Source organism: Colius striatus, chromosome 4 (genome assembly GCF_028858725.1).
Source record: "Colius striatus isolate bColStr4 chromosome 4, bColStr4.1.hap1, whole genome shotgun sequence".
NCBI lineage: Eukaryota > Metazoa > Chordata > Aves > Coliiformes > Coliidae > Colius > Colius striatus.
Window position 1 is genome coordinate 46,230,038 of NC_084762.1, and position 50,706 is coordinate 46,280,743.

Consider the following 50,706-nt stretch of genomic DNA (forward strand, 5'->3'; position numbering starts at 1 on the left):
CTTTCCCACGTTTGCCTTTTTTAGCTAAGTATGGGTGATTTAGCTTTTTCTGACACGTTTCCTTCATTTCAAGCCCCCAGCTTTAACTGTGGGAGCACCACACTTAACTCATCACCTCTTGTTCTACCGTATCAACTGAAAATAGCAGTTCTAAATCACCTTCATCTCACGCTCCTGTCTGCCCAGTGGAAGGTGAGCCCAAGGAGTGTTCTCCCTGCGCAGCTGTTTCCATTTGGAATGAGTCACTTATCTCCTAGTGCTGTGTTTGGCCTTGAAGGGAAGAAAAGAAGAACTGATGCAGGTAAGCATCATTTTGTTTTGGACCCCCATGCTGAGCAGCTGCCTTGAGCAAATGGTTCATGTGAGCGCACTTCATCTGACATACTGTAACACAACGGCTAATGAATCATCGGCCGTGTCCAACACAACCTCACTTTCTTGCCCCTGCTTAAAGAAAACATGGAAATAGCTGACCACAACTGTAAACTTCAGCAAAGATGTAAACTTTGATACACTAGGGGCAATTTGATAAACTAGGGAGAAGACTGCAAAGGCAGTTTAATAGGTGGATAGCAAGAGCACGGGAAGAATTATCTTAAGAACGTATTTGTTGTTTTAACAGTTGATGTGCTTGTACAGGTAAACAAGAGCTTGGGAAGGAGTTCATTTAGCTACAGAAACATGGCTTTTGTAGCTACCTCTGGAAACAAGACAAGGAAAAGGTCTCAGTATAGACTATAAACCCATCACTGAAATCAAATATATAAACTGAATATATTAAAGCTTTGAATTTTATTACACTTAATGTCTTCTGAATATCTTACCCTTCTCTCCTGTTTAAGGTAAACCTAAACGTGAGAAATGGAAGGATAAAGGAGAACTCCACTAAACGTGGAGTACATTTCGTCAGAGTCTGTGTAGGCCAGTTTGCCTCCTGTTACGACGACATTGACTTCATCTCCTGCTTTGAGGTGAAGAACGAGGTGGAACGTCCCCGGACCACCACAGGTCTGTTTCCCCGAGTAGGGTTTGTGATACTCCAACAGTTCCCTTCTGTACCCAGCTGTGTGGAGCTGAGCCACGCTTGCATTGGAGACTGACAGCACTGCTTCCACATACTCATCCCTCTCTGGGGCCAGCACGGCTGTGATCAGGTAGCGCCCTTCATACGGTGATGTGAAAATGCCTGCAGAAGAGAGACAGACTGGGCTTTTCAGAGCTACTCAAAATGGAGAGACCTGATGGCTTTAAGTATAAGCACAAACATAAAGCAACACGGGTTACCCACTGCTATGTACAGGTCACTGTGACAAGGTCAGCCTGGGCAGCTGGCCCACTGACCACAGTCATGAAGGTAAAGGGCTGCCGCTTTTTGATAGCCCACCTGCCCTTCAGGACATAAGCAGGTCTTGTCCATATTCAGACACTTCCTGGCCTCAGCAGCTGCCATGAAGCAGAGCTGGGTGAAGAGGTGAGAGGCACTCACATGCTGGTTAAGTACCCAGTACGTTAAGACATGACTAACCCCCTCAAGGCAGCAGGAAGAAGCCTGTGGTTACAGCTATCGGGGAGGCAGCGTGTATCACCCCCTGCCTTCCTCTCCCCAGTCTGACCCAGCTGGCTGAGCTGCAGTGAAGGGGGTGTAGCAAGGTATGTCAGCTCTGCCAGCTGGGCTCAGCTGGCCTGAGGTGGGGTGAGGGACACAAGCAGTTGTGCTGGCAGAGCAGAGGTAGCGGTGAGTTAGGCCTCAGTATCACTGGGCAGTTGTGGAAAACCAGCAGTGGCAAAATGTGTGGTGGTTACATCCACAAGAAGCTTTTAGCCGAGTCTGTCTGGTTTAGATGGGCTTATTTAGTTGGCTCGATGCACAAGCAAGGCTGAAATAGCATCAAGCACCAGTAACCCATGCACCTGCCCATGTGGCATCTCTGGGGGTCCCTCCTCTGGCCCTTACCTGTATTGGGGTTGTAATAGTCCCCATCATTCACAAGCACTTTGTTAAAGTGAACCACACCGACATCACTGGAGAAAGGCTTCTGCGTGAGCCCGGCAGAAAACGACACCAGAGAGGCTGCTGCAGCAGCAGCAGGAGGTCCTAAAATAGGTAACATGAGTCACAATCACATCAGGATGACAACACGGCCTCTCCCTGTGGCCCTGTGGTTGTTTAGAACCCAATGTCTCTGCTCCTGCACAGAGGACTAACTCCATTACTTAGGCAATGCCAGAATTTGCAAAATACATATTGCTGGCCCAGGTCCAAGGTGTCTCACCATAGAACTGACTGAGCACCATCACACATTCCCCTTGGCCACAGCCTCTTCCCCCCCACATAAGAAGGTATGTGGCTTGGAAATGCTAGTAGGGGACGGACATCCTACCACCTCTCAATTCAACAACACTCTGCCACAGACCTCCTTCAGGATTGGGGCTGCCCTTGGACATTTCCAGTCTCTGCCAATGGCAACAGGTGTGTAGCTGTGCCAGCTTTATGAGTCACACTGAAGAGCTCCAGCACAGCTTGGATCTCTTACCTTCTCTGCCAAAAGGTAGTGAAAATAGCTGCGAGAAGTAATACTTTTGTATTAAAGCAAAGAGAATCATCAGTGAGGCCTTCCTTACTCTCCAGCACTTCTCTTTTGGGAGACTCCTCACTCTGCAATTTTTCCTTCTTTTCCCAGCTGATCAAACAGACCCTTAGGTTTTTTATAGTGACTGTCTCCTTAACTAGCTAAACACTGCTGTTAGATTGGTGTTGGATGAAATACAATTTGGACAATTAAGACAAATTTTTACTTTTAACAGGATGTCTCAATGGTAAGTGCTTAGTGATTGACCAGTAACTAGTCCCATTTTACTTCCCTTACTCTAAACATTTCCCCTAAGGCAAGACACACTGCTAGTAGTCTCAACCCTTGCTGTTTTGCTTGGCCAGTTAGGTAAATAAGAAATACACTTAAATTTGTCTCCAGCTGTTCCACCCTGTTAGGATCCGTGTCTTCTCCATGCTGTTTCACTTCTGCTTTTCCTTCTGCCTCCCTTAAATATTTTGTTTTCTCTTCCTTCCAAACTGAGATGCCCATCAGCAACCAATGTTCAATTCAGATTATATCCCTTCCATTTTTTAAAGTGACAACATTTCATCTAAAATGTGAGTACACAAATGTTCCACTATTCTTTTTATTTTTTCTGAATAATTTGGTGTGGGGGGTGGGAGGGGAAGACATGCCTGCAACTTCAGGAACACCTTGATTTCCCTCAGGGGCTAGTAACCAGCTGCCACATGTATTTTTGGAAATCTCCTTATTCAGTATTTTGTCTCATGCTCAGAAAACAGGCAGAAGCCCTTTTTATTGCTCCTACCTGCCAGCGCACCTGCAGGTGCTCCTGTAAGCTAAGGCGAGGTTATTTGAAAGGACCAAAATTAAGTGCAGGAAGTCTGCTTAAGCAGGTTATGTAAAGTTCCCCCACCTTACACCACGCTACTTACAGAAAGCATCACTTTGTATTCTCAGCTTACCCTGAGACTCAAATCAACTGAAAATGCACCTCAACTTCTTGTTGGCTCACTCAGAAAGGTTTCTCTCCCCTGCAGCTGTACTGCACAGATGGCACAAACTATTTGCTGCCTGCCCAGAAACACTGTCCTCTCCATTTGGAGGAGCTACAGTTCTGTTTGGGTCAGTGTCATTTGGGTAAGGGAGGGACTCCTGCCCTGCCTCACCACACTTCTTTCCAGCTTTCCCAGCAGTAAATGCTAGGATGGTTATTAGATTTTGCTGCTGAAATTGCTTCAGATCTGCAGCCTAGTTTAGCACACCATCTGTGTTTGCTCAAAGGAGAAGTCTTAAACCCCTCTAAGTATCTTGTAGATCAGTTTAGTGAGCAATATAAGAAAGCACAGGAAAGATGCAAAACTCTCACCCTCCTCCCTGCTTCCAACTGCCAGTTGGAACCTTTCACCAGTCCTACCAACAGCTCTCGGCAGTGCCTTTGCAGAACCTTAGACGGAGGTGAACCATCTTCTCTCACTTGTAAACATTTCTGTCCGTGCAAAGATCAAAGTTTTTGCCTAGCTTTTCTAGGCAAGCTCCAGACTTGGAAAATATTTTCACTTAAGCAGTTAGTGTTGTGGAATTATAAAAATGAGGAAGAAAAGTTTTAAAGGATTTAAAAGCTGAGAACCACACGATGAAGGAGCTGCTAGGCAGACAAAAAGTTTCACATAAGGTTCAACCAGTTTTATAGCTTCTAGGGGAGGAAAAAGTTCTTTGACTTTAGACTTATTCAAGAAGGTTTCTCTTATATCTACAAAAGCAGGCAGGAGGAGGTATGACATTTGTGACAATCTAAGCTAGTATAATGCATTCTGGGGAGTCAAAAGACCACAGAAGATACATGGGTGGCCTTTGTAAGGTTACATCTTCTTCTGCTCATCTGCTAGTTGTATTTCTGGTTCAACTGCAGTAGGGGGTTTGTCCTGGCCCTTGCTTACGGCTCCTTACACAAACGCCCATCTCCTGCTCCATCCTTCAGCGTACTCCTGCAAGTTGCACAAACAGCAGCAAAGGACAACCGCTGCTGCAGCTGCACGTGATGGCTTGTTCTTTCCCTCGGCATCAGCAAACACACTTTCCCCTGGGACAGACCACTGATGTGCACTAATAAGAATACTGCTCCTTGTACAACAGTTGAAAGAAGGAGTTCAACATGCAACAGAACCCACCCCAGGGTAATTCAGGGTAATTCATATTTTCAGTAAACTCCTTCAAATCAAGGACTACCTACAACACCACGTATCTTACATCACAATAACACCATGCATTTATGTTTGAAGCACAGGCTCACTGTCTGCAGTCACATGGAGAAAGTAAAGAAGGCTGAATATCAGACAAAAAAACACTAAAACACTCAAACCAAAAGCAGCCCTTATCTGCATGGATATATACAGCAGCGTTCCCACAGCAGTAGGGCTCACTAGCTCAGCTGTTTTCTTTATTATACTGTACAAGGAGTTTCTTTTACAGAGCATCCACCCTTCATTGAAGCTGCAGGATTAAATACACAAGCAACACTGCAGACTGCATGAAGGGGCAGGATAGAGAAGGCAATTTGTGCTTTCAGTGAATTTTTCTTACTATGACCCTCTCTATGCTGATCAGAACATCCAAATCCTCTTCTTGGCTCTGTCCTTGCTTTCCCAGTGTGACTTGGGATCTTACAAGCATTTTCTCATCACTTCCCAGACCAGTTCATCAGCCAACTCATTACTTCTGCCTCTACAATTTTCTTTGCTCCAGCAAACAAGAATTCTCATACTGTCAAATTGCCATGCTCCAATAACACTTACTGCTGATGTTTCTTTAAGTGAGAATTGGTTCATCTCTCTCTCTATTAGAGGGGATTAGGTGGATGCACTTGGGTCCTGACACTTAACTCACCTTTGTCATAAACTTCTTGCCTGTGAAAAGGGATCTAATATGTAATATTGTGCATTATGCTCTCTCATTAATACTTGGAATTCCTTGAAGATATTTGCCTACAATGTTATATAGTGAGATGGATACCACATGATACCTAATGACTTTAAAAAACTCAAGAAAGACTTTGGTATTGAATATTCAAGAAGAGTACTGAAGTGGGCTAGTTTAGTCTCAGAAGACAGAGTTGGAGCCCTCAACTTCTTCCTGAGCAGTGCTTTTATGTAACAGGAGCTATTCAGAAAGGGAGCACTTGGAAGGCAAATTTAATAGTACAAGTAGAATAATGTCTGATCTTCTTTCAAATTTGAATTTCAGTACCACAAAATGGACTGGGTGAAGACTGGCAAGGATATCATAAACTGTGGCCCTGCACAAATTAGGTATTAAGGATTCCTTGATGCCTTATTTAAGCATTAAGTTCCTCCTCAAGTAAAAAAAGCTTCCCTTCCACAGCTGTTAATTTCCACAACACTGTTAAGTGCTGAATTCTGGCCCGGCATACTCCCTTTATACACCAGGACTGATGATTGGGGCAGGGGATGTAAATGCTCATACTTCACAGAGGTCTAATAGCTGTTTGCACCATCTGTACCACTCTCTTTTCTACACCTGCACCTGCCACTGGGGTTTGCAAGGCATTTGGGGCAAGCTACGGGAGAGATCGGCAGGTGTATCTGATCTTTAGATAGGTCTTCGGGGGGGAAAAGAAATACGATCCTTCAGGGAAAGGATCTCCTTGGTCAAGCCCAAGCCCACCTGTCTCTGGATCCAGGGGGACTACAATCCTTGCAACATGTTCCCCCAAGGAGCAGAGAGGCGCACCGCCTGCCACATCCTGCCTTGGCAACTCAGAATTCCAACACCCACCTACCATTTCACACAGTTTTAGCATAAATGTATTAAATTATTGCTGTCTGTAAATGGCAAGAGATTGTACAAAGGAAGAAAACCCCCCCTCGCCCCCAAGGAAATCAATTTTATCACAGAAATCTAGAATATTTGCTTTGATGGTATCAAGGTAAACGAACATTTCTTCTAATCCTCTTCCAGAAGCCTCATCTATTGCTGCTTGTTCTTACCACCACAATGCTCAAATGCAAAAATATTGCTTTAAGGCTACAACAGATTTTTAATTAGAACGGATAAATACCAGAACTACAGTCTAATCTCTTTACAACTCTTTTTTTTGTCAGTCCCCAGTCTTCAGGACTTTGTTAGGGCCATCAAACTAAGTCCCAAGGGTAGGATTTGGGATCTCATAAAGCCCTAATGTTTTATTTTAATCTATTTCTCATATTTCCTCAAACAAATTTTGATGAAATCATTCTTTTTGAAGAGGGTGTGGGAATATTCATTTTGATCCAGGATGCTCAGGATCCCCAGGGTTTGATAATATCTTGAGTATGAGGTTGTAGAGCAGGCAGCACCCGATCAACATATTTATCAAGGCAAATTAGCATGACCTACACAAGTTTTATAATACCTATTTATCACGCAAATCTCATACAAATCCATAAATGAACTGTAATATTGACAATTATAACATTAAACTGCATTTTAAATTGTTTTAAGCTGTTGTCAGCGGCAGCACGCCTGTGTTCACTGGTTGGAAACACGAGCCCTCATGACTCTAACAAAGCCAGAAACTCTCCCACAAGGAGGACCAGCTCATGAACTCCAGATCTTTGTCACAGTCTTATTCATGTCTTGTTAAAGAAACACTAAAATCAGCAGGAAGAAATATGTGTTTTCTTACTCAAAAGGAAAATAAAAAGGCCAGTACTGACACTTGCTAGGAAATAGAAACCCTTTGTATTTAAACGAACCCCACTCAAGTAAATACCAATAACCTAAAATGAATTATTTTTTGAGACCTCAAAAACTCTTTATTTTCAAACAAAAGCAAATTATATTTTAATACTTAGCTATAGGAAAAAACTGTCAGGTTTTCCTTAATGCTAAATATTAAACATCAACACTTTGTTTTCTCAACCGTGTCTTTCCAGGGACAAACACTAAAGTACCTGTGTAAAGAATTTGTAGGAAACAACTGCCTTACCTTGGGAGTCTGTGGTAGGAGGAGACACTTTTGGATATCCTACAATGGAAAAATGTATGTGTGACACAGTACATAATGGAATACATTGTGACAAAATATCACTGCAGCCTTCTAAAAAGCATCCTTTGTGACCTACAAAGGATGAACAATAACCTACCAAAATAGCTACCAAACAGCATCTCCTATGAAATGCGCAATCATTGTTAAAACTGGGGTGGTCAGTCACAGCAAAGAAAAACCAAATACTACAAGGTACTAAATCCACTGCAAGCCCTATGGCAAGAAAAAAATAATTAGTTTCCCTCGTGGCAAAAGCTGCTGTAGTTACCAAGGGTTTTACACCAGCCCTCTTGACCTCGTGCTTTGTGCAGCCTTGGCAGAGGCAACAAAACTGGCACTGAATGTGCTTCTCTTACTTCTGTAGCCAGCTGAAGGCTGCAAAGGCCCGTTTATAAACCATCCATCTCTGCAGTGCGCCCATTCTCGGTGGCAACGATGGACCTCCATGAAAGGTTGGCAGAATGCGACAGACCTCTGTGGCACCTCTCTAGCAAGACTCGGTACGTTCATTGCACTTAGACACGAGTGATTCTCTAGTAGTTTGGTTCTCTCACCTGGTGCTCCAGCATAACCTTCAGCCATGGGCATGGTACTTTGGCCGGCCTGGCCATCCACACTTCTAAGCCGCCCTCTTCCTGACATGAGAACAGTGCCAGGAGGCCCTGCCTCACCAGTCTCCAAGATGATCCCGGTTGTTCCGGGCAGAAGCGGCACAACTGCTGACCCCGGCAGCGCTGGGCGCGGGGGGGGCCTTGGGTGAGAGGGCTGAAGGGGGGGCCTCTGCCGTGGGGGCTGGATCCTCGGCCTGGATGGCAGCAGGGATATGCCAGGCTGGGGCTGCAGCGGTGGTCTTGGTGGCAACGGCTGATGCGGTACTTCTGATCGCCCTTTGAAATGATGAAAGAAGAGGAAAGATACAGAATGACTCACTTAAAATTGTATATAGTATAAAACTGAATATTTTTTGTTAAATAAATACTTGAAAACAGGACTCAATTTGAAGCCACCTTTCACCTCAGACCTTAGACTGCACTGGCAAAGCTCTGTTCCACTCTTGCAGTACTACAGACTCCCCACTTTCCCAGTCTATGACACATGAAGACAGCCCAGAGACAGGGCAAGCAGCAGTCAAATAACTTCCTGCACCAAGCAGACTGTGTCACACCTATTCCCAGCAATGCCTTTATCTCCACTGCGTGTCCTCTCACTACCTTCACTTCAAGGTAGAAACTCTCCTCCGTACCACTCCTACTTTTGACTCTGTACTCACATCACTCATAGCACAAGGCTGGCCCTTTAGCACTGACACAAAGAAAAGGATCCACAGCAGAAAAAAAAAAAAGAGTAAATGAACAGTGACTTACAGATTTGCCATTTCCCTACTTTGAAAAGCAACAAACTTAAAATTCAAAATGACTCCTATTACTAATATTTTCTGATAATGAAGGCAGAACCCTAGGATATAATCTACCAGAAAAGCCTTTATTGTTTAAGGAGAAGAGATACCATTAAAAGACTTTTCCAGTAAGGCAGCCAACACATAAGACATCAGGGCTGAACAGTGCTGACATAGTTGTATTTGTGTGTTTGCTCCAATTCAAAGCCTTTTATAGGAATTACAGCTTATTTATAAAAAGGAAGTCCTAGATGATATTTAAGGATGCAATGCTGTCCCAAGAATGACAGTGAATTAAATCTGCATTAAGAACAGGAATTTACAGACCTGTAGATTTCAGCAGATGCAATGACTGCTTTTACACAGGATAATTAGGATTTCATACTAAATGAAACACTAGGCTGTTTTGGTTGCATGTTAAAACTGAAGTACAGCTTTAGGTGCAGGGATGCAAGTTAATTTTCTGGTCAAATGAACAAACACCCTCTTGCAAATTTATCCAATACAACTGATCACACCAGAGATGCTGCCACAGTCCCCAGTGGAGACCAATGCTCAGAGGTCTCATTGGTCAGAATGAAGCACTTAACCATGGTCCAAAACCAGCCTGGGTAAATTCATCGGTGACTAGGGCTAAACTGAATGGCTGTGCCTAGAAGCAGATGTGGTGTGAGGATTCCCCTGACTCTGCTTTGTGGCTGGGCATCCCCAAGACAGCCTTACACTGCACCTTTGGGTAAGAGCTTATAACCAAGTTGTGTGGGTATGACACATTGTCTGTGTCACATGGCAGGGGGCCAGGTGGTGTCACTGGCAACCCATATGCTATTTTGTGACTATTCCACACCTGCACTTTACCCTTGTGAGTCTCATTTCTTGGTTTCAGTCTCATAAAAAGTCCACATAAGCCTTCCAGAGTACTGAGGCACTGTCTGAAGTCATAGTCTCACACCACCTGCACTCATTTGCTAGATACGCCTGGTAGAAAAAAAACCCAGAATCTTCCTGAGCTTTGCTGGCTGCCTTCAGCTGTCATGAGAATTGAAGCTTACACAAGCAACGCACCACAAAGCTGGACTGAAGCTCACTCTGTAACTCTGTCCACACGGTCAAAGACTACGGAGTGAAATGTTCACTTTGCACAGACTCAAAACATCTTCATAAAAATCCCCGGTTCAAAAAATAAAGCATAAAAAAAAAAACAGAAAAGGCTTAAAATATCAAAGTGACTTGTTTAACAGAGTTGTTAACTTAGTGAAGCACCTCCTGTTGATAGCAGCACAGATTTAGACCTTCAGCTAAATAAGATCTTCAGATTAACCTCATCCAAAACACAATTTGAGAAAAATTTAACCTTGGGATGCATGTTCCTGTCATTTCTCTAGTCCATTAAGCTGAGCTTTAAGACACTGACTTGGGCTGACACAGGGAGAAACAAATACATTGCTTGCTTTTCTAAACTTTTAAATAACAATCAACAGCTCAACTCCTGTGACCTCTGCAAACTGCTTCCTTGCATGCAACACCAGCACTGCAGTTTTCTGAATTATCCAACTACATCTCCATAAAACCCCCCAAAATTGCCCACATAAAGCTCAACTTAAATTGACAGTAATCAGATACTGATTTGGCCTGTTGGACTGACTTGCATCATAGCAAGACAAAGTGCCAATAAATCACTAGATCGAATGATGACACTGGAGCCACCCTATCCTGACACTGAACTCTAGAACACGTGTTTTCAACTCACAAGGCAAGGAGAAAATTAAACCCTGACAAGGGCCAGGGTGAACCCAGCTGGACCTGCTTAAGCTCTGCTGAGCAGCAGATAAAACAGAAATCTTCCCCATCATCTTCCCATCTACGTGGAAAGGCAAAAAGCAGAGCTGAGATGATCACACAGCTGAGAGCAGTCATGCTGTCTTCAGCAGCAGTGGCATCCTTGCTGCTCCAGTTCTGCTGGGTGTGACAACTCGGTCACTATGTTACACAACAGCTTCTGCTTTCTGACGCCCATCTGCAGCTGAGACAGAAGGAAAGGCTTCTTTCCTTGGTGGAAAATAAGAATGCTTTCGCTCCCCTCCCCCTATTAATATTTTTGTTCACTTTCTTTGGCTTTAACCTGCAATTTTCTTCACTGAAGGAGAAATGATTTATTTGCTGAGAAGGAAGACAAGCAGTGACCTGGGTGCACGAGGCAGGGGGATCTTTGAAGTACATGTTTCCAGTATCGTGCCCAAATCATGCTCTCCTCGGCCCCCAAAACATGCAGAAATAAAGTGTGTAAAACAAACTAGAAAGTAAAGGAGTATGTGACTGCATTCACAAGAAGCCAAAAAGACCTGACTTGAATTTTCTTACAGATACTGGAAGGATTTGACAATTAATTTACAAAGCAACATTTTGCACAAGCTCACAGGGAGCCTAGAGGAATCAACTATATGACTATGCACACTACGACACTAAGATTCTGTATTGCCCTTTATTGATGCTGTAATGCAGAGCATACATTTGGTTTCTCAGACCGTAAGTTCAGCAGACAACATTTTGCTGTTGCTTTCAAAACCCTGCTACAGAGACCATTGTTGGAGGATTTGCAGTTCAGGTCCAATACCATAACCAAAGTAAACTGCACTCCCAGCATGGCATCTGGCTGCAAGACCACAGTTCTGATCCCTGGAAAACTTCTTGAATCTATATGAATAGGCAGTAAGTTAAAACCTTAGACCACTAACTTTAATATGGCTTTCAGTTTCATACCACTTGATGAGGAGATGTACCTACTAGGGGCAGTCCCCTCTTAATGTGGATGAAGAGCTGATGGATTGGTGAGCACATGGTGCATGGTCCCTTGCATGCTTAGAGCAGACCACCACCTGCCACCACCACCCCCTTGTGTACGGCAGGATGCTGAACTACCTTCACCAGAAATCCCAACAGATCAAATACATTTCTGCCCTCTGGGTCCATATCTGATGTACAAAACATTCACTAACCTGGCTAGTTAGTTTTGGACTGAGGCACTTGAAACCCCTGAATAAAATATCTGTAAGTAAACACAGTCATATTCCCAAGATCAGGGTCATTTGACTTTGCTCAGCTTTACAGTGCACTGGGCTTAGATTGCTCAGTAAGGCTTTGCACTGTATTTCTGGCAACGTATCCTTGCCTTGTCCTCAACGACTGGTCCTAATAACAACTTGTTTCTGCTTCGTCCCTTCCGAAGACAAATGACATAATCTGAATGCTACGTTACACTGGCAAATAGTGCGTAAGAAATTCTGCACTGACCTACAGCCAGGACCAACAGTCTTCCTTTCAAATAACACTGGTATCAGAGACGATGCTGAAGATCACAGAAGTATAAATATTTAAAGCCATACCTCAACTCATGTAACAGGGTTCCCAAACGACTTCTGAAAAAGGCTATTTTGCCAAAATCTTTCTGCAACTCCAGTCATCAAGACTTACTTGGACTGCTGTGCCAGACAGTGTTACAGTAATTGGAAACATTTGAGGACTGAGTATGTGCTTCATTCAGAGTCCAGAGGCACCCCACAGCAGCAAGGGATGCTGACAGTGCCTGCAACAGCAGCAGCAGTAGCCCTCCATAGGCTCTTAACACCCAATGTTGGATGGAGAACCCTTCCCTGAAACAGCATTATTTTATGGAAACTCGGGCATGAGGAGGCTTTTCAATACTTTACAGTATTGTAATTTGGGCTGACAAACACAACCTTTGAGGTGACTCAAACACCTGCGTTAAATAGCAGAAGAAAGATTACTGTCTATATCTTGGACCTTTCTCCAATGTTGGTCTCTAGTGCAAATTTATTTTGGGCAAGATGGATGAGAAATAGGTTGATATAGATACATCACATTGCATTTTAAAGGGGACCATCACCTATTTCTTCCAGATCTAAGGGTGAAGGTTCTAATCCTGTTGAATTTAAGTCAATTTTCACCAAAGGAATTAGCTGAGAATTACGGACTCCCTCCCTTCCCCTTCACTCCTTACTTTAAAGGAAGAGAAGTGTATTTTTTTTAATTTTACATGAGAGCTTCTCACCTCAGAAGGATTTTTGTGTCAAGTACTGCAATACATTTGGTGTTAAACAATTAAATACTCGGAAGAAACACACTTATCACAGGCTTTCAAGTCTCCGCCTCTGAGTGAAAAGGATATTCTTCCCTAATTACTTTCAGACCCTTCATTCAAGCAAGAATGCTCCCAGTCCTGCATCTCATCTCCCCCAACCACCATCAGCTGCAAGAACCCACAGGCTTTTCCTTTAGCACCTCTTCCTCTGATTTAAGGCCAGTCACAGAAATCAGCTTCTCATTTATCTCATAAGTGCACAGAATTAAAAACAGAAGCATTAACCAACTGAAGAGTGCAGTTTCAAAACAGCCTCCAGTTCCTATGTTTCTGTGTCATGCTAACAGAAACAGGAACTCAGCTTCCTTTTGTAAACTTTGACTCTCTCAGTAAAACAACTTGTTGCTGAAATTTGGAGCAAGAACTGCAAAGGGAACTTTGTGGCATTTGGCAAGGTCTTTACACCATCATAGCAAGGTTCATCAACACGTTGAGGTTGCCATTTCACAGCACTTTGAGCCAAAGGGAACATGCCTCTGCATCTCAGCCACTCTAATGCAAGCTTTAAACCACCTATGAAGGTAGACTTGAGCTAACATGTTGGACTACTAACACAGGTGGCTGAGGTGTGAGAACACTGCCAGCCAGGGGGTGCACCTATTGCCAACTTGCCAACTATGTTGTGGGAATGCAAACTTCTGGGAGAGCTATGAAGCACAATCCTTATATTGCCACACCAAGATACACCAGAGCTTGTTTGCTCAAATTCTAAATCAAAGAGCTAATGTTGAACTACAGTCATTAACTCATGCTAGGAACAAAATTTACAGGGAATCTTTCTCATCATAAATTTGAATACCTTTGACTTTGGTTTTCTCTATTTACTTTTCAATTTCCCCTGAGGAATCAAGAATAATATCACACAGCAAAACAAAACAAAACAATGAAAATGAAATCAAATGAACTGGAATAATACCCACAGATAATTATTACTTTAAACTCACTTTAAACTGACTATCCAAAAACATTACATTTTCCCACTCTCTTTATTCTGGCTCAAACTACACATAAAGGCATATAAGATGCTGCTTTTTTTTTTCTTGAGAATACTTTCCAAAGCACTCAAAGTCCTCTATGGCGTTCCAGAGCAAAGAGCCAAAATTAGAGTCACTGTAAAAACAAAGAAGAAATTGTGTAATATTAAACTTTTCCTTCCTTGTTTAGTTCCTTTACAAATGATTCAGAATAGAAAGCCATTTGAAAAACAAACAAACAAAAAAGCATTAATAAAAGCATTAAAAAACCTTACTTGTGTCAGACTGAGATTTCAGCACGCCTTCAATGTCTGTGGTGATTCTGGAGACCTGACTATGAAACTTTTGTACAGAATTTTTGAGGCCAGAAATATCAGTGGAATGAGATGCTATAGTTCCATTCATTTCACGGATGCAGTTCCACAAGCTGCTCACGTGCTTATCCAGACCATCTTTTATCTTCTGCAAGCTCCCCGACACAGAATCCAGCTTGCCACAAACTTTTTCAACACGCGAGACTCTGCTCTCCACATTGGAAACACCCTCCTCGACTCCTTGGGTCTTTTCCTTGCACTTGCTTAGATCATTCAGGATGTGGTCATTCAATTGTTCTAGTCTCTCTCTCACCTCACCACAGCAATTATCACTGGGATGAGCAGTCTGATTTGCAAATGTCCTCTGCATTTGATCAATTTTTCGGAAGACACCTCGCTGTGTTTTTCTACAAGTAGAATTGACACCCAGAAGTTGCTCCTTGCAGCTATTCAAGCCATCTTGTAGATTTTTCACATCTTTATCCATGACATTTAGACTATACCGGAATACACGTACGTCTCTCTGCATTTTCTGGATGTCACGTTGGTTGCCCTTCATTAAGTTAAGTTTCTCGTTAAGAGAGCTATTTAGAGATTCCAGGAGAGCAGAGTTATTATCTGTTTTCAAAAGCAAGTGATTGTATTTGTTGTTACAATTTTCTAGCTCTTTCTGAAGGTCCTCTGTACCTTGTGGTGTAGACTGACACTTCTGCCCACAGAGGTGTTCCAGTGACAGTAGTTTGTTCTTCAGGAAATTCATTTCTGCTGTAAATTGCTCATTTGCAAATCCCACATCACTGGGCAAAATGGGCCCAGGATGAACATACAATCCCTCTGGGTCTGTCGTATTAGCGATCTCCAAGATAGTCCCTCCTAGTCGGTCTTCTAGTGCCCGCAGTTTTTGGTCAAACAAGTCTCTCAATTCATCCACCTCAGCAGCTATAGCACCACGGAGAGTCTCCTCAACATAAAAGCAATGTTCTTCAGCATTGCGTTCTGTAACATTCATCCTAGCATCCAGCTCCTCCAGCCTCTCACCGAACATGTCTTCTAGATCTGGAGTTGACAATCGACTGATTTCATTATCTATTCTGACATTCAAGATCCTGTGTGCTTCCACCACTCTGTCAATCTTCTTATCTAAGTCTTTTATCTGTTGGTCAACGTCACTTCTCTCCCCCTCTTTGCAACAACTGGACTTGTTTGATGGAATCTGAGTTCGGAGAGTATTTATTTCTTTCCTCAAGTCATTCTCTTTTCCTGTTATAACATCAATTATTCCTGAACAGTTATTTTCGTTGTCATCACACTGCTTCTGGATATCCTGTAGTTTGTATTCACAGGAGTTCTTCAGATCTGCCATTTTCTTTTCAAATCCTTCCAATAGCTCCTGTCTGAGGGATTCAAATTTTGAGTCTATGTATTCCTGATAGATATTGTCACTGGGCATTGTTATTGTAGGTCCTTGTGCTGCCTCCTGCAGTTGTTTCAATTGTCCTTCGTAGCCTTTTACTTTTCCGTTTAGTTCCTCCAGCTTGTCGTTCCTCATCCTCAAGGCTTCTTTGACCTCAGCTAGCTCAGACTTTATATCTTCCATTTCAAAATCAATAAAAGGGTCTTTCTGATCTTTATTGCTCAGAAGTCCAGGCAGATGAATAGTGTCTGTTGCACCACCAACTGCACTATCAGGTTCTGGACGGTCATAGAGGTTGTTAAGCCAAGTGACCAGCATCTTACTAGCATCTTCTTGGACAGTCAGCTTTAGGTTTTCATTCACACCTGCCACAGAGGACTGAAGTTCAAGCACTGATCGTGTAAGTCTAAACAATTCGTCCTCAAGAAACTGCAGTTTCTTCTCGTACGGTGGAGGTTCTGGTGCTTCTGTTGGTTCTGCATCTGTTTCATGGAAATATCAGACAAAGTCTGGATGTAAACATTCCCAGTGATAACTGTTTTAATCAGCTAAGGCTAAGTTGACTTTTCATTAAGGCCAGATAATGACTTAAATTGCGTAATGCCTGTTCCATTTTCTACTCTTGTTTTCACTAGTTTATACTTAAAATGCCATCAAAACACTCCAAATTCAGTGTGACATTGACTTATTCCTGCCAAGGTATAACGGAAAGAAATAAATACCTTAGCAAGCAGAACCATCCTTCTTGTTCCAGAAATGAATCTAAGCCATAGCATATATGACAGACAATTAGAGATCCATACACATCACAACACAACCATCTTGCAGCCACTGCACCTCCTATAGCAATACTTTGGAAGGTGCTGCTCCTGAATTCCCATTGAAAACTTAAGTGGCAATAATTTATGTGACTAAAGTGGGTTTGTGCTCCAGTATTTTGCTGAACTGAGGTCCTAATGCTGCCTCCTGATATTATTAGGTCCTAATATCAGATGGAGTTCTGCAAGACATTCCAGTTGTCAGACCTGTTTCAAATACACCTGATTATTTGACACCTATTTAAGTGGGGAATAAAAATGTGTATAAAAGTATAAGCTTTACACATTTAAAATCATTAGATCACAATTAACACCAGCACTATCCTCACTGAATGACAAAAAAGTAAAAGCAGACTTTTAGCTGCAATCTTCATCTACCTAGCATAAATCAATTAATGAATCTGAAACTACCCTTCCAATCCATTTGTCATTGGCAGCACGTTATTTGCAGAGCTGCGTACAATTATGGATGTTCAGTTTCAAGCAAATTAGGTAACAAAGGCAGAATATCCAGAAGAAAGAAACAAACATCATCAGAGGTCAGAAACTACAAACCACAGAAAAAGTCAATTTGTTATTTAGGCTAGAGGAGAATGAAGAGAAAATACTGAAAGGTATCTGTAAATTTGGAGGGAATAAACTGTTCTCCATATCTACTGCTGATGGGGCAGGACAAGAATGGGCTTCAGCTGGAGAAAATGAAGGTGATGCCTGATACCTGTACAAAGAGTTAAATGCCAGGAGATGTTGTCCACATGAGCAGCAGAATTTCTGCCACTGCAGGCTGGACATAGCTGATCCTACCTTAGAGGACAGATGAACAGACCTCTTAAGATCCCAACAGTCCTATTTTCTGGGACTATTTCATAGATTTATTTCATAGAATGGTAGGGTTGGAAGGGACCTTTAGAGGTCATCTATTCCAACCCCCCTACAGAAGCAGGTCTCACTATTAAGGACTCTCACTATTAAGTCAAGACACGGAGCATGGTCCCAAATAATCATCTAATGTTAATCAAACCTGCAGCTAGATCACCAATTGATTTAGTTTAACAAACAACGGATACCACTTTAATGTGGTACACATGACTGTACTTATTTGCATACTCTCATGTATCTTTACCATTGTGCACAGAAGGGTACACTCTATAAATACATCTTAATTGGGATTTTGCTTGATACCTTTTATGCTACACATAACCTAAAGACCTTTGCTCAGCAAAGGCATACTATAGCAGACGTAAAAAAAGTAAATTAAGCAGCAGAAATGAAGAAGAAAAAATGCTTCCTTAAATACAAAAGAAAGTAAAACACACAAATTGTTAGCAATAGAATAAGTCAAATGACCAGTGATGTCAACAGTTAAATCTTCAGATAAAAGAATTTTAGCACTGGTCCCAAGCAATAAATGCTAGATATACAGTGGTGAGCAACACTGAAAGAGGGTGGGAAGGACAGACAGCTGGAATTTTTCTTAATTTTAAGCTGGATTTCAGCTTAAAGACATTACCAAGAAAGTAGGAAGTCACACAAATGTGGACTTCAAGACTGGCACAGTGGCCATTTTATTTAATAGTAAAAAAGTATGCACACATGGAGTGTAGCTGCTACATACACACTGGTCTATTTTTGCAGTTCTTTTAGGGTCAGAGCAGAAGGAAAATCTCTAGACCTAGGCAGTGTGCAAGCTACTAAAGATATGACCGTGTTTTATCTTTTGTAAATATTATTTTAGATGGGCTGATAAAATATTTTAAAAGTAGGTATATAATCTACAGGACTGGTCTGAAATCATGTCTCCAGTTTCAATCCATTCCATTACACAAAAAACACAAGTGGAAATCTGACTAAGCTCCATTTATACATGACAATAATCTCCAATAACGGACAAAAGTCCTTCAGAAGAAAACACCTGTTTGTCATGTTTTGTTAATGTAGAAATTGCCTAATACTGGAGTAACAGGATTCCTTCTTACCCTTTCAGAACATAGCACCTAACACAAACACACATAACTAATTCTTGAAGGTATGTTTTTAGAAATCGAGGCTTATTCCCTTACCCTTAAGTATTAGGTCAGATAATCTAACATGAATCTGTAAAATCTGCACAAGTCCTTGAAACACTGTGAAACTCCTAGGGAGCACCTTTAAAATTAGTACCTGTTCTTTGTTTTAATAACAGTTCCTCTGTACACTGAAGAAACCACTAAAAAATTCAGTCTTAACACAAAGACTTTCCTGAACCCTGAGTAGCCAGCTGCCAGTTATCACCAGTGTTCTATGGTCACAGCTCTGTGACTTTTCAGGAAATTCTCTGTATCAAGGCTATTGTTTTCCCACCATGCATTGTCTTCTTAAAGGCTTTGGTACCTGCCAGTAGTTGAGTTTAACAGGAACCATAATGGTTCTTAAAAGACAAAACAAGAAACCAGATGTGATCACGCATGCCAAAATTCAAACAAAAAGTTACCTAAGCCTTTCTTCGCAACAGCTTTCGCTGGCATTGTGGGACGACGAGCGGTGTTTGGCTTTTCTGCTGGACCTTCTCTGCAGTCTTCCCCTTTGTACCCAGGACAACATCTCCATTCCAGCTCTGTTACTGTCTTGTAAGCAACTGTGTACCGAGGTCTGAAACTTGTTCGATACCTGCCAAAATGGAAAGTGTTTTAAATGATCCATAACCTAATCTGCTACTTAGATTAAGGCTGAAATTAAATCTTTTTTTTTTTTTTAAATGACAATCAATTACTTTTGTCTATGATTCGTTTTCTCCTTCAAACATCAAATGAACAAATATTTCTGTCTAAAGTTAAAAGTTAGCTGCAACTCAACACAGTCGTGTCAGGGAAAGGAAATATGGCCACAGAACAGGGGCTTTCATGAATGAGCAGAGGAATAACACGGTGTGTTAACACAATATATTTACAACTGTATAACAGGGCTGCTCTGGCAGCAACTCTTCTGGACACCAAAAGATGTTTCTCCCTGATTTGTCCCAATTCTCTTTCCACGTTCTCCACTTCAACCACTCCTCAGAATCCGTATGTATAAAACAACGAAAGCTAGGAGGGATGTTCCAGAGAAGGAAAAAATACTGTAAGCATCAGTCAGATAAGAATATGAAAGGAGTCAGATGAAAGGCTACAGTCAACAAAGTAGAACTCTTTCCTACTTCATAAGTAAGGTTGAAGAGGGTTTTGCAGACCAACCTATGCACACATTATGTACATGCAACCTTAAGTTTCCCTGAGTAATCACTCAAAAGTTAATAAATAGCAAACTGATTCTGCCTGGGCAGCTTTCTTTAACCAGAGACTTCTTCCATAACTTTCCATGTCAGATGCTATGACATCCCTGTGGACCACAAGCAGAAGCTATGATACTTTATAAAAACTAAATCAATTTAAGGTACAGCTAATTTCAGGTTGGGAGATTAAGAAAATATGCAAAAAAAAACCCCAGGGATTTGCCATCTGAGCTCTAGAAATTGGTATACTTGGAATACATAGAAACAAAAGCTACCCCAATTTCTCATGTGAATTCCTTTCTCTGATTCAAACTAGAATCATACTACTTAACTCCCTACAGCATTTTTGGATTTTTTCTTTCTTAAGATTATTTCAGATTAGACAAATAGTTTGCATCCATTAATGAAAAACAATCTCACTTTACAGTTGAGGTATCTCTAAAGTAGTAATAACAACAAGAGTAAATATGGGACAGCAGCAAAGGAAGGACTCAACAGGACTTGTGCACAGATCTCATTCATAGCCTGGATGGGCCCATATGGAGTGTATTTCGGGACAGAGAAAAAGCAGAACAGAAAAGGCACCAGAAGCAGCCATGCTATCACACAAAAATCCACTACCTGTTTCATTAAACACTGTCTTGTATTAATACGCAAAATCCCTTATTGTTTAAAAATAATCAGCTACCACATTCTTATACTGACTGGGAAGCCATTTCTGTTTAAAGTCACAGAGTAAGAAGTTTAAATTATACTCTTCAAAGCTTCTCTTGCCATGCATAAAAATAATTACTGAAATAAGTCTGTATTTTTTTATTCATCATCTTTCACCTTCAGAGACATAATTTTAATGTAATGTTCCACATCTGATAGTCATTTGCTGTTCCTTTTTAGTAAGCTGCTTAGCAAACTTTGGGCTGGAGAGGGCTTAAAATGTTAACTACTAATTATGAACTTGTTTCTTTTCCAATCACATCTTGCCCAATTGACAGAATATAATCTGACATTTTGCACTCAGGAAACAGCGTTCTTTTGCATTATTACCTTATCTACACATTCTCATTTAAGGGGCAAAAAAATCACTAGAGACAAATTCATATTTTCTCCAACTATTTTGAGGCCAAACAGTAGTTAAAAATAAGGAAAAACTTCTTCATTGTGAGGGTGACAGACCACTAGAACAGGCTGCCCAGATGGGTTGTGGAGTCTCCTTCCCCGGAGACATTCAAAACCCATCTGGACGAGTTCCTGTGTGACCTACTCTAGGTGGTCCTGCTCTGGCAGGGGGGTTAGACTAGATGATCTTTCAAAGGCCCTTCCAACCCTAAAGATTCTGTGATTCTAAACAAGGCTTTCTGGATTTCCTTCTGCTGTGAATCTTCACAGGAAGGCAAGGGCAGGCCAGGTTGTAACTGTGTATTAGCTGCTTGTAACAGCAGTGGTTTGCTACAGTTGTCAGCTTTTCAGATTCTGACTTGGAGCACCTAAACTCATAATGGGTTTCCGATCCTTTTACCTTCACAACACCATACATGAAACAACTGCAGCTAACACTCCAGCTCACCATTTCTTTCACAATTTTCACAAAACATCTGCTGAACCCTGTTTACAAATGTAAAGTACAGACATCCCCAAGGTCAAGTGCTTTATTTAAAAATGAAACAGAGGAGTGCAATGTGAAGGGCACCACTGGGGGGGACAATTGGTCTTGGCCAGCCAGGAACTTCCTTTTCCTTCTCCCTTACTTCTCTAAAGTATTAAACCACATCTTGTGCAGGTTATTTGGTTTTGATTCTGTGCCCTCCACTAGCTGCCAGAGTCAGAGAAGTGACAGGATTAGCTAGATGCTTTACTATTTTGAAGTGGTTTTGAGAGTCTCTCACAACCACCACATTACTGAAATGAAAACTTTGAACTTCTACATCAATTCTCACATGTCGGAAATGGTCTTACATACTTTTCTCTGATTTCCACAAACCCTTTAACTGCTCCAAACTTTGTGTGTGTTCCTCAATATATTTTGAGGATGAAACTCCTTCCTGAAAATTACAGTATTTTTATTATCTTCAAACATTACACTTCTCTGCTATTCTTAACTAAGTTTTAAAAATATAGCTGAAACAAATTTTCTAAATGGAATAAGAACTACTTTTATGCAAACTGCACACTCCTTTGCTCAAATTACAGAATGAGAATTTCCCTTGTACCGCTTCTGACATTCTTACCATATTTTTTACAAGTTTCTCTTTGTATACCTTCTCTGTAGTCACGTTCGTCAATGTAGACAGATACAGTCCAGACGACTTCAACATTCAGAGAAATTGTGACAAAACCAAATACAAAAGAAGAACATAAACAAAATAAAAGGAAGCAAGCTTGCTGTTTTTCATATAGGTGAATTATAAAACTTCTCCAGACTTCATCTTAAAAATACAACTAAGCAAGTTCAACATTCTTGCTCTTTTTTTATTTCATAGTTTCATGATCCTAATAGGCATTAAATGTTTTAATATCATTTAATACCATTTTTTTAATGCAGAAGAATCCATCCATTCTAAATTACAAAAGACAACAGTCTTCATCTACAACTTTTAAAACGCCATAGCAGTCTATTTACAAATTCTTGCAACTCTGAGAGCTCAAGCAAATAAATGAATTGGATATATTTTGATTTCAGCTACAGCACTTCAAATCCAGACCAGCCTGAATCCTAAACCACAGTTCTCCTAGAGCAAAAATAACATAGAATCAAAATGCTTAAAAATCTGGACGTAGAGCAGCTTCCATATTTCACATCTGGAACTATGGTTACCCAACAGCTATAGCTACAGATGCTGAGAATTTCAATTGGCGTTTACTTAACAAGAATTCCTGCTCCTCTATATTGCCAGTCCAGCTGAATGAATCACATAGCTAGTCTCATTTACTTCAGCAAGGCAAGTCATGTAAGGCTGGGACACAGGAACTCACCCTAATACTTTTTAAATTTTAATTAAATCACTTAAAAGTTTACTTACAATCACATCTTCATTGCTACAGCTTCTCTACCAATGATGTGCTTCATCCACAGTTGTGGAACCTGCTCAGGCAAGGAATGCTCATCATCCAGATGCACTGATAAATGACAGCCACCAGCACACATCCAGCTCAAGGGAGGTTCTCAAACCCACAACACATTCATTAAAGCCAGAACTTTTCTCACTCAGTGGATGAGCTGGAAGCTTCCAGGATTTTGCCAGGATACAACAGTCTAGCAGCACAGAATACAATTATATTCTTGGTTACAGTTCAAACAAAACAAACCAGAACTTTCTGCTAGGGACTGCATCCTAACAGTAATGCGTGAATCTATGTGTTTTAACGCCATAGGACTGGGAGCTACTAGAATATATACATCAGACATGTCTTTATTTACATTTGCAGTATTCTGAATTCAATTGCTCGCACAGTCACAGCAAACATACAAACATAAAAAATGCACTCAGTGTAGCTGGAGAGATGAAATGTTGCTTCTATGTGTAGCTGGGTAGAGTTGCACAGTTTAAACATTATATGCCCAAGTTTCATACTTTTATCTTGTAGATATGAATCTTCACACAAGTAATCTAGTGAGGCAATTTGGTTAAAAGGGTTCACAAAAGTTTTGTAAGGCTCTGAAAGAACTGACACTCCACTTTAATGCCTGTATATACTGGAATGCAATTTAAAAAACAGTTGAAAATTAAATCTTCCTCCCGCTGACTTGGATTTCTGCTGTTCAAGTAAGTGTTAATGAATACAATTCTTTTTACAAGTGTCCCAAAGACATTTTTTTTAGAAAATTCTTATGTGGCTAAAAGTTGCACACAATACACGAGCATTTCTTGTGCCTAGTCATCCTATCCTCTTGTAGACTTCCAGCCCAAGGTGATGGTCATATCCTCTTGGTGAAATGAGTTAAATATTACAAATAAAATCATTACCTTAGAAGGCATGAATAAAGGGCAATTTCCACAGCCTCTAATCTTTCCTTACAACAGAGAAAACAGGAACAGCTGGGTTTTAGGAGTCTTTCCATAAAAGGTTTATAACTACCAATGCCTACTACCTTCACCATTAATTCAACATGGTGATCAAATGAGAAAACACATTCAGAATGCTAAGGAAAATCTCCACTTTTAATATCTAGAGTATTTCACAGCTGAAATAAACTCGTACAGTGTGGCAACCACATTCAAATATTCCTCCTCTTTGAGAGAAAAGTATTTTCTTTGGAAAATGCCTAATTAAAAATACATGTTTGCTGCAAAAGCTAGACATTTTGACTAGGGAACAAGCTATCATTTTCTCATGGTGCTAAACCACAGAAGGAAGCAGTTAGCACTGACATTTGGAATATCACCTAACAGCAATAGAACAAATCAGAAACATTTGGATTAAACTGGTGGGAAAACATATGGCTTAGTTCTGTAACTAGATATTAACATTCAACCTTTTAGGAAATGCAAGGAGATAAGTGCCACCATATCCTCACTGTGAGGAGGAGACTGCAGAATCAGCATGTTTCTACATAAGCAGCATATAAGATGTTTATTCTGAGCACAAAACTTCAAGGTTGGTCCAAAATTGTGTAGCAGTTGGAACAGGTCCCATAACTTCAGCAGCCTGCAAATCAAGGTTTTATTGAATGGAAGATGACGAATCTTCACTATTTAATCCCTTTATTGAATTTAGATCCATTCTTTCTAAATTATATAGCCTGCTCTTGCATTTCTCAGTCTCCAATATATTGCAAAGGGAGCAACAGCACACACCCACCCCTCAAAACTACTACCTAGAAGGTAATAATTAAATGCAACAGTATTTTGACCAAGCATTTTTTATTTTGTAGGCTGAAAAAACTTCCACTGAAAAGAGACCCAAGTTGGCCATTTCTAATACACAGTTACTAAACTGGAACCAGTTGACCCCAAGTTTTCCGTTTGCCCAAGAATGCAGGCCTAATTGCAACCCCTACAAATGATGGCAGAAAATCTAGACCCACTGAAATCAGTGACACTTAGTGATTGCCTGTAACGGGGAGTTTCAGCACATGTGAATTTCAGGTGCTTGCTGCACAGGTATGGACAATCCCTACTGGTGTAAATTTCCATTATGCCTGTCAATACAGCCAGCAGAGTCAAACAGGGCTGCATCTTGTCCCAAAATCATTGTTTACATCTGACTACTAAAGAGCATGCTGGACACCACTGGCTTGCATTTGAGTCACCACTACTGCAGGGATCTGCGCTCCCATGCTCACATTCATCTCTCTGTATCAGAGACAACTGAAGTTCAGGTGAGTCAAATCCCACCTCTGGATTTTATTCTTTTATTATAAACTTGCTACTGCACAGCAGCATTGGCAGCCAGCTTGTGTTCCAGCCCAAAGACAGGCTTAATTTAAGAAAAAATAAGTGGTTTTGTTTTTACTAAGAGTTTACCCTAAGGCATTTACGGCAAGTGAAGGAAAGATGTTTTGACAGGAATTGATTAACCTACAGAAATCTAGGTGTTCAGTGACAGCCAGACGCAGAGCCAGTAATAAATCCCAATTATGTGTTGCAGCAAAAATGTATTGTAAAAGAATGCTAGTGAATCCTGAAATAGTTTTTGGTTTTGATCTGGCATTAGACACACTAAGCTGCTCTTACAGATGGACTCAAGAAAGTGACGTCTTACCACTGCTTACTCAGACCAAGAAAGCATTGTAATTTTATCAAAAGCTGAGGGACCTAGGGCTCTTTGGCTTGGAGAAGAGGAGACTGAGGAGTGATCTCATTAATGTTTACAAATACATAAACAGTGGGTGTCAGAAGGATGGAACCAGGCTGTTCTGAATAATGCTCAATGATAGGACAAGGGGCAACAGCTACAAGCTGGAACACAAGAGGTTCCAAGGAAATATAAGGAAGAATTTCTTCACTGTGAGGGTGACAGAGTGCTGTAACAGGCTGACCAGAGGGGCTGTTGAGTCTCCTTCTTTGGAGACATTCAAAATCCACTTGGATGAGTTCCTGTGTGACCTATTCTAGGTGGTCCTGTTCTGGCAGGGAGGTTGGACTGGATGATCTTTCAAGGTCTGTTCTAGACTTTGAGATTTTGTGATTCTGTGATAAAACTCAAATCAGCATTACAGACTAAGTCCTTTTCCCAGAGTTCACTGTTTCTTCTGTGCGCTCACATCGCCTGGGAGGCACAATGGGGCAGAGATTGCCATCTGGAAGAAGCTGCTAGGGGACAGAGACCCAACACGGGTGACTTGTATTCCTCCCTCCTACTACATCCCCAGCATATTGGCTCTCAAAACAGCGAAAGAAAACCTGCTTTCCTCTACCTCTGAAGAACACTGTCCTCTCATCTATTGGTGCCAAGAAGGAGCAGAGAATCATGGTGCTCAAATCAACCTACTATAGCCTGGTCTCTCCCACACGGTTCTAAATGCTGAACATTAGTTAAATATATAGGAAAGAAATTGCTTGAATTTTACTTAACAAAAATCCAAACTCTGCAGTAAGCAGGGCAGAAGATTACAAGAACTGGATTCCACGTGTAGCTTGTCTTGGTTTCAGCTGGGACAAAGTTAATTTTCCTCCTAGTAGTTGGTACAGTGTTATGGTTTTGATTTAGTATGAGAATAACATTGATAACACTGAGGCTTTCAGTTGTTGCTAAGTAGTATTTACAGAGTTTATATATACATCAAGGATTTTTTAGTTTGTCATGTCCTGCCAGCGAGTAGTCTGCTGGGGCACAAGAAGTAGGGAGGGAACACTGACAGATGGGATAGCTGACCCAAGCTGGCCAAAGGCATATTATATACCATACAACATCGTGTCCAATACTGGGGGAATGAGGCTGGGAAGGGTGGATCACTGCTTAAGGATGGTCTGGGCTGCTTTTATAGTTCACAGTTTTCATCAGTTTTCTCACCCTATCTGCAGTTTGTTGGCTTTGCAAGTATTTTGAAGGGTTACAGACCTTGGTGGACATAAATCCCTTCTCCTGGCAGAAGGGATCTGGTGCTGAACTGAAGTAACTTCATATCTATATTGAATTATGCCAGCAAAGGGCCAGATTCCAGGATCTTTCCTTTGGGTTAATTAATCACCAGTGCAACTCTATAGGAGACTAGAGAAAAAGGGATAAGATAATCACATTTTTATTATATATTTGTGCTCATTCTTACAATTATATAAAAGACCAGATAAGAAGTAGTAGTGACTTTACACATCAATACAGAACATAATTACACTCTCTCTGTCTTTTCACAGGTATATAAACACCAATTTTCACTCTACAAAAGCCCAATATATAAAATGGAATGAGTCCTTATTGCTCAAAATAATTAAAGGTCAAATGTCTGTGTGTAACTCCTGCATGTAGCTGTCAGAAGTGATCACAGTAACTTCCCCTTTCTTATTTTAGAGACATCACTCTCACTCTTATGTAATGAAGACAAAATGTGTTGAGGTTGGGGATTCAGACACCAGCTTCGTGTCCTAAACGCCCTTTGCCTCTCAGTGACAGGGCCTGGGAAGTTCACAAGGCACTACAGGTATCTCTCTCCCTTTAGTTATCACTTATTCATGTCAGACCACTCTATCCTGTTTTATGTTGTGTTCTTTGATGGCAGATGTTGTTTGCATGATATCCTCAGCAGATTATTGTTTTTTCCTGGACACATTAATGCACATAATTGGCACGTGTTTTTCTGGAGTATTTCTATCACCTTACAAAGAGAAAATCAAATTTCTCCTCCACTCATCAAGCAAATGCTTAAAGCATCAAGTGGAGAATTCCAGGCCAGCTTATAGGTCATTATACATTACTTATTTTACATTTTTTTCAAGAAACATAGTAACATGAGACACTGACTGTCATGTTTATTTTGAGCTCCCTGGTGAGAAAAACATTTTACATAGTCAGTAGGTGGTGAGCAATTGTATTGTGCATCACTTGTCTTTCATGGGTTTTACGTCACTCTCTTATCTTCCTTCTCATTACCATTATTATTCTTTTATTTTAATTATTAAACTGTTCTTATCTCAACTCACAAGTTTCACTTGTTTTCTGTTCTCCCTATCCCACCGAGGGGTGGAGGAGGAGTGAGGGCTGCATGGTGCTCAGCTGCTGACTGGGGTTAAATCACAACATAGCTCCACTGGAAAATCTCCAGGAGTGCCATTGTTAATTACTTATACAGTATACTACTCATACAGTGAATTTTGATGACACTCAGTTAGAATTCTTCTATCCAAAAAATCTGAGACTCAAAATACAATTTTTTTCTCTCGGGAGAGAAATATTTCTTCTTGGGAAGAAACAACCAAGGGACTGCACACTCTGAAATATGCCCCCATGTCCCATACTAGTTATTTCTAGTTGTTGTATATATCTCTCTATATCCAAATACACACATATACCTAGCTAGCTAGCTAACACTCTCTCTCTCAGATGATTTTATTTTTGAAAAGCTGACCACTGAAGTCCAGTAGGAAATGCCCCCAAAAAAAAGTTTCACAGTCTAAGTTGTAGTACTCTTCCTGAAAACTAGGTGGGCATTCTCTTCTTATCAGCAGAGAAATGAAGGCATAGGATGCCTTTAAGTAACTTAGAGACACAGCCAGGCACAAAGGAGGGCTTTATTCTTGAGATTTGCAACTTTGATTCATCTTACATGGTTGCTTCACAGAATTACAGAATGGTAAGGGTTGAAAGGGACCTTTAGAGATCATCCAGTTCAAACCCCCTGCTAAAACAGGTTCACCTAGATCAGGTCACACAGCGATGTGTCCAGGTGGGTTTTTAAAACCTCCACAATCCCCTTGGGCAGCCTGTGCCAGGGCTCCCTCACTCTCACAACAAGGAAGTTTTTCCTTAGGTTTAAGCAGAACTTCTTGTGTTTCATCTTATACTCATTGGCTCTCATCCTGCTGCTGGACACTACAGAAAAAAGTGTGCCACATCCACTCTGTTGATGAGGTCCCCTCTCAGTATTCTCTTAGCTAGGCTAAGCAGTCCTGGGTCTCACACTCCTTCCTCATGAGAAAGATATTCCTTCTATTTTGTTACAAGATAAACTCATGTCAGTCAACCACATGCTGCCAGACCAACAATAAGCTACTAAAACCCCACTAAATAAAATAGAAGAACCCTGAAAATACAGTCCTTTCAAAAGGATCTCAGAAAAATTTTGTGGAGCCGCACTGTGATGTAGTCTAACTGTGATGGACCAGGAGTGACTTTGCAACAGGTTATGTGTTAACAACATCCTCACCTGTCTCTTCTAGCAGCAGGGACCAAGTTTCTCACCTTACACCAGTGAAAAAGTCACGTGAGGATGCAGAGCGCTGCTCCTGACAAAGCTGCCTGGGAAACAGCTCCAGTAGCATGTCTTCTTCTTCTCTGCCCACGAACTAATCTTATTTCTAGGATCACTCCAAGAAAGAGCTTTTGCTGACAAATTATTTGAAACTACACACAGATAGAGTAGATAACCAATACTTTCAGGAATGCAAGAGCTAACCTGTGGGATGAGCTGGGACCCCCAACTTTCAGGAAAAAAAATGCAGCATTGTTTTGAAAGCCGATATTTTTCAACACGCCAGGTCAAAAGTGAACTAGAGGGGAGAGGAAAAATGAGATGTGAATGCAAAACCAGAAGTCAGATGGGAATAACAATCTGCAATGTGTAAAACTGGCACTGCCCACTTTCTAACGGTGCAGAATGTTCTTTAGTTATTTGGGTGATTTATGACAACATAGGGTTTAAACAGGTCAGTGGCTAAAACAGGACAATTTGTTGTTTTGACAACAGTTTGGTGCGGAACAGAAGAGACCCCAGATCTCCAGGCCACACATTTCTCAAACCAAAAAAGCATATAAACTCTAGTTATTTACATTAACATGAACTGAGGAGCAGCTTGTGATTGCTTTTAGAATTACTGCAACAAACTTGAATGATGTGCGAAATGAAAATTCCCTGCCCGGTTCACAGAGGAGAAAGACTCAGTGCACGGAGGCAGGGATGCACAATTTCAAGCTCAGGGAGACAGCCAGGAAAGTTTAGCACACCCAGCAGGCCCAGAGGAGATTTTCAAACAAGCGCTCCAGGAAACTGAAGTACATTCTGAAGTTTTTTAACTTTCCTTACTGTTTTCAATGCATAACCCCTTAGGCTAACCTCCCTATGCAGTCAGCGAGCTGGAGCCTGTACAAAGAGACACTGCTTCATACAAAATACACTGAGGAGGAAAAAAAAATCTTAAAAGACCTTTCTAGATATTTGGAAGGGAAACATTAAACAGTCCTCACTTTCCATTGAAGTTTTCATGCATCCTGAAAGTTTTTTGTATGATATATGCATTGCTAGAAGCCAGTGGCACACACACGCTCTGATTTGGGCTGACTTGTATATCTTGGGTTGGATTCTGCCTGGTGCTGAGCACTCTGGCACTGGTCTGTATGATTAATTTCTAGTAACTGAACAAACTCAGATTAAAACTACACTGGGACCATGGAAGGGCTGAAAACTACATGTGGATTTCTTGCATGTTCCCAGACTGGGGCTGATGTGCTCAGCCCAGGTCATTCTGGGGTGGCCATCAAAACGTAAATCGATGAAACCATCTAACTTGAAGTCTGACATGCTGTTTTTCAGCAATGAAGCTTCCACTTTTACTCAATGTTATTTTATTAATAAACATGGAACACTCCTTATTGAAAGCTGTGTGTTATATTCATAGGTATAGTCATCAATTCTGATATTTAAGGCTGCAGAGAACTAGTAGTAACATAAGTTACTTTGATATTTTGCCTTAAATCTTCCCCTTGGCAAAGATTAAAACCATGATTAGTTTGGCAGTAGGCTTATTTACAGTCATTTGAAAGTATTAAATGACAAGATATTGGAAAATATTGCTCAATGAGAGACTTGGACAGGCTTGCTAATGTAGCTATTGATTCATTCATCATTTTCTTGAACATTTTGTATGCATACACAACCTAGTGAAATAATGGGATTCCTTATTACACATTTATCATTAGTGCTAAGATGCAAGGCTGACACTAAATCTTGAAATCTGCTGCCCACAAACTAAGGACACGTGACGTGACTCGTTACACACTTGGGAACACAAACATCTTTACTCATGAGTAAAATTAATGGGGGCTGGTACTAGTATTAGAGGATCTGATAAAACATCATTTCAACTTGGTCTAACTTTGAAGCTGGCTCTGCTATTAACCAGGGGCTATGGGGGGAATAAATGACCTCCAGAGGTTTCCAACCTATAGGGTTTTTAAATTTGATTTACTACCTCATACAGAGAAGTCTCATTTGCCAGTTGTCCAGCAAAGATGGAAAGCCAGAAAACATCTCTCTGCATCAGCTGCTTCAGTTTAGACCAAACTTTAAAATTAAAACAGAACTAGCGAAAATGGCTTTAGCAAAAAATGCCAGCCCATGAATCAAAGCACCTATGGCACACTCAGGTGTTCCAACATACTCTACAGAACAACTGGCAAAATTAACAACTGTTATGAGAACATCATACCCTGGAGCGGCTACATTGACCACAGGATGTCCAATAGAAGCCACAACCCTAAAGAGTGTGTAGGATCTAGCCAGAAGGGATATCCAATTTTATTTTAAAATCACACAATGATATTAGTTGCAAACTACTAATAAAGCCCATTAAGCTACTAAGTCATTGAAAAGAAAGCCAGGAAATTGACAATAAGAAAAGTGTGGAGATGGCAGTTATTTACAAAGAAATATTAAATTTCAAAACATATGGATGTTTTGGGTAAAAAACACTAATATTTTTGTATAGGTATCTTTCAGTTCAGTGACCCACTAATAACAAAGTTCCTCCCTGCTTTGCTAGTCACAGTTTTAAAAAAATAAATCAGGAGCCCCCCCCACACACACTTCAAAGGGAACATACTTCAAAGGGCTTGTCTGCTTTTTCTTTCTACTCTCTCTCTTCCTATCTCTTAAGCAGCTGCACTTCAACTCACATTTATCCTTGACACCTTAATCAGCCAAAGCATTCACTAACTTTTCAGTGAGGAAATGCACTATCATGCCCAAATACCTATAAATCAGATAAACAATGAAGTGTAATAATTTCCTGAATTTCAGCTTAACGTTTCAGGAAATAAATCCTGTAGCCAAACTGAAATTACAGCTAACACTCCTAGAACTGCAGTCATTCCAACAGTTGTTTAGGTTTTTTTGCAGACAAATTAAAAAGGTAGATAAAAAGGGCTCAAACATGCATGTGATTTTTAGGCTTAATCATCTGCAATGCACACTCTCTTGTATGTGAAGAACATGTGGAATTCAGGAGAACATTGTAAGTTTAAGGCACTGAAATGCTCCCAGATAAAATGCAGTGGGCTTTAAATTTTAGTAATTGCTTTGCATGACCTAGCCTGTACCTAAACACTAGAAGGGCTCTTTAAACTGAGTCTTAAACTAATTTAAATCAACAGTAAATCTACTGACTGATTTTAAAAAAGCCCTAATAGTACTTAAGTACTAAAGAAATCTATATATTTAGGATACAGTTAACAAACTCTTTGATTTAGATCTCACTGTCCCCACTGTACACAGCAGAATGAGCTCTTAGATGAACCATGGGCATCAGAAGGAGACAACACAGGCACTGTAGTTTATTCCAATGAATATCTGCTATTTAGTTCATTTTTAATTTCTCTATGTAAGTGTATCAAGGAAAAAGAGAGTAATTTCTTTGTTGTTTTTTAGCTCTTTCCTGTACTGTTTTGTCAACATCAGCTAACAAACATATATAAACCCATTTTGTTACTCAGATCACTACTGATACTGAATTCAACAATACTTTTTCTACAGGAATGAAGTTAGGGGTTTGCAGGATTTGAACTATGTTCTCTGCTACTAAGAGAACGTGTATACCAGCAATAGACAGAAAAATAACAGTTACAGCCTAAAAGGAGAAAGTTTTGAACATAATAAAGTTTCAAGATTTTGATATTCCAGCCTTAATCAGATGGTGCTGTAATAGGTACTTGAAGTATTTTACATTAAGAATAAGGAATTATTTTGCAGTTGCCATTACGATTATGAAGAAAACAACAGTGAAGTTTACCAAAGAAAATCAAAAAGAAGGAAAAAAGGCTTATGCCAAGTTAGTAATTCCATTCTCAAAAGAACAAAAAAACCCCATGAGACCGGCCACAGCAGGCCAGACCAAATGTCTGTTTAGTTCCATATTCTCTCTCCATGAGCAGCCAAGTCCAGATGTTTAGAAGCAGTAGGACAAACAATGCCATTTCACAGAACCAGAGTAATCTGGAAGAGATGGGAATTCTGGAGGTCATCCAGTCCAGTCCCCCCTGCTCAAGCTGGGCTTCCCCTTCTGACTCCTGCCAAAGATCTCACACACTCAAGCAGTCCTCCGTTCAAGAATTTCCTGAGCTAGAAGCAATGCCTTTGCACTTTCTTCATTATCTACTAGCAGATTATCCAGGAAAATTTTCCACCTCTGACATTCCTTGTCGTTACATTTGCTTATTTGTGTGTTCAAAGAGCTCAGCTTCAACTGCTCTCAGTCCTCCACAGCTCCGCTACCACAACTCTGCGTAACAGCGGGCATGCCCCATCACACAGCCCATAAGCTCAGTCAGAAGTCCAAAATGGCCAGTTCAACACTCCAAAGAGAAATAAGAGAAATTTTACAAGATTGTGTTACTCAGTCACCTAGTGTCTTTGTTATTTCATTCAAATTCCAGTGTTTATATATTCCAATAGAGAAAAGCTGGGGATTTTCTTAACAAAAAAAACAATCCAAACAAACAGCAAACAGTGCATTTGAATGCCCAAACACCAACACCTATTGTCAATGGCACCAGGGCAGCAGCATCATCAATGTCCACAGTCTTATTTCAGTAGCACCTAGGACCTGACACTGTCAGTCCCATGCTCACTGTTTCATATCGAAATCAAAATTAGTTGTTTTTTGTGGCAAAAGAATCCTCACCATCACCTCAGCCCAATGCTGACCCTAATCCTACAAAAATCTATGGGTGTCCTTCCACAGACTTCTGGGGAAGATGAAATGGTTTCATTGAGTGCTTATCACCTACAGCTTTCAAACATGATTGTGCAAATACTACAGCTTTTTAAGTGGGAAACTGAGGAAAGAGGATTTGCCAGAGACTTGTCAGAAGATGAGATACAGCTGTTCACCAATTACTGCTTTACCTCTGGGCTCACATAACCAAGAGATAGTCACTCTACAGACTACCTACTATGTGGGTCACACCCAATAGCATCAAGCTTAAAAATTAAGCAAGTAACTTTGTATTACCTCCTGTAAAAAATCTCTGCGCTGGCTGCTGTCCTTTCTGGACAATGGATATGCAGATTGCAAATGTGCCGCGGCTCACATTCCTGGCTCTCCCTAGCTGTTATGCACCACTCCCGCAACACAGAGCAACTATAAAACCCGTTCCGACTGCCGCTGTACCCTGGCAAACCTCTCCCAGGGTGCGTAGGTGTGCTCCCAGCAGGCGCTGGCGTTCCTCGTGCTTACTGCCTCCCCGCAAGCCCCACCACGCCATGCAGAGTGTCAAGGTGTGCCAGCGCGGCGTGGGGAGGTGTGCCAGCCGGGCTCCCTTTCGGCTGCGCTTAGTGGACTGGCCGTACAGACCAACAACGTGCTCAATCTGGCTCTGATTAGCTCTGGCTGCCTTATGTTTGCAATAAGAGAGCGCTTTGTTCGGGTCGTGCTGGGGAGCAGAAGGCGGTACGTGCCCTCCTGCCCCAGGCGTACGCTTGCTGGGATGCTGCGAACGGCCCGAGCAAAGCAGCAGCAACTGCTTTCCTGACAGAGCTTGGCAGTGAGTGGCCAAGCACTTTTCCTCCCGAAGTCGCCTCCTCGGCTACTTACACCGGGATGGGCTGGCAAGGGAACTGGTTCCAGGCACACTTGTACTGGGCCTGGACGTAGCTCTCCGTCCCGTCCAGCACCGAGCAACTCACGTTCCTGTTCACTATGTAGGCGCACCAGTTCCTGCGGAGGGGAAAGACAAGGGGCCGTCAGGGGCGTGTGGCGGCACGAGCGGCCCCACACGCCGCCCCAGCTCGCCCGCCCCGGCACCCCCTGCTGCCCCTGCCCGCCGCGGCTCGCCCCGCCGCCGGCAGCGGCTTCCCGCCCCTCCGGGGCAGGCGGTACTCACTTGCTGCGGGAGCCCGGTCGAGTGTACCGCAGGTGCGGTGTGGCGTGGCTGAGCCCAGCGCCCAGGGCGAGGAGGAGCGGCAGCGCCCAGCCCGAGGGCGCCGCAGACCCCGGGCACAGCTCCATGAGGCGACGGGCAGCAACGACGGCGGACGAGCGGCGAGGGCCAGTGCCTCTCCGCGGGATCCCTCGGTCCGTCTGTCCCTCCGTCCGTCCCGCCCGCCCTCGCCCGCTCCCAGCTCCCTCACTGACGCAAATCCCCCCCACCCCGTTTCCGCCCTCCACGGCAGCTCTGCACCCCCCTCCGGCCGTGGCGCCGCTCCCCTCCACCCCCGCCTGGCCGGCCCCGGCTCCGGCCCCGCTCCCTCTCGGCCGCCCGCCCTGCTCGAGCCCCCCGGCAGAGGGGGACTGGCGCTGAGTAGCCGCCGGCCCCACATGGCGCCCGGTCGCCACGAGCGGGGCCCCGATAGGCAGACCCCTCTCCCCGTCCTCTGCCCGAGCTGGCTGACGGCTGCCCTCCAACCTCCTCTCCCCACCGGGAAGCTGATGGGGAACGAGCTGGCCGTGCTCTCCTCGGTGGCCCGGGGCAGAGAGCAGCTCCCGAACCGCGGGGGTGAGTGGTCACCTTCAGGTGGAGCCGGCGCAGAGTCCCGGTACGTGCGAGGGAGGTTTTGGAGGGTTTGCTGCCGTGCCGTGCAGTGCCGCGGTCCTGCTTGACACCGCTGCCTTAACGTGGTTCCCCTTTCCCAGTGCAGTGCAAAGAGCTCATCCTGGCCCTTGGGCCTGGGAGAGCTGCTGGCGGCTATCTATCTCAGCAAGCAATATACCGGAGGACATGATTTTTCTAAAGAGAGCAATTTGCTGGGCAGGGAGAGCAATGGCATTCAAATTCACCCAGGCGTTTAAAATCTAACTCAGCAGCTTGACTGAGTGACCAGCCCACATGAGGCGTCAGCGATGGGTCCCACCACAGTTCAGGCGGCTGGGATGCCCCTCTGTCCTTCTCAGCTCCTACTCCTTTGTAGGGATTGCTTTGGTTTCAGGCAAAAGCCAGAGGTAAGGAAGGGAAGCAAGAGAGCTGTGCTTGGGTGGGAAAGTGGTTGAGTGGGAGATCTGGGAGCAGTACTGCTGGCTGCTGCTGCTGAACCTGACCAGTCCCAACCCTGGCCAATTGCTCCAAGGGCCTCCTGTGGTCATAACAGCCACTCACACTTTCTAGGTCTCAGGTGGAGACGGAGCAGACAGCAGGGCCAAACCTTTTCTTCTGTTGTAGGCAGCAGCCTCCCTGAGCTGGACCTCACTGTATGTCCCAACATGCTGAAATAGGAAAGTTTCATCTGCCTGGCTTACCCAAGGATTTCACTCCGCCTTCTTGTCTGAGGGAAATGAGCTTTAAATGCTGAGGTCAAACTTACGCTTTCAGAATCCTTTTTAAGTAATTGTTTCACTAGAAATGTACACTGAAGCTTTCTGCCCCCTGCATAGGAACACTTTACTGGTGATAAGCAGCAATGGGAAAATATGAGATTATTACTGTTTCTTCAATCTGACCTGTTTCCCCTTGAAGAAAAAATACACCCCCTCCTAATGCCCTGCAGCTGCTGTGGAGAGGGCAGCACCTCACCATTTAAGAAATTATGCTTCAGTGGAAGGCTGTCACACAATTTGCTGTGCCACTATTTGCATTTGCAAGAGCATGCCATTCAGGCGTCATTCTTTGTGCCAGCAGAAATTATTTGAAGTTTTTCCAGCCAGAAGAAACCATGACTACAGTTTGGTCCCTAAAAAGCAATGGTGAAGGCTTTTTCTTCCTTTTTCTTCTCTTCATCCAGTCAAGGAACTCATGAAGTTGATCCTTTTCCAAAAGTTATGAGCAACATGGAAGAGCTGTACATTGTCTCACAAAGGGAAAGTCATTAAATAATGAAAGAATGAGGTCATGCCCATCTTGAGAATGACTGCATAGTACAAAAATTAATAGGCGGATTTAAACAGAATGAGCATGAAACAACAGTATGTTTGCATACACAAAACATTGAGCTTTTGTTTTGGTGAAGGGAAACAAGCAGATGTTACCTGGTTTTCCATGAGGGCACCCTTCTAACCTGTGAACTGCAGATTTGGTCATGTGATCAAAAAATACATGAGGCACCATTAGAGAGTTGTTATGGCCTTTGCTTACTCGGTGGGCATAGCAGATAATGAATCAGGATTTGCCTGTAACTTCAGGACTCTGTAAATGTTTGCTCACTCAAGAACCGTGCAGGAAAGTCTGTCCTTTGGTTTCTGATGTAGAAGAGTTGTGCTTTTATTGTCTGGATCAACTACTTTGTAAATATTATGAAATGAGACTTTTATAGTATTTTGTGCCATTACTTTAAAAGGGTATGTGAGACTTCTTCCATTGGAAAGCACAGTGTATATTTGAGTTTGTTTCATTTAAAATAAACCATAACAAAGAAAACCAAATTCCTGCAGGACCATTTGCTTCTCCTCACTGAAACCAGAGCCTTGTGGGAACTTGAATGCAAGAGTTGTTGCAGGGAGTGAAGCTCCTCAGTAAGGAGTAACAGCAGAGGATGATTTGTGCTGAGAAGTATTGGGATGAGTAGAAATGAATAAATTTGGACAGATGCATAGAGCTGACCTCAGCTCCTGTGATATTCACACTGGACCTATGATACCAGCTCATTCAACAACAGCCAGTAGAGAAATTGGGCTTTGCCAGGAGAATCTTCAGCTCAGGTGTGTGCTGAACATGGAGTCCAAGCTCTGCTCGTAGCTGCATTTTTTCTATGGGTGTAACTGGTTTTATTTCAGGGTGTAAATATGAAGGTTAATCATGCTCTCACAGGGATAGAAATGTGTACACTTTATTTGTCTGTGCTATATCCTCTCATCTCTAAAATTCACAGAAATCTCAAGACAGATGATTCTTACAGTACATGGAAAGCATCCCTCCACCCCTCCCTCCAAATGGAGCATGTAGTCTGCAAGTGCAACAAGGAAGGCTGCAGTCACTTGTGAGGCCAGTGCTCACGTCCTTGTGAGACAGGGATCACAGACATAAGCCTTTTACATTGTTTTAGAGTCCTTGTTTCTTTACTAAGAAGTTTGGCTGTGTTTTCAGCACCCAGATCAACTGCACTTTCACACTCAGTGACAGGGCAATGATGGGGAAACAGCTAGGGCCACGTGCAAAGCTCTGCCAGAGAGAGAAAGGTGCACAGAGCGGGTGGGCAGGATAAATAGCAAAAACATTATCAGAGTTATTTCCTGCAGAACTCCAAAAGAGAAATGCTGCTTTAATGCTGTGGTGTGCATGGAGAGGAAATGGTGTTCTCCCTGCAGTTTACCTCTCTTATGCATAAGCTCTTTCTGCAGATTTCAGCAATAAATTGCTTTGTGAATTCTGAGTTCCTTTTTTTCCTGTTCGTTGCCTCAAAAAATTGCCAAAATAACCTGAGGTGAGTGTTTTTGAGAGAGGTGTTTGTAGTCCCTTGATATTTCTCTTTCATAAAAAAGCTGTCTCATCTGGAAAAATTCTATGGCACCTGTGTCTTTCAGGTACTTCTCACCTGGCCATCAGACACAGGAAGTCAGCCTGCCTACAGCTATGTATAGTCTGGCTTCATGTTTGGCAATGTTATTAAATCCCTCCACGAGTCAAAGCAGGTCATGGTGTCCCTCTGGAAAGATAAAACTGGTATTAAGGAACAAAGAAAAGTTTCAAAGGAAGCTGAAGGAAACTCCAAGCTAACAGCGGAAGGCTTGGATTGAGGTCTATGACGCATGCTGGTTTGGATATTCTAGGAAAAGCTCTCTGTAGGGAAAGAGGAGTTTGAAGAGACATGATACAGCCCCGTCCCATCCATTTGGCCTGGTATATGTGTTGCTACATAGTAATCTGAACATTATTATTAACATTAAGGTTTCTAATTCCAGTCTAGGATTGTTATCCTCCAACTTCTCCCCTCTCAGATCAGATCATGAGCTTTTTTTTTTTGCAATACCTTTTTAAAAGTTGTTCCTCACTGCAAGGGTTGGGTTTCAATTTTGAAATTTTTATATGCAATCAGCTCACCAAAGTCAGACTGGCACACATTTAGCTGTGAATGTTTAATGAAAAAATGTGTGAATGTTTAATGAAAATTAACGACTGAATGAAAAGGAAATAACATATGTTAATAAAATTACTATTTATAAACATGTTAAAGAAAAAAAAATCCAAGCCCTAGTCTAAGGTGAATAAACAAACAAAAGAGAAGAGGGAGAGCAAAAGGTTTTGGGTTTCTTTTTACTGGAGAGCAACCTTGTAGAGCTGTAACAGTTACACGACCTACAGAGATTTTGTTAATTCCACAAAAAAAAAGGTATGTAGCAGAGATCCACTCTAGCAGCTTTGGAGTTTGCAGAGCAATGAGTATGCCCATGTGGCCCTGACCGTGGCTCATGCCACATCTTCACCTAGCTCTTTGCCTGTCTAGGTGCTGACTGTGTGGTGCCCTACAGGCTCTGTGGAACAGGATCGAGGACGTTTCAATGTGTGGGTGGGCAACCCAGCAACTCCAGCCCCTCTTCCTTGGTCTTGTTTCCTTTTTTGAGGGAAAACATTTGTGCTAAGTTTACTTACTTAAGCAGAAAATCAAATCAGTGTATTACAAACAACCCAAACATTGCCCAGTTGTGACATACATTAAGTGTATTAAAACATGATCTTTATTGTCACTGTTATGGTTTTGTTTAGAGAACAAAATAAACAAAGGCTAGTCCCTGGGAACAGCTATCTGAGCACCCTCTTACAATCTCCTCAGGGCTTCAAGGCAGGACAGCAGAGATCAATAGATGTTATTCTCCATCGGGAAGAATGATCTATGTGAGTGTTGGAGCATGATAAACTGCAAGTATTTGGACTGAATAGTCATGACAACTAAAATAGTGATTAGTCAAAATAGTGATCTTTTCCATAGGAAAGATAAGCGGTCTCTCATGTTGCTTACTATATAATGTGAGAGGGCTGAATGATGTATCATCCACTGTTACCATGGATTTCTGAGCACAGCAAGTCTGGAGCCTATGCAGAGAAAAGGCAGAGTATAGGATGACATTCAGAGGAAAATATTTTAATGCTCTGCCAGGTCTTTCAGTGAAGAGCCCAAGGCTGACTGATACATGCACAAAGGTGGAAGAAGTGAAAGAGTACTGGAAAGAAGGATGGAGGAGATCAGCATTTCTTGGCAGATAGGTTGGGAGAAGGAGGGTAGAGGAGGTATGAGGAATAGGTTTCTTTTGTGTCTGCTTATCTTTGATTTGTTGGAATTGCCAAGTGACTTCAACAAAAAAAGATGCATAATGCTCTTGTTCTTTCCACAGTTCCTACTGCTCTAACTTGCATGTAGAGTAGCACGAAGCTGGTTCATACAAAGCTACATCTGCTACCTGCACACAGACCCCTCAGAAAAAACCTGCAGGCAAGTTGCTGAAACGGACTTAGAGACTGTCTGAAGATGTGTGCATTGTTTACGCATTCTGTAAAGAATTTCTTCTAATCTGGCTTGCTATGAGATCAAGAATTGCCATACTGGTTTCAGTATCTCATCTCTGATGGTAATGCAATATTTCACAATAAAGAATAAAACTGAGGGTGTTAATTATTGCCTAGTCCTTACCTCCAATACAGGGCAGCTTCCAGAGTTTCACAGCATGCATGCTTCCTAATGTGCCTCTGAATGTGTCATATTTCAGCTTTCACAGTGTTTTAGGGATGAGCTGAAAAGGAGTGGCACATGACTTTATAGTATCTGGCACAAAGTTTTTAACAGATTCTTAAAAAATACATTGTTCCTGATAGAAAATTGCATGATTCTGAAGCTTTAATTCTTTGTTCATCATTTTATCCAGTTTCTTGCTGAAGTTCCTCATGTTTGAACTAAACAAGAAAGTTATGTTGAGTTTAACCAGAACAGCTGCAAATTTCTATGCAGACATTATAATCTTAGTTTAGGCATAACAGATGTTGATTTCTTTCAAGGAATTAATTAAAAATGCAATAAGTCCACTTAAAATTAAAATAGAAACTCTTCCTGGAAACAAGAAGTGGAAATTCTTGATGTCAATAAGACCTAACACTGTAATTCACAACATCACTCTTGCTTCCTTGGAAAAATAACTCCTGGGTTAATTATTTCCCCATCAAATAAATGACTGCTAGTTTTAAGGAAGCTTCTGATTCTTATCTATTTTGCATTCAAAAGCAAAGTTAAATTTAGGTTCTGTTCAACTTAGACATCCTAAAGAAGATTTAAAGTTCTTAAAGAAATTTTGTGTTCCAAAGTGAGCCAACCAAACATAAAAGTGCCAGGAATATTTTAAATAGGACCACATTAGGTAAAGACCATGGTCACAAATATTTCATGCCTCTGCAGCCACATTGTGTTTTTAGAAGAGGATTTATATAGGCTGGTTCTTTTCTCTAATTCAGCCATTTGGACACTGAGCAAATTTCTTCATCATCTGTAGCTTCTTCCTGGTAGAAGGTGCTGCTCGTTATTTGTCCTGTAAATTCTCATTAAGGTTACAGCAGCTTGAAGGTGCAAAAATCCAAATAAAAGACAAGAACAAAACAAGAGTATCTTTTTTGATCTGCTTTCTCTAATCTTATATTTTCACTGGATGGTGATGGTATGTGGTTGTCCTTAATCCCAAAATCTCCAACTCAAAACAGGGCTGCAGCTCCTAGTGAACAAAGCAAACAGCTCCAGGCCCTGTTGCCTGCAGCCAGTGGGACTGCTCACCAGAAATCCAAAACTGTGAGGAGGCAGAGGAAAGGAGAGTGTCTTTTAGCACATCACTGTCTTCACCCTTCTCCAAGGCACTTTTCTCCCTCTCCTCAGTCTCCAAAGGTGGGTTTGTGTGGAAGGACATTGGCAACCTCCTACAAATACAGGATGAGGCTATAATACTTTTATGTTCACACATCTTCTAAAGGAGCAGGACTTCCTATAGAATAGGGAGGCTATCACAATCCAATTCATAAAAACGAATACATAGCTTCTACCCAAAGGATTTTACAGTCAATTCAGATTCAGGCAACAAATGAAATACCATCTGTTTCTCAGCTCACCTGTAAGCTCCAGTGTTGTACTGTGACAAATCCTATCTTTTTTTCTCATAACGTGAAATGCAAAGGAAACAATCTGATAATTGGTTGTTGCAGTGGCTTTTGATTCTCTGTTTATGATTCAAGAGTTTCAAAGGAGGCAGCAATTTAAAAAAATAAGAAGTTAAAAGAAAAATATTAAGTAAAACATAAGAGGCTGCACAGGACTGAAACTGGGGATAAGACACAAAAAGGCATAGGAGGTCAGGTGCGGATAGAGGAGGTGGTGAGCTCTGTGGTGTAAGGAAGGGCAAACATCTAGCTCTGATCATATGTTCAAATCCTGTGAAAAGTCATCATTCATACATTTGCCTTATTGTGTTTTATTTTCTTGTATTTCATGTACTCTAACTTTAGTTAGAGCTGAGGGGAAAGTGTTTGTTCTTCCTCCAGCCCCCCTGTATGCGGGAGAGAGTCTGTCTGTAAACGTTCCACTGTTGAACCCTAAATACCTCTTTTGAAGGCACATGTGGTTGCAAAGACAATATACCAAGAAACATATAAAACTGGAAAAAAGGAAAGTTTTAATCTTTTTTTTTCACAGATTTTACAAAAAATATCTGTGTTTATTGTAGAGATTATTCTAAAAATTAGCCTTGAGAAATGTCTTGCATTGTATCCTACTTGTGTGTCTAGTTGTGTGTTAATCAGAGTACACAAACCATTTGTATGATTTTCTCAGGGCTGCAGTTAAATAAACTGGTTATAGCAGCACTCTGGTTTAATCAGCTAAGCACTCTAAATGAGCCAAAGGCAACATCCTTGAAGTAGGCAAGTACTCACTCCCACCAATTTTGATGGGAGTTAACAGTCCACATCTCTGTGAAAACTAGAGCATAAGCATCCAGGATTTGTTTCAATCAATGCTCTGCTGGGTAATGTCACTGGATACCATCTGCATTGTGTGCCTCGCTGTCACCTTCTTTTGAACATCTCGGGTCAGAATCAGTAGTTGAATTAAACAGAACCAAGTATTCTTTTCTTCAGGCGTTCAGGTCAAAGCAATTCCATGACTTGGATAGCAGAGAACAGGAAAGTACAGAAGTGTTTTCCACAGACAATGGCCTTGTTGATTGTTTCTTTCCAATACTGGAAGAGGTGGGTAGGCTGGTGCAAATATATGGCTCCTAACAAGCAATAGCCATCTAGGTAATTGTAATTAGTAGAAAGTGAGGACTACCTAAAGATGTATTTAAACTGTCTCATATCTAACCACTGATGTTTCCATTCTGCATTATAATATCCTTTATTAATAAGTGTTTATTAATAACTGGATAAATAACTGGAAGTTAGAACATCTCAGGGATTTCAGCAGTGTCTCTAAGTTAGCGATGAGTCCAGCTCAGTCTTGAATTTCCTTCTTCCCACCTGAGATCAAAGCCCCCTGGTGCCACCATTTCCTCTTATTCTTTCAGAAACATCCTATTCTTCAGCATCCTTCCTGCTGCAGACTGTACGGATGAGCGTTCTTGATCAGACACCAACTTGTATCCTCTTTAGTTTGTCTTTTACTGTTAAAAGGAAATATCCATTGCCAAAAGAGGGTGTGTCTTTTATATCATTTTGGAAGAGCAATGACTACAAGGATGATGGTTTAGGAAGAAGAAGTTAAAAATTATGAACATTGCTGGTGTGTTTCCTGTGTGGTGGACTGAAAACCAATGGATCGAGTGATTGTAATGTCTCCCCTGAACAAGAAGACTGTATGCAGTAGTGATGAAATGAACTCATGGTTTCAGAATTTACTTAGAACTTAAGATATGAAGAATTTATGTATAGCAGCATGTGTACAAGAACGAACTCAGTCATGGACTTGATTCAGGGCATCTGGCATTATTTACAGTGTTTGCTTTTGCTTTTAGGAGCACAGAATTTCAGACTTATTATTTAAAATACTTATTTTTATGACAGTTAAAACTGAACTCAAACTTCAGGATGAACTCTGTCAGGGATTGTTAGTACTGTCTGTGCCTGGTGGTGTTAGGCTTTACTTTTTATTCCTTTTAGCTATTCACAGAACAACATGGGTCATTGCTGCTCTAGGATGAGAAATTATTAAGGAAGGAATTCTGTTATTTTATAGGTACCTGTCAGTGATGCTAGAAGATAATTTTAGAGCAGAGCTCTAAAAATCAGTGCTGTGCTCTCTTCAGTGTTAGATAGTCACAAGCTTTGTGCCAAGGCCTGGTCTCTACAGAAAGTTTTGTCACTTCAGTTACACTAAAAGTGTCAAAGCCAGAAATAGATGCAGATGTGGTTATTGTGCATAAACTGATACAGCCTATTTCATTTTGGGAAGTGGTTACACTCTGTGCCAGATGAAATTCCCCATATTCCAGTAATAACAGCACCCATGCTACGTGTTGTTGGCCAGCTGAAGTTGGGATGAAAGAGGATGCAGAGGGAAGGAAGCGGAGGAGAAGAAGTAGGAAGTTTTGGCCTTTTTTGTGTGTGTTGTGTACCCCTTTTTGAAAGAAATTAAGAGCTTACATTTGTCATTGGTGTTTGGAAATATACTGGCTATCATTTCTTTCCTTTCAAATTTGTGTAGAAACAGGACAATCTCTGTTGTGAGATGCTGCCTTACTTCACGTCAAGTCTACACATTTAGTTTGAACAGTTTTCCAGCATTACCAGCAGTAGGCCACCTGAAGGCAAACATTCAACTCACACCAGCTCATTCCTGCCATTTCCCTGATTTTTGTCATTAATAAAGAGATAACATCACAGAGGCTGTACCTGTAGACATACTTTTAAATTGAAAATAAATTGTCGGAAGCACATTAGGATGTTTTCTGATTGGAGGTCAAGGAAGTCACTGCAAATTATTACACCGTAATTTCACTGCAAATCGTACACTGTGGAATATTAGCGTGAGTTATGGGGACAGCTCTCTTTTGCAGAAGAAAACATCTGTATCCAGAGCATATACAGTAAGGCAAAGGTCTAAAAACATCAGCTGTGTGTAATTGAAGAGATTTAGATTAGTTTTAGATAAATCACTGACTGTATCTTGAGACAGCCAAAACTTCACTGCCTCATGCATGAGTTGTCCCTTTTTCCTGAAAAAGTGGGAATGCTCCCAAGGCTTTTATTCCTAGAGAGGTCTGATCAGTTCAACAGATTTGTCAAGTTACATCAGTGAAACCCTGATGGAGCAGGAATGTCTTATCATTGTTAGATTATGGGATGCATTTAGTTACATCAGTCTTCTCTTTTAAAAATGAGGCAGAAAGAAGAACCTCTGCAGCTACTGTGCTTCATTTTTTTTTTTCTTTTTTTTTTTCTGTATTGCAGCATCACATGTATTTTGCTTTTTCATTGAAGCTCCAGTTCCTAGAATTCCAGTTTGATTTGAGCTCTTCAGATTGTATTGCAAGAAAAAGTTAGTTCTGGCATTCCTTTGCAGAGAGTAATTTGAAAACCTGACTCAAAACCATCCTACAGACTCAGAAACAAAAAGGCAAGTACAAAGAATTATACACTTAAAAATTCTCCTGATTTTTAAACCAGTCTCCTAATGTGGGTGGTTTGGTTTTGGTTTTTTTTTTTATTGATAGAGCTTTGCAGTAATTTACTGTCTTTATCACACTGCTTTTGACTTTCAGCAGTCCTCTGGTGTTGCTGTTGTGGAGTTGGCAATATAGATAATCTTAAAGCATTATTTGCTACGTGGCATATTAAAAGGAAACAAAGACTTTAATTAACTTTTCTGTCCAATTATGGAATCACAGTTCTTCACTCTTCTATCTTACTGTTCAGCCTTCCTTTACAATTACTTCATTCCATCTTCCTTGTGTGTCTTTCTCTGGCACAGATAATTTATCTGGGTTGACCTATTGGTGTGAAACTTACAGAATAGGTACTTACTGTAACTTTCACTCTTTTCCCTCAATTCAGTCTGTGGTAAGTGGGTATTTATATTTCAGCTGCCCCCTAATCTAAAGGCAGCATATGCCTGACTCATTTCTTGGTGATTTGCAAAACTCTTCCGAGAAGAGTAAGTGTTCATACTTAATAATTGCTTCCAGGTTTTAGTGATTTGAAGTGAGAGGAGCTCAGCTTAAAAATCAAGACTAGATCATGGATATGCTTTTTTGGTTCTAGGCAGTTAAAAAAAAAACCAACAAAACAGAAGAAAAGACAAAAGTCTTCAGCCAAACATTGCAACATAGGTTGGATGCACATCCAGGGGTGGAAACAAAACAATCCTTTTCTACAGTCTCCAGGGTCTGGTCCTGTTTTGCAACTGGCAAAAAATGGTTATAAAGGATATTACACTGTCAAGAAAACCTCACTACTGTTAAGGACAAGGTTAGCTCGGGCCTTTTGAAGGTAAGGGGCCTCTGCATGCCCTCCTGCTCTGCACAAAGCACACGTGGTCTACGAAAGTGAGCAAAAGCAGCCAAGTACAAAGTTGCTCAGTGCATGTGCAGTAGGTGCTGTATCTGAGATTGTTGCTAATGCACAATGTATCCATTTGTGGTTCTTAGACCACCAGGAGACTGGTCTGCAAGAGTACTGAGAAAAGTGGGCAGTTGCTGTGGAACTAGGCAAAACACCAACAAAACCCATTTTCAGTTGCTTTTCCTACCAGACAGTGCATTTCATTGTACTATACAGGGAATCAATTCGTACAGGATATGTCTTGGCTGGGAGTCTCTGGAAGCCACTTCAGATCAGAAGCCTGAATTCTGGCCCCCTATATGTTTGTGCTTTAAGGTGTTAGTATCTGATGTAGCTGAGTGGACCTGCTGCCGCTGAACATACAGACTTCTGCAACATTTGTAGTTGTACACATATAAATGATAGCTTCTACCTCTTGTCATTTATGCAGTATAGCAGAGGACCAGACTGTTGAAAAAGACACCCATCTGCAGCTGCTCTCTAGCAATTATTATGACCTAGGGCCTTTTCCTGATATTTTAAACAAAGAAAAAGAGAGAAAGCGTTTAGTTTTAAAACCTTGAGTACAGGTTACGAAATGACAGTTAGATCACCTGAAACAGACAGATGCTGCAGCTGTAACTGTCAGTGGTGAGCAGATCAATTCTACTTGTCGTCACCATAATGTACAGAAATGGGTACCGAAAGACAGCCAAGTGTATTGTGTTCTGAGGGTGGAGAAGCGGTGGCTTGATTTTTAGTAGTACAGAATTACCAGCAGCTTCCACAGACGTCTACTACATCACTTCCAACTGGAATGAATTCTACTTAATCATCTCTAATTTTCATTGTGGAGGAATTTATACCAGCAAACTTAACCTGAATTTTAGGAAAGAAGAAAATGACGTGAAGTGACATCTGACCTTTCGGATCCTTTGGCAGGGATAATCTGATAGTGCTTTTTTTCATCCTAAAGGTTCTGGTTTTGTCTTTTGAGAGGAAATTTACCACTCACAAATTTTTCTCAATCTGTACTAAATTTATATTTTTGCAGAGTACTAGAAAATAGTTCTTTTTTTAAAAAAGGTAAGATGATAGAGTAAATTATGCAGATGAAAGCTCCAGATGTTACGGGTTCTGAGATGGTGTTATTTGTTTTTCACCTAAGTGAGTTTTAACAGAATTTGAATACTTCTGTATCTCTCTCTTTACGTAGCTGCTTTGTCAAAGTGTTCCAAGAGCAATAATGGGCATTGCCTAAAAAACTGAGGAATGTTCTCACAAATTTCCTTCTTTCCCAGGAATCAGGAGCAGTGCTGGAAGGCACAAAGGGAGCGCGCACAGTCAGTCAGCGTGCACACAAAATACGGCAAACGGGTTCCAGAACAAACTTAAAAATGATAGCTGTGATTTGGAAATTCAGAAACATTTTGAAAGCCGAGAACAAAACAACAAGGCAGCAATTAATAAACTTTCTGATTTCCAAAGTTCTAACTGTATTGTAACTGTTTTGCAAAATTGCATTTTAATGCAAAACACTGAACTGCTTTTTGCTTTGCCAACTCAGAAAAAGAGCTCAGTTTTCTTTCCAGTTCTTACCCTCCCAGGAAGATGGCATATTTTTCATTATTATTTTTCACATGCAATCCCTGTGCATGCAGGAGAGCTTTTTGACAAAGGAAAGGCTCACATTTCAAGTTGTGCTGTGGAAAATGTTCCATATCATCAGGTCCTTGAGACACTACATAGATGTGTCAGCATGTCTTTATAAGGATCTGGAACAGTCAATCTTGGCAACAGAGCTAACCAGCAAACTCTTTGACCCCAAATTCCTCCATTTTGATAATGTTATCATGCATGTGACACGGGGTCACCATTACTCTCTTACATACAGGGTAACGGTTACTCAAGAGAAATACAGTTTGAAGTGATAAGCTGGACCCCAAAAAGAAATATCTTGCAAATATCCTTTGTTTTACAGTTAGACTAGTTTTCTTTCCTGCTGAGTGCCAGAGGATCTAAAACTATTCTGACAGATGACTTGAAAACATGGTTCTGCTGTTGAGAAGATCCATGTCAAAACCCAAGAAGCGGTGTGAAAATACACCACTCGATTCAATATCATGAAACGTGAATGAGGTTTGAATTTCCTTAGTAGCACCCTGAGTGTAAAAGCTGGCATATAAACAAATCTGAATAAAATGTGTTAATCCTGATAATTCTGCTTGCCAAAATTCTAACAAAAGCATCCACATTCCACAATTTCTCAAAGCCTGGCAGAGACCCCTCTGGTCCCTCAGAGAACGCAGGAGTTCAAAAGTTCACTTGTTATTTGCGCTTCAACACATTTGCTTGAAATAAGATTTCCAATCTTTCTTCACACTAGAAATCACATATATTACTATTCTAAGACAAGAAAAAGTACAACATTTCAGATTTCAAATGTATTTAAGGGATTTTAAGATCAGTGCATTTGTATGTAAGCAGCAATTCTCCAGAATACCTTACATTTTGTATGTAAAGCACATGAATTATATCTGCATATATCCATGGTTATTTCTCTTCCTCCAAGCCCACTTCACTTAGTTTTCTAGAAAATACTGCTTACAGTTCTGAAATATTAACATAAAAAAATGACTCTGACTTGCACAGCCTAGAACACATGTTCCCACGCTGTGATTCAGTGGGTGGTTGAGTAACTGGGGATTAGATGGCTCTGGGAGACATGAAGGAACTCCCAAGGAAGACACAAAATCTTAAAAACGTCAGGAGTGTTTCCTTTCCCATAAGAAAACTGGCTTATTGCACTATTAAACCTTGTTTAAAACTGATTCTGCCTCCATGACCCTAAAGGAATACAAGGAAGTTACGCATAACAATTGTGAGGAAAAGTGGCCTATAAAAAGTCTTCTGGGACAAAATGTTTGTCATAATTTGCACATCCATTGCATAGAGGTTTTCCAACGTATAATCAGTGGAATCCTGAATCCATGCCTGCCCATCAGTGTGGAAATAGAAATAGGCTTTAGGAGTCTTGCTGGTGAGGTCCTTCATAAATCTACCACCATAGCTCCTTCTCATGTTGATGGATGCGTCCACCTCTCAGTTCAACTTTCACATCACTTCTTGCATACTTACCTGGAATTTCATTCAGAAAGTCATCAGTTTCTGTTTTTCTGCTTGTCCTGTCTGTCATCAGTATCTAACTGTAGGGAACTCCTACCACTGAGCTGGGTCTCTTGGAGGCTCTTGAAATCAGTCATCTGCCAGTGGCCTCCATGACTAGTTCATCTCTAACCCCAAGCCACTTCAGCCTTGGAAGTGTCCAACAACAGATGCCCAACAAACCGTCAATTCTGGGACATGCAAAACTACAGACCCAAATTTCAAAGCCCGATTCCTTACGCCTCTGTCTCTTCCACACTTGTTCCTTCCCTGCCACACTTCCATTTAGACTTCTCTGAGGGCTCTTGTTTATATTTGAAATATCTTGGCACATGTGGGTGTCAAACTTTGGTAGAGGAGAGAGACTGTACCAGCATCACAAACTCATTCTCAGTAAGAGAAAAAGAGGGAAAAGTAGATCTGTTTGGCTTTTGTGAGAAAAATACAGCCCTCAGGCAGTGCTCCTGCTGCCCTCACAGTGTTTGCAGAGCTAGGAGGGAGACAAGCATAGTCAATCTCACACACTTCAGATGCTCTGACACTGACTCCCACATGGGCTCAGTTCTGCAGGTAGATAAAATCTCCAATTCAGAGTCCAGCTGGAGAAGTCAGTCTTGGCCTGACCACCCACTTTCAGAGGGACTTTTTTTTCCCTTTCAAGCTGTGCACAACAATAAACTGCCTTTGGCATCTGAAGACTCTACACTCAAAATGTAATTACAAACTTCAAAACAGTGGTTAAAATGCCAATAAAGGATGTGATTAGTTGCAAGATTTCACATGCCTAACAACACAGTACAACAGCAACACACCATAACTTAGTACTT

The 50,706-nt window shown here is 41.4% G+C and overlaps 1 protein-coding gene across 1 annotated transcript; it reads right to left on the reverse strand.

Moving 5' to 3' along the window:
* Positions 1–524: 524 nt before the first annotated feature.
* Positions 525–35,388, reverse strand: EMILIN2 (elastin microfibril interfacer 2). Its single transcript, XM_061995509.1, has 8 exons — positions 35,171–35,388; positions 34,882–35,004; positions 19,148–19,323; positions 14,407–16,341; positions 8,157–8,489; positions 7,543–7,581; positions 1,955–2,095; positions 525–1,186 (listed from the first exon to the last, which is right to left on the reverse strand). The coding sequence occupies exons 1-8, from the start codon at positions 35,293–35,295 to the stop codon at positions 849–851; spliced, it is 3,210 nt and encodes a 1,069-aa protein (XP_061851493.1). The 5' UTR covers positions 35,296–35,388; the 3' UTR covers positions 525–848.
* Positions 35,389–50,706: the final 15,318 nt, after the last annotated feature.

What these genes read in the sequence shown, in the direction of transcription:
- EMILIN2 (XM_061995509.1), bottom strand. Translation starts at nt 35,295, where the DNA reads ATGGAGCTGTGCCCGGGGTCTGCGGCGCCCTCGGGCTGGGCGCTGCCG. An exon ending in TGTTGCGAAGAAAGGCTTAG is followed by an intron (nt 16,342 to 19,147) that starts GTAACTTTTTGT and finishes TCCATGAAACAG; the next exon opens with ATGCAGAACCAACAGAAGCA. An exon ending in AGGTTATGCTGGAGCACCAG is followed by an intron (nt 7,582 to 8,156) that starts GTGAGAGAACCA and finishes TTTCCATTGTAG; the next exon opens with GATATCCAAAAGTGTCTCCT.